Here is a 72,089-nt window from a genome sequence, read left to right as displayed (position 1 = left end):
TAAAAGTGGGTCATACATACATATATAGACTACATATTCTTTATATCCCAGTGAACGGTAACTCGCCCTTGCCACGGGTGAAAAGAATCCCGATGAATAGGTCCATTCGTGTGCTGAGAGATCACGCGATGTACCACAAAGGAGGTTGTCTCAAAAATTAGGTTTTTTAATATAATACGTTTAAAAAGTAGCTGTTTCTTGTGGCATCGGTTTTAATAAATATAATTGTTGATCCAGTATTGTTAACAACCTTGGTGGATTTGGTGGTAAGTAGAGCGTTTTACGTAAGAAAAAAAAATGTTGTTTTTTTTTCATTACTGCATTTAATTATTTTTTTATTTTATTTTATCTGTTATAGAAAAATAAACGACAACGATGCTGTGTGGTTACGGCATCAAAGAACATAGCCACCTCCTCTCTTCCCGTGGGTGTCGTAAGAGGCGACTAAGGGATAACACAGTTTCACTACCACCTTGGAACTTAAAAAGCCGACCGATGGCGGGTTAACCGCCCAACTGCTGGCTTTGAAATACATAGGCCGAAGACGGGCAGCAGCCACCACCTCACTCACCGTCTCGTTCAGGTCACCAACCCGCTTGCCCAGCGTGGTGACTATGGGCAAAACACATCGCACCCTTAATAAAACAAAGATGTAACTCAAAAATCGCAAATTGTGGGAATTGGCGTTTGAAGTTTAGCACTTTTTCCGCATTGTGTTTGATTAAAAATTACCAATTATTTGTAATGCTCTTAATGACTTTTACTATTGATATCAGTAGTTTAAAGTACAGAGATTAATAGAATAATAGAAAAACAACTGTGTTACAGTCTATAATAGCTGTAAAATGGAGATGAAAAAAAAGTTCCGACTTAAATCTCTTTATGCCAAAAATTACTTAATATTTTAGGTAGTATTTCAAAAAAATTCTCTTTAGTATTAAAACATAACAAAAAGTTTTAAAAATAAATCACAATGTTTCGTTTTATGATTATTTAATTGTAATTATGACGTTGTATGTATTAATGTATCATTTTTTTACAAAACGAAAACTGAAATTTATCACCTTTTTTTTTAAATTAAACAAATTTTTATTAATCATCTCATATTTATATATCTCTTTATGGCTACAAATATTGTTTTTTAAACAAAACAAAAACATACACTATTATAAGAATTAGGTATAATTAGTCTCTAGTAAATATCTCCTAAAATCACAAATAATTACTAACCACAAATAATCTAATATATAAAATTCTCGTGTCGCGGTGTTTGTAGTTAAACTCCTCCGAAACGGCTAGGCCGATTCACACGAAATTTTGTGTGCATATCGGGTAGGTCTGAGAATCGAACAACATCTATTTTTCATACCCCTAAGTTAAAGGGGGGGGGGGGATTAAGGGGTTTAATAACATATATGGCAAAACAAAGTTTGCGGGGTCAGCTAGTAAATAGTATAAAAATCAGCAGTCTCTTCTTTCTTATAATGTCTATCATCTTGTTTTTGCTCATTGTTTGAATTATCAAATGATACACATAGATCACACTGACCTGTTTTTGGTTGGTGAAACCCTAAGTTAAATACCGTCGGAATCAATATTTTCTGCACATTTGAATCGTCTCGCCATAAGACTCGACGAATTCCAACCACCAGAGCAGGTTGGGTTTCGAAATGGCTACAACACCGTAGACCACATCCATACTGTTCGACAGATTATCCAAAAGACAGAGACATATAATCAGCCGCTGTGTATGGAATTTGTGGACTGCGAGAAAGCCTTCAACTGTGTCGAGACCTGGGCTGTCCTGGACTCTCTGCAGAGATGTCATATCGACTGGCGATATATCGTGGTACTGAGATGTATGTACGACGCAACGACGATGACCGTTCATGTCCAGGACCAGAGAACAATACCTATTTCCCTGCGGCCTGGGGTAAGACAGCAAGATGTAATATCACCGAAACTGTCTACCACTGCGCTGGAGGATATCTTTAAGACCTTGAACAAGGCATCAATGTCAACGGTGAATACATCTCTCACCTTCGTTTCGCCGACGATATCGTCATCTTTGCGGACACGTTAGATGAGTTAGGCCAAATGCTAGCCGGTCTAAACGAGTCCTCCCGACGTGTCGTTTTCTGTATGAACTTGGACAAAAAGAAAGTTATGTCTAACAACCAAGTCATACCGAGACAGGTATCGGTCGATGGTACCCTTCTCTAAATTGTTTAGGATTATATTTACTTAGGCCATACTATCCAACTAGGCCGCAACAACTTTGAGAAGGAGGCCGATAGGAGGATTCGGTGGGGCTGGGCGGCATTTGGCAGGCTTCGTCGAGTCTTCACTTCGAAGATTCCGCAATGCTTGAAGACAAAAGTCTTCGAGCAATACGTCCTGCCTGTGTTAACATACCGAGCCGAGACATGGACACTGACGAAGGGACTGGTCCACAAATATAAAGTCCCTCAACGTGCAATGGAATTGGCCATGTTTGGGGTTTCCCTCAAAGATAGGATTAGAAACGAGACTACCGCGAGAGAACGAAAGTAACCGATATAGCCCACAGAATTAGCAAGTTGAAGTGACAGTGGGCTGGTCATCTGTGGCGCAGGACCGGTGGCTATTGGAGCAGACGCGTCTTGGCAAACACAGTGTGTGACGTCCTCTGGCCCGTTGGACCGACGATCTACCTAAGATTGCCGGTGTAAGCTGGATGAGGATTGCGGAAACCGGGATGTCTAGCGCGAACTTGGGGAGGCCTATGTCCAGCAGTGCATTGCAATAGGCTGAACTGACTGACAAATATTTGGTTTATTATTGCAGTCAGAGTCAAAAGAACTTTGATTTTCAAACATAAAATTTCTTCTGTTGACAGGCTTATTAAACAACGTATTAAAATCTACAGTGTATCGTCGTCACTCAGGTCGACGTCACTTAGATCTGTGTATTATACTGGAGAAATATTGTAACTGGCCACACTATTGTAATTTCGTCGCTCTCTCAGCTGAATTTGCTCATATTTTGCTCAGTATTTTGTGGTGAATTGGTGTAAGACGTCTTTTCTTCACAATCCGTTGTAACGTTTTGTGGGGCAGGGTTTTGGGTAGGCATTGAACTATTGGAGCTTGAAAAACTGGATGAAGATGAGCTAGAAGAGCTTGACGATGATGAGCTAGATGAATCGGAACTAGATGAAGATGATCTTGAAGACGAACTAGAGGACTGTAAATGGCTACTATTATTTAGGTGTCATTTTTCTCGTCAACTCATAAGTGACAGTAAAATATTGAGTCGGTGTCATCATTTTCGTCAGCTCTGCAGTTACATTTTTGGGCTCTGGAGATATATGTATTTTGTTGATTTTCCTCTTCAACCTGCATAACTTCTTTAGTCTAAAATAACAATAATTCATAACACTGTAGTATATTTTAAGGATGAATAATAATCATAATTATTTAACGTCAAAATAGCAGCATTGTTGAATGACAATGATCTATTCAGTCGTTTTGCCATAAAAGAGTAACAATCATCCATCCATACGTCATCCTCATAAACTTTCACATTTATTACAGTAATCAGATGAAGAAAAAAAATTATAACTTAGGTATTACACTAGTATTATATTACTTAAAAAGCCGACCGGTGGCAGGATAACCATCCAACTGCTGGCTTTGAAATACACAGGCCGAAGACGGGCAGCAGCGTCTTCGGTGCGACAAAGCCAGCCCTGCGGTCACCAACCCGCCTGCCCAGCGTGGTGACTATGGGCAAAACACGTAAGTTCACGCTATTTTTGGCGTAAGCTTGTGGAGGCCTATGTCCAGCAGTGGACTGTATAGGTTGTAATGATACACTATTATGTTTATCTTATAACTTTTACGCTCGATACGCTGTAACTCTTCATTGTGGTGTTCAGTTTCTGAATGTGGTATTAAACTTAAAAAAAATTGTGAGCTCTAAGACGAAACCATTTTCAAAACGTATACAAATAAGCACAAAAGTTACAAGTTATTCTTAACTTTTACACGAAAAGGGAATTAATGTTGAAAGTTTTTACTAATCTTTCGTCATTCTAAATAATAAAAAGAAGTAAACAAAAGTGACTTTTATAAATAGCCTTATTTATTACAATAAAGTGATACTTAAACAATTACTCCAACAACTAAGGCATATATTTCAATATGAAACTGAAGTGTTAGGCGTTAACTTTGTAAAATTTGTGAATTTTTAAAACAAAACCGAAGTAAATCCAAATGTTACACATCATTATCAAATGCGTTTTCTGAGAGAATGAAGTATAAAAAAAATCATCTTTTTATTTTAAATCCCTTTTAATCTAATATCGAATTATTTGATGTTACTCAAAACAGCAGCACTTCAATCTCCGCTCACTGCCGGTGCATCTCTGAATCACGCCACTTTATAAGAACTGACTTGTCAGTTCCAGTTGATAGAAAAGAGAGCAACAGTCGCGTATCTCTCTGTATCTTATAGTTAAAACGCCGGAGTCGAAGTCTAACTATTCTTTACGCGACGAAGACGGGTTTTATTGTAAAATCTCCAAATCCACAAATTTTGACTTACATCTTTGTTTTATTAAAGGTGCGACATGAGTTCACGGCATTTTTGGCGTGTGTGCTAGTGGAGGCCTATGTCCAGTAGTGGACCGCGAAAGGCTGCTGTGATGATGATGATGATGAGAAAAATAAATGACAAAAGTATAAATATGAACCTATTACAAAAGTATCCTACATATGCATATTCGTTTTTGATTAGTTGTATCTACAAACATGGGTATATAAGTCGCACAGAAAAAAAAACAACTGTTAGCACAAGCGTAAACGGATCACAAAATTACTCCGAATATATAATTACTTTTTTAAACCATTTTATTATAAATGTAAATAAATTTTCTATCACAAAAAAAAAGCAAACAAACAAACCCGCACACGAGGGTCGGTTACAACTGTCAAAAACGATAATTCAAAAATCGACATTAATAATTACTTCTAGAAATATTATTTGCATTCCCTTTTCAAAATCACCGCATAATTTGACAATCGGAACCACAGATACGCAAGTCAGTGCGCAGGCGCCGGTCAAGGAGAATAGAAAAAAATGTCTTTGTCGCAAACCGCAAGGACCGGAGCACCTTTCTATAACCTAATCCCTCCATACTAAAATAAACTGTAAGCTATAAACATAAAGCTCAAATTTGATTATATATATTTTTCGTATACATTAAAACTTTTTGGTTTTTTTTTTTTGTAATATTATAAATAATATCATAGAGACTACAGCGTGTATTTGCTAAGCTTTTAATGATGCACCTAATTTGAACACCTAATTAGACAGATATTGTTCACATAAAAGGGAGGGTAGTTTCCGTAGTATTGATGTTTAATATTTTATTCCGTGTATTTTGGATTTTGGATTCCGTGTATTTTGGAGATTATTACAGATTAGTTTAACATTAAAACAAACGTTCGCATTGCAAGCACGTTGCCGATCACAGGATCTCTTACGAGCTTCGGCAATTTTACTACTCACCACGGACACACAAGACTATAACTTAGAGCGGTATTCAGGTACTTCCCCCGATCAGACTACTGCAAACTTAAAAGTCGGATAATTAATGCAGATATTTGTCGTGGTCTGGGCGTTTGTGCTTGTGTGTCTCTGGATCCCCGACAAGGAAGAAAATCCTACCGGGGGCCGTTGAGTGTGCAGCGATTTATTTATTTTTACTCTATATCATTTATTTGTTTAACAGGTTACATAAGCATTAGTATTATTATGTTAAAACATAAGTTTTATATACTTTACCGTGTAGCACAGTCAACTATTTTTATCGACAAGTGAGAGACTTGATCGTACAAATGACAAAGGTTTGGACTTAGTCGCGCTGTTCTTATTAAATACAAATAATACAAGATTTGAAAGAGGATTATAATGTAATCCATAACTCTACGATAAAATATGAGTTTGTCTAATAATTTTTAAGGTTATATTGTGTAATATTATATTATTATTACTAGGATACCATAACGAGATAAAGGGTCATCGCAAACTATCGAAAAAATTAATCTTTTACAAACAAAATCAAAACAGGACCGAGGTAGGCGGCGATCGATCATTATTTTTGATAATTTGTCCAAAATATTTTTTCGGAACGATGCTATTACGTGATTATTGGGTGCATAGTGAGTTCGATTCCCGATTATAGACATTTGGTAAAACTTGGCGCCCGGCGCGCCGTGTAAACAATGAATTATGTTTGTTTGTTTGTTGGTTTTCATCCCTCGTTAACGCGTTCACTGCTATACTTACGAAGTTTGTATTATAGAGAAACTTGGAATTCGAATCAATTCTCATTGTAGATATACTTCTTTACCTGGTAAAGTGGTCGATTTTACCCTCAACGATGGTTTCGATTCCCGTTTATGGTATTTGCACAAATTTTTGTCTTTATTCTGGGTTTGCGTTATTATATTTCGCTTGTTATTATACGAAGCTGATTGCGATCGCTGCTTATATTAGTTAAATTGTCAGTCAGCCAGTATTGTGCTGTATTAAGCTTAGCCCTTTTCCCAGTAGTGGACTATATGGGCATAATATGTTATATTTTGTAGCTTAAAACATATAATGTCAAAAAAGCGTAATATTAAATTAATCACACAATGTCAAATAGTTTTTTTAACCAATAAAGTTATTCATAGTTCTTAAAATATAAAATAAAATACTAAATAATTAAATAAATTATTTTGAAAAAATTATTAAATAATTGAATATTATTTAATTAGCTTCTCATTGTCAAGAATCTGTATATTATCTACATTACTGCACTTTGTTAGCCTGCTATGTAACATTAGTTCTCACTATCACAGGTTGGCTGGAAGAGAGCTCTTCTAGAGACAAGTCCACCGTTGCTAACTAAATTTGTACATAACTGTACAAAAATTTTAAGTGCAATAAAGAATATATATATATTCAAAAATTAATAATAAAAACTTCTTCCAAATTTAATAATAAAACAATATTTACACTTGCAGGTTTTATTGTAGCGAACAATAGCACCTGCATGTCTTACTATTTAATATTTTAAACATCGGACGTGATTTTGCGAAAGCTGTTAATGTAATTTGTTTGTTTGGTGTCATAAAGACTTTTGTATTATTTATTCTTTTTTGTACTTACATTTAATTATTTTAGCAGTGTTTCTTTATATTTTTGTATCTAAGCAGCCCCTCTCATCATCTGATACAGATAATAAAGACGAACTCCTTAATTCTCTTATTCATATAATTATAACCATTATAAGGTTCTGTTCAAATAAAACTATTATGTGTAATAAAATAAAAAAATAGGTTAGGAGCCAATAAGCCACGGCGAGATCGAGTTGATTGGCGAAATGCGTTGATGCGCGGGCGAAGCTTGATCATAGACTAATGGAGTAAAAGACGTGTCAAACGATTCAGTTTCAATTTTAATCCTGTTAATAATAATGTATTTAAAAATATTAATCAATTTAATTTCGACTTCGTCCTTAGCTAAAATACAACTCAATAGGAGACACCCTTAGGACTATGTTTCATTTAGAGCCCTACTATAGGGTGATTTTTGAGGGACTCAGTATCTGGACCGTGAGCCAGTGCCGTTGTGAAGACTTCTAGCAGGGTGAACAGCAATATTCATTTTAAAGAAGTGATTTTCTGTACCTAATAATATAATGTATATATGTATAGTTTATATAACAAAGCACGGTATTCATTGTTTAGCTATGTACTATTTAGATATTCAATTAAATATTTTGTATATACAAGCTTTTTTAAGATTATTTCAAGTCTATAAAATCCATCTGTCTGTAATATGCGGTGCAATGTAATTTGTCAATCATGTGCGGTAAAGTCATTCTAGATCGTTCCTATAAAATGACAAAATAAATTCCGAGAAAGACGAAGAGCTAATGTTGTTATTATTATAAAAAAAAAAAAACTACACAAAATACATGAATATATGTTTTTTTAAAGTCTTAAGGTGTGATTAAATCAACTTAAAGCAACCATAATTTATACTTAATTTCAACAAAATAGAGTACATTAGCTACTATTTAGTTATTAAATTATTCGTATCAAGCAAAAAATAAAGTCAATTATGATTCAAAACAAAACTTGGATTCGACGATGACTGAGAACCACATTTCGTAATCGTTCAAGGCGGTTCTGTCTCACTAATCTTTGACACTCAATCCAATCACCTATCGATGATTTATTGCCAGGGTTCCGGCGGATGTTTGTTTAGAAGCCAATTACGACGGTAGCCATCACGCCTCGAGTGTGGCTGTTCAACGCCGCTTTGTTCTTCATCACCGAAATTGTGAACACATAATGACTTCTTTGTGACCTGGTGTCTGAGCCGTTTTACACTGAATCGAGGTTGGAGATGATTGTTTAAACATTTCGTGTAAACTTTTATTAGTTCTTTTGAAATTTGTTAATACATATTTGTGTATATATATTGTTGAAAGTTTAAGAGTTAGTACGTATTACAAAGTTGTTTTTTTTTTTTTTTAATTGGTTTGCCAATGTAACCAAAAGAAATGATCTGATAAAGTTATAAAATTAAAGGGAAATAATTAACTGAATTTAAGGGCACGTGGAACAACTTGGAGGATCCGCAGTGGAACTTTTTGGATTAAGCTCCAATTCTTCTTCAACATGGAGAAAGAGGCTTTAGCCCGGCAGTGGGATGTTATAGATTGAATCGTGATTGACGCTTGATGTCCGCCAGAATTTAAGAAATGCTAAAGCATTTTACAAGATATTAATAGTTGTAACAAAATACTATTGTATTATATTTGTGTAATAAGTCAATTGAAATGATAAAATTTATATTTAAATAAGTACATTTATTTATATTACAATTTCATTAAAATTTACGAAATAAAGAGTACTTAATAACTAAAGAAGAGGTCACAAATATTTCTCACCCCCGTTATTAATATGTAAAAGTTTGCATACATTACCTAAGGGCTGTTTCACGGTGAGTGAGCGTGCCTTATGGGAAAGGTATGAGTAAAGATGGCTGTGACATACGGACGGACAGGTGGTGCCGTTCCCACGATATAGCCAATTGTGACCTTTGAATATGTCTTTGACTTTTGATAATCGTGTAAACAATTTAAAAATGCATAAAATTAAAAAAAAAATAGGAAAACACCTACAAGGATTATTATTAAAACTAAACTTTAGTTGTATTCCTGTTTTTAACCGACTTCCAAAAACGAGGAGATTCTTATTGGGATTGTTTTTTTTAGTATGTTATTTACTTCAGTACTTTTGACTGGGTGGACCGACTTCGATAAAAAAAATTTAATCGAAAGGTGGTGCGTTACTTTTAGACCTCTACCTCTTGGTTTCTAGTTCAGATTTCAGATTATATGAGGATTAATTTAGTATTTTTTAAGCGAGGCTGATTTACTTAAAATTTAGAAGAAAAAAACTTATAAACATACATTTATGTGATAAAATATATGAGTGACCTTTCAGCATAATTTTGTAGTTGTGATTTTTTTGTAATATTAGTCTTCTTCTTTACTTTTCTTTAATGATTTATTTGTGTAAATGCCTAACTGTAGTAACTTTTTTATTATTTTAGTTAACTCTAATTTTACTATGTTTTGGTTTGCATAATAATTTAAAATTTAAGTAATAAAATGTCTGCAATGCTTGTGATTTCCCAAATTATAAATAAATAAATAAATAAATAAATAAATAAATAAATATCTACACAATACACACACGGTCGTCTGTTCCAAAAGTAAGCAACTTAATGCTTGTGTTATAGGTAACAGTCGACTGGTATATAGCTACATATTTTTTTTTCGATAAACATACTTATAAATAATACATATATAAATATATATAAATAAATATTTATATTACACCCAGACTCGGGGTGGGAATCGAACCCACAACCCTCGGAACAGAAAGCAGGGTCACTACAAACTGCGCCAACGGGCTAGTCAATAATTAACATAACACATTCTTTGTTTCCTTCCAAAAAGATGTGTTAAGGCTTCAATATCGAGCCTCAGTGTTTAACCGTCAAGGTAGGGTTCGATTCTCGTGTCATATGGAGTTAACCCTGACCATATTTGATTACCGTTAGCGCCATACCGCACCGTTTATATGTTAATGTGGTGGTCACCGACCGTGACTTACACGATGACCATTACTGATGGTATTCAGAATAACGAGTCTTTGATAAGCCCTTGTTTTTTAATAGAGTAACTGCGGAGTTTCTTGTCGTTTCTTCTCTGTGGAATCTACATTTCGAGTATGTGGAAGCTTCAATTTAATCTGTAAAATGGCAATACAAGTGTTTTGAAGCCTACATTAATGACATTTTTTTTTTTTGATCGATTTTGATTTTAAATTATTCGGAAAGTTATTCTCTTTAAAGGCTTTAAGTATACATATAAATTAATTTCGCAAGTTATAAATTGTTTTTTCTTTTGTTATTCGAAAGCATGCAGAAAATTGTCATACAAGTATGATTAGGAAAACAAGTATTTGGTAAGAAATCTGTAGTTGTTGAGGTAGGTGCTTTATATAATCGTATTATATAGGAAAAGAATATCTATATATAAATAAATATAAATCGCTTTATGTCATGCTAAGGATGAAAATCCATGCTGGCGTGATTAATTTGGTAACTTTTCTACTTAGCTGATTTTAAATGAAAGAAGTTTCTTTATTTCATTTAGTTCAATTTAGTCACAACTAGACACCCATACAGCCTTATCTACCAATATAAGACATACCTACTACACAAGAAACTCAAAAAAAAATCAAACCAAAAAACAATGGTATTATTGAACAAAATCAATCAGAAAAAAAATTAAAACAGTCCATTCAGTATCAAAATTTGACGCAAAAATTTAACTTTAAAAGAAAATTAAATTTTACAAAATATTGCAAAACAATTTAAACATCAAATATTATTATCGTATCAAAAGTATTGAAAACAACAAAGGCCAATATCCAGCCATAGGCATCGTTCGCTAATTTCACCTAATTCCGGCATCGTACCCGCGACATCTGGCAATACGGTTAGAAAAAGAGACACGTCTGAGCGCACGTGCGGATACTACAACTGTAAAAAATATGTACATTATAGTAATACTATACGTCCCACGCAGTTACAGCCAGTCTCATTTTTTAATGATATTGCAGATTGGTTTAAATTCTGTCAATCAATTAATATTTTATTTATTTATTTATTTATAATAATAATAATAATATTTATTACAATAAAAATGAAATCTTAAAGTGTTTGCTCGCAAACGAAAAGAACCGACTTCAATTACATCGACAAGTAATACAACGTAAGTAGACGAAAAAAATTAACAAACGCACTAGTCGTCACTACGATTTTTGACGGTTTCCCTCGATTTCTCTGGGATTGCATCATCAGATTCTGGTTTCCTTATCTTGGTACCACACTTGGGGTATATCCTTTCCAACAAAAATAGTATTATCAAAATCCTCCTTTTTTAAAGTCGGTTAAAAAAGCAACTCTATTCCCTATTTCTAGATTTTATTATTTGTCATTGAAGTAAAACTTCTGTACGCACGCTTGACTTTGGAAGTAAGCTGGTGAAATCATGACGAGAACGATATAAAAAGTGTGATCGGGCAAGGCGAACGGAAGTTGAGAGGGAGATATAAGTTAGTGAAGATATAAAGAAGGAGAGTAAGATCTAAGTGAGATAGATCTAAGGCACACTATTTTTTTTAATATTGATGGCTTATAAACTAGTCAAAGAGCCTGTTTCAGCGTTATCCACAACAATATTTGTCCTATAGATAAAAGTTTATCATATATTATTCTTTTTCACGATCGAACTCAACTATATTTATGAGATAATTCTATTCGTAAATGTGAATCTAAAATGTTTAATTTATTAATTGAGGAGAAACAGGTCTTACTGGCCTATTATTATTCTTGGCCTATCCATATCTTACCTCCTGCTGTTAAAGTCTATTTGTAACTTATGTACAGGATAAACTATCCACAAGCGGTAAAACTGGTCCCAATTCAAGTGGACTTCAAACGTGTTTATAATTCGTCACTTTACACAATTTACACTTTTAATCATGTAGTGTATGTGAAGCTACCATCGATTCGGAATCGTTGCTACTGCCAACATTACTAAATTGTAGTCTGTGTTAATTACATAAGAATAATTTGAAAATTCAATGTTTTTTTTTGACATGTTGGTAACAACAAAACTGTTACATTACAATAATACAGTTTGTTGTCCTAAAGGTGGCGTTTGTAATCGTGTTGTGTGTTTCTGAACGCCAGACACAGATGTTCTTTCTAGCTTAGGCCAAATATTTAAGTTTATATACCCAATTTGATATGCTTAAAAACAAATTATTATTCATTGCAACACAAATACAGAAAAACAAATAGTCCTTAGTGTTTGTTAAGATTTATTTTGTTAAATATTTCTTCTAGAACATGCCTCAACCTTCATATATAGAGATGTTCAACAATATTATAAAATTTATGTATATATACGACGCAGTTGACATGAAGGTCAACCATATTGTTCACGATGATAACATTACAGGGGGTGAGAACTAACACTATCCTCCAACCCTTCGATATAATATCGTATGGTGATAATTAATTTGTCTAGTTGATTTGATTGTGTGCTACTTATGTAAGTTATTGATATGGAATGGCTTTACTGTATTGATTGTTTATCTCAATGTAACAACACAGGTATATTGTTAGTATGCTTAAATAAATGAGTGAAAAAAAAAACAAGTGTGCTTTAGACTACACGACAGAACTAAAAATTCTTTAGCTCCCCCAGTAATATACGAAACGTAACTCTCTTTCTTTCTATCTTCATTTACTTCCTCTCAACTTCCTTTCGCCTCGCTCGGTCCCCGACTAGAAAAAATGTATCTGGACCGGATCAGGATAGAATGAGGCATGCCAGATCCGGCAAGCTCTATCAGGACCAGGTCTGGTCCAGACAAGGTTAGCCTGATGTAAAATATAATCAAGTATGGTAAGGCATACTGGATCAGGACCCGGTCCGGTCCAGATCAGTGATCAGTATCTAGCCCTGATCAGGCATGCTTGGTCCGGTCCTTCTAAGGAAAACGAAAAAATTTCTACTCGGGTCACACTTCTCGTAACGGTCTCGTCACACATTCACCAGCTTACTCCCCAAGTCAAGTGTGCGTAAAGAAGTCTTACTTAAAAAACTAAATAATCATTCACAATTACTTGTATATTGAACAAAGTAGTCGAAAGAACGAATATAATAAGTATTTTTAATACTTAGTGTTTTAGAGAAGAGTACTTTCATCATTATCATCATTACAGCCTATACAGTCCACTGCTGGACATAGGCCTCCACAAGTTTACGCCAAAAATAACGTGAACTCATGTGTTTTGCCCATAGTCACCACGCTGGGCAGGCGGGTTGGTGACCGCAGTACTGGCTTTGTCGCACCGAAGACGCTGCTGCCCGTCTTCGGCCTGTGTATTTCAAAGCCAGCAGTTGGATGGTTATCCCGCCATCGGTCGGCTTCTTAAGTTCCAAGGTGGTTGTGGAACCTTGTTATCCCTTAGTCGCCTCTTACGACACCCACGGGAAGAGAGGGGGTGGCTAAATTCTTTAGTGCCGTAGCCACACAGTACTTTCAGTTCAGTGCTAATAAGACCCTCTAAGGAACAATAGAACTACCTCTCGACTACTCACTCGATACCTGATAGCGATCGCTAATCATAGTATAAAAAGCCTATTCCCAACATTGAGTCGTTACAGAGTGAAGCAATTAATTAAAAAAGTAAATAAAAATGTTATTAACAAAAAAAAAATGAAATTAATATCTGAAAGTTTGAGAATACACACCCTCGTATTAATAACGGAGGGTTGCGATAATTCCTCGAACACCCCAACTTGTGCGGAATCATTTTAATTAGACCCCGATGCTCCGTTTGACTTTTGACTCTGACACGTAAGCTTATTACAAAAGTATTTCGTCGTACACTAGATAATTTTTAATTAATTTAATCTAGACTTCCTTTAATATATAATAAAGGTAACCTTTTTTTTTACGCGGGGAAAATCCATCATGGATACCCTCCAGCGCGGGGGCGCCAGAGGGTTATGTCAGACTCCTACTGACTAAAAACCACCACGTGTTAGCAGTCATCCGCCTGGGTGGGGCGAGAGGGGTCGCGCTAGCATTCGCCACCTCATAATAAAGGTAACCTAGATTAACCTAAAACCACAAGGGGACATTACAGTACAATATAATAATTACTTATACATATTGCAACATTTACGATTACCAAAAGAATGACACATTACAGTACCACGCATTCAGCCTGTAACATCCCATTGATGGACATAGGCCTCTTTCTCCATGTAGGGTTGGCATATATGTTCCCTATTATGAGTAACGATCGCTATCAGGTATTTATGATAACAACCGGTACCGACTACTTAACATGTTTTCTGCTGCACGGTATACACAAGGCCAGACCTCTAAACCAAAAAGAAATATTTTTACATATACAAATATACATCCAGAGCAGGAGTCGAACGCGCGATCGTCCACGAGGTGCACATGTGCATAATCCCTAATCCCCCCAGGAGCTCTGGTCACCTTACTCACCAGTACTCAACAGTATTATTTAGCTGTGATCTTCTGTAAGGTCGAGGTACTACCCCAGTCGGGCTGCTCCATATTTTGAGCAGGAAATTCGTGCTGTGCCCTACCTCATTTAATAAAATAAATAATAATAATTAAATATATAAATAATAATTAAATAATTTCAGAATAAATACAAAAAAAAAAACTTAAAATATATTAACTTAAACTACAATTTCCTCAGTGTACAGTAACCAGTATCTGCATAACATTAATTATATCACGTTACACCAATCTAGATGAACTAAAACAAAATATTCGCCGATGTAATCTCGTAGATATCTCTAGTAAATCCTTAGATCCATCAACATATCCGTAGAAAACAGATCGTTAAAAAAGTCCTACCTGTTCGGAGATTGTGTTTTTTAAGGAGTTATTTTTTTAATGGATCCGAACCGCTATTATATTGTCGTAAAACGTTTACCGCGAACCGGCTCCGAAATTCTATGGTTGTGTATTACATTGACACGTGTTTTCACTAAGGTATTACCTTATAGAGTAAATATATTATCGTACATAATACATACATCATACATAACACGTACATCATACATCTTTAAGTCGCGAGTGAATAGGTTACTTCTAGGTAAGCGTGCTCCATCTTAGACCGCATTTTTACTTATCATTAGGTGAAATAGTGGTCAAACGCAAGCCTATCATTGTATTAAAAAAAAAAACACATATTAGCTGACTCCGCAAACGTTGTTTTGCCATCTATGTTATTAACCCCCTTAAACCCCTCCCCCCTATAACTTAGGGGTATGAAAAATAGATGGCTGATTCTCAGACCTGCACACAAAATTTCATAATAATCGGTCCAGCCATTTCGGAGGAGTATGGTAACTAACATTGTGACTCGAGAATTTTATATATAAGATTATAAAGCTGAAGTGTGCTAGTTCGTTTGTTTGTCTGTTTAAACACCCTAATTTAGGAATTACTGGTTCGAATTCAAAGTCTTTTTGTATTGAATAGTCCATTTCCAGAGGAAGGCTATAAAAATATAGGCTATAAAACAACGCTCGTGGATCCGCAGGGCACAGATAGTATTAATATACACGTATAACATATTTGTAAACAGCTGAGAAAGTAATTCGTATTTATTCCCAATATGTCTTTGTAATACATATTTAGATTCTTAGATTTTTTATTACCTATGAATGGACCTAGAGTGCAACACCATTATAAGTGCTTTGGTGACTCTCACCCCTCATCTGTAAGGTTAAGGCATTATTCCTTCTTTCTCTTTATTAATACTAGTAATACAAGTCAAGGATAGGTAGAAAGGTAGAAGTAAACCTCATAAGGACAAAAGGTGACCTCATAAAAATAGCATGACTTTAAGAGAATATAATATTTTTAGTAAAACGAGAGCGTTACGAAAAGTGTGATCGGGCGAGGCGAATGGAGCAAGAGAGATAGGTGCGAGCACATATTTTCTTTCTCTCATAGCCAGTTACGTTTCGTATATCTAAGACAGTGCAGGTCTACTGAGCAAAAGTTTTAATTCATTCGTGTGGTCTAAAGCACACACGTTTTTTTCAACTTGCCATAATTGTAAAAAAAAGCTAACGAGGCGACAAAGGCTTAAAGGGTTAATCCACTGTAATCGCAGCCACATTAACTATAATCGCGAAATAATGAAGGCTTATTTGTCACCCCTAACCCTTTCACACCTAAGGGTAACATATTTCAACGACATCTTGTTATTTATAAAATAATCAGGTTAATATTGGGTTACGCATTATGGATGATGATTCGCCGCCATTTTTAAATTTGACAATGATGTAACGAGTGCTTTCTGTATTTTTTTTTTCAAACTCTTATACTTAGTAGGAGAACCGAACCAGAGATGATCTTCAAGCATCTACTTAATGAATGAAAATTATTATATATTTTTTTTAGTAAAACATTAAAAAATAATTCGCAAAAGGGTATCCTAAAAATCCTGGTCAAGCTATATTTAATTTAACATGGAAAATTTTATTTTTATTTAAAAATGTATCTACGACCCTAAAGAATAAGTTTAATATCTACCGAGTACCGACAGTATAAAGCCTGTATAAAATGCAAATGTTGGGCTGTCTGTTATTTTCCTGGCATAACTACAGTTCTAGTTATTTTCACCTACCTGTTCAATAAATATAGCGATATTTTATTTCTGTCCTTAGTTCGTATATTGCGCGATAGATGTCGCTACATATTAAAGATGATAATTATTTAATAAATTGTTATCCATTAAACAGATCGGTGAAAATCACGATTAGTTTGTATCTTAGACTATTAAGTTCATACTCAAAACAGAGCATCTAATAATACTTAACAAAAAATAAAATAAAAATAAATAGGTATGTTTTTGATAAAAATGTACATAAGTGTAAAATGAGTAATATGAACGAAGTATTAATATATACCTAATGAAGAATTAATTTTTATAGAAATTCTGCCGAAAAGAAACACAAGATATATATTTTTTTAAATTAAATTGATCGTCTTCGATAATTTTAACCTGAGTCCTGGATCAATAACATAAAAATAAAGAGGAATTTTCTATGAAAAATACCCTTTTGACAGTAATTTAAATTTTTTTCATTCGTACAAAAAAAGGTGACAAATAGTGCTGTTATTAATTTTCAACATGAAATTAAATACAAAACCGACTTTAATATTAATATACGTAACGTAAAATTAAATAAATACCTATAGCTTCTTAGTTAGGAATCATCTTTAATACGATGTCCAAACAAACAAAACTTTATCCGTAAATGAATTATGAATTTGAAGGATACGACATCTATATTTCACTTTTGGTATTAGTGTATTTTCTCTCTCTAAAAGTATACAACTCGTAACAGAGATGGCGCTAGTAATACTTTTTTACCAGAGTCGTTATTTCATTGTAACTTATAAACTGTGATACTTATAGGACTAGCTCTATTAGTACAGAAAAAATTAAATCACTATAGTTTTTGTTCTTACTTACCAGTTAGGACAAAACCGAACGAGGCTACACACCTAACACATTAGATAATATTTAGTAGCGCCATCTATGTTTGTTAAAATAAAACAGTCGACACAAATAATCATTATTTTTTATTTCACTAGGATTTAACAAAATATAAATTCACAATTACTTTTATGTAATATTAATCAGTCTCATTAGAGATAAGTTTTAGGAATCTAACGTGTATAGGTAGTTCTGAGATACTATTAGTTAATTTTGATCAGTACGACAAGCCTCTTTCTTCCATTTCTTCTCTTATTTTTTCCGGTTTCGGCCAAAAAACTATTAGAAGTGTAGAACCTGCAAAAAACATAAATATAATCATCTGACATGCTCGATCCTATGATGGTTATTTTATTTGAAACTTTTATTTTATCCTCTAGATCTTTATGAGAAGAAAACTGTAAATTTTGCATGCAGTAACTACATATTCTTAATGTCACTCCCACACAGATAATGCTTATTTATTAGTATTTTAATTTTACAATATTATGTCAAAAATCAAATATATCTATATATAATATATATATTATTATTATTATTAGCTGTGTCCGTGACTTCGTCCGCGTGGAATTTAGTTATAAAATAAATAAATTTCTAAAATAAAAGTAGCCGAAGTTACCTAGCTAGGTACCTCAGCTATCTGCGAGTGAAAGTCCCGTGAAAATCGGTCTAGCATTTTAGCCGTTTCAGAGATTAGCCGGAACAAACAGACAGACAGACAGACAAAAATTGTAAAAAATGTTATTTGGTATATCTACCGTGTATATATCTATATGCATTTAGTAAAAAGCGGTTATTTTAATATTACAAACATATACTTCAATTTTATATATTCGTATAGATATATAGTACTATACTTCATAATAAATATTTACCACAAAACAACACAAGATATACACTTACCGGCCGAAAAAATTCCGAAAACTGAAAAGGCGAGTTGGCAATGCATGTCCAATGTTGCGCCCAACAAGTTGGAACCAACTGCGGCTCCCGTTCGGCCAACCATGTACATAACGCACATGGCCATTGCTCTGAAAATTAAAACAATAAAATCTAAGAGAGCCTGTAAATGTGCTCAATTTAAAATCTGACTGCATTAAAAATCATTTACGACATAGATGAACCCATGCTTAAACATTAGTTAAAATAATTTTATTTTTCGTAGGCTTTTGAAACACATTTTAGAAATTATAAACGCTATCAAAGTTAATGCCAAACTACCATTGATTTGAAATGTAGATCTCGTTGAGAAGAATTGGAAATAAATTCCTTTAAAAACTTTTTTTATCTTACATGAAATGCATGGCAACTGAAGATACATATATTTATGCTTTATCTACTCCTACGCTTTAAATCATCTATAAAAGATCCTGAAGTAGTTAGTTTATTGCCAACATTAAGACACTCATGTCCTAATAACCATAATATTATCCATTATAATGTACTGAATGTCATAATAACACTCCTTTGATTTTTTTTTCGATCCCTTCTGCGCAAAGTTTACTCAACATACAGCCACATTCTTAATGCTCGACGCGTGGTATCTGTATGAATTTCAAAAAAAGAACGTTGTCATTCATGCGCGTTGCACTACTAGAACGCAGCGCCCAATTCCCGCCATTTTTCTTCTATATTTTTAATCTTTTATAGAGGATTAATATTATGGGTGTCGATGAAGTCTGTATGCAACTGTTGATAATTAGGTATTAAAAGACTCGTGTGCTATTATTATACAACAGTTGCATAAATAACTATTACCTACTAAATACTTTATAATATAAATATTAAGTGTGTATTCTGGCAATTTTAAAATAGAAACATTAAGTATTTTAAAAAAATCAAACCTCAAACAAGTAGGGAAGACATCAACGGCAATCGCAGGCAGTATGGAGGCAGCGCACCCGGAGCACAGAGAAATGATGAGCAGAGCAGTAGCTGCCCCCCCTTGAGGGACAAATGCTGCTCCCACCGTTGCGAGACCGCAAACCACCATTATAGTAGCTGAGAAAATATCTCCTTATAATTTTGTTACAAGTTTCATTGTAAAGTATCAAGCGGTCGAGTAGCAGTGAACGTCCCAAAGCTAGGCGCGGGTTTCTTTTTGAGAGTGTAGGGTTCAAACCATATCTAATCAAAATGGTGACCAGATCTCCTGGCGAAGTTCAGAGGTAGAGTGGACAATGCGTTTGCGATGCTGCAGGTGATGCAGGCGTCTATAAGGTATAGTAACTGCTTACGGAGGACCGTACGCTTATTTGCTAACCTAGTCGTGTAAATAAAATAATCCGTAAGTCCGCCATGCTGCTCGAAACACGTTTGAAGATAATTCTATAATTATAATGATATTGATAATTCATTGAAATGTTTCTACGTTAAGATCATTGTTTTCACGCACTGAACTGTAATGACAGTTTTTTTTTTTTTTTTTTTTTTTTTTATTTATAAATTTTGATCCACGGGCTCAAAATGCCCGTGCCTTTGTTTATCATGCATGCATTATAATACTACAGGCGATTTTTCTACTTCCTAGTCTGTGTGTGCTAGTGTGTCTCTTTGTCTAAGTCCTGTGACTGCCTAGTAAAACTAGGACGTGGTCTGACGCCGACGGTTTTTTTTTTTTTTTTAACCGACTTCCAAAAAAGGAGGAGGTTCTCAATTCGACTGTATTTTTTTTTTTTTTTTTTTTTTATGTATGTTACTTCAGAACTTTTGACCGGGTAGACCGATTTCGACAAATTTTGATTTAATCGAAAGGTGGTGTGTGCCAATTGGTCCCATTTAAATTTATTTGAGATCTAACAACTACTTTTCGAGTTATATCCAATAATGCGTTTTTACATGACGCTTTTTTCGTCGACCTACGTTGTATTATACCGCATAACTTTCTACTGGATATACCGATTTTGATATTTCTTTTTTTGTTGGAAAGGGGATATCCCTAGTTTTGTACCGTGATAAGGAAACCAGGATCTGATGATAGGATCCGTGAGAAATCGAGGGAAACTCTCGAAAACCCGTAATAACTTTTTACTGGGTGTACCGATTTTGATAATTTTTAATTTAATCGAAAGCTGATGTTTATCATGTGGTCACATATAAATTTTATCGAGATCTGATAACTACTTTTTGAGTAATCTTTGATAACGCGTAGTTGCTTGACTACTTTTTCGTCGATCTACGTTGTATTACTTGTCGATGTAATTGAAGTCGGTTTTTTTTTCGTTTGCGAGCAAACACAATTATTTTTTTTTTTTTTTTTTTTTTTTTTTTTTCCTTACTAAATACTGTTTATGCAGAAGTATACACATAATTGCTTTCTAATTTCTAACATTATTATTTTTCTTATCTCTTATCTCTGTAATGACAGTTAACGTAGGCAACTTTGTGAGGTAGGACAAAACAAGAAACGTCTTACTCAAAGTCTAGAGCAGCCAGACTGGAGAAGTGCCTCAACTTTACAGGAAATCACAGCTGAATAATATAACTTCCAAGTAATATCGTAATACTGTGGTGAGAAATGTAACCAAAGTATTTAGGAAAGGTCAGAGGTCGTCTATGATCTATGGTAACCGCTTCCAACAAGCAGACTATACGCTAGTTTAATAAATAATGAATCCAAACTCACAGTAGAGAGTTTTTCTGCCAACCCTGCCAATGAAAACGCCAATCGCCAAGTAAGTGACCGCGAATACTGCGCCCATGCCCATCGATATCGGAAACACTTGTACTGCCACCTCCGATTGGCATGTTTGTTTGGATGCATTTAACTGGAACACAAATTAATTATTTTCATTAATAATTTATTTACGCTTCTGCCTCGAACATTCCACTGCTGGGCTTAGCCCTCTTTCCCTATGTGGAAAAAGGATCAGAGCTTAATTAATTCAGTCAATAACACAGGCATAACGATCCTTATCATAGGAACTGACGACCGTGTGTGTATTTTAAAGATATTTATTTATTTCTCTATTCATAATCAGCCTTTTACATTCCACTCCTGGACGTAAGCCTTCCCCATGGTACGCCACAAGACCCGATCACAAGCTACCCTAATCAAGTCGTCGGTCCACCTGGCTGAAAGGCGTCCGACTCTACGCTTGCCGATCCATGTCCTTATTTATTATTTCATTCAAAAGATTAAATTAAAATTCTTATAATTAATTCTTACAGTTGAATTCTTAGCGGCCTGGAACTTCTCGTGTATAATTTGACAGATGGTGATGCTCTCTTCACTTGTGCTGCGGAGCATACTGTTCAGGATGTCCGGTACCCACACATACAGTCCGCTCGATCTAGAGAAACAGAATTATATAAAAATTATACATGTAAACCGCAAAAACAAATGTTTGAATGAATCATGCAGATTTTGGTCGTGGTCTGGGTGCTTGTGTTTGTATGATGTGAATGTCTTTGACTAGCCCGGTGGCGCAGTTGGTGCTTTCTGTTCCGCGGGTTACGGGTTTGATTCCCGCCTGAGTCTGAGTGTAATATGTGTATTTATAAATTTATATATGTATTATTTTTATGTATATTTTTCAATTTTTTTTTAACTATAACAGTTGGCTGTTACCTGTAACACAAGTATTAAGTTGCTTAACATAGGAACAGACGACCGTGTGTGTATGTTATAAAATATTTATTATTTATAAAAAAAATGTTTTGACTTGATACAGGATATATATGTACGCATGTGAACTTCAGCAGGATAGCTGAGGCTCGTTGTATGTGAGTTTGAGGGAACATTAAACAAGGGCGGTTGTGTTTTGTAATGATTATGTTTGTTATAACTAATCGAATAAAATATCTTCAGAGAAATATAAATATGTCAAATTGTAAAATAAAATTAAATACCTACCCACTGTAATTATTTTAAGTAAATGACAATATTCAACTAATTTTACTAGGTTTAACTTCCTATTGACCCTTTACTTATTAAACAATATCTATATAAATAAATATAATTGTTGCTAAGCACATAACTCGAGAATGACTCGACCAATTCGGTTAATTTATTTTTCGTATGTTCGGTCACAGTACTGTGGTCACCAACCCGCCTGCCCAGCGTGGTGACTATGGGCAAAACACATGAGTTCACGTTATTTTTGGCGTAAACTTGTGGAGGCCTATGTCCAGCAGTGGACTGTATAGGCTGTAATGATGATGATGATGTTCGGTCACGGGAAGATTTTGATACAAAAAAAAAAAAATCAAAAACAGAAATTGTTATTTAATTTTTACTATCAAATTTCGACAGTAAGAAGAAGTCTGTCCGGGTAGCGTGTAAATAATAAATAACCACTTTGTTTCGTTTGTTTTACTTGTGTCAGTTCTGTTGGCTTTCTTCATAAAAGCAGAAATGGTAAAGACACCTTTTTTTTAAACTGTATTCTAAGTAAATGGACGTATTAACACAGGAAATAAGATTTTTTGAGCATGTCCGTACTTGAATGTCATTTGTATATTACCAAATGAAGTAGGTTATACGACTTACAGCATAAACACAGCGAACATTAATGTGTGTGAGATGAACACACATCGCAGGAGGGGAGGCCGGAAGAGGAGAGAGAAGTTCTTGATGGCGCCCACGAACCCACCAGACTTCGTCGTATCTAACGTGCCTGTTACTATCTTCTCGACCTGCAAATACATGTCACAATGACGTATACAGAGTGTTATAACTTATCATCATTGTACCAGAGCAATTTTAATATGTCAAACATTACATGACTGAAATAGGCAATGGCATATAATATCTTGGACAAAATCTTAAGCAGCCTGATTGGAAAGTATGTTGACTCTTTTATAATTATTGCTGTCAAGTGGTGTTGTATTCCAGTGGTGAGTACGGTAACCAACTCCTGGGGAGAGTAGGCTCGGCATCGTCCTTGTGAAGCACCTTATGTTGCAGGCTTATCTGCCACCCTAATATATATGTATATACTATACTTATATATACAGATAAACTTACCGGAAAATTTGATTCTCTGCTATTCTTATTACACGCGTACATTCTTGCCAGAACTGGTAAGGCTTTGTCTGGTCCGGACGTGGCTAGGATGAACCTAGGACTCTCAGGTAGCCACAATAATGCCAGTGCCGCCACCAGCCCTGGCGCACACCACGACCAGATAAAAATTCGCCAGGGCACCATCTTGAACCCACCCATCAGGAACGACCACTTCCCCGGTATTATCAGCCAGGCCAAACCTGAGAAATAAGTTTTGTATTCGTTTACTGTGATTAGTTCTTCTATGATTAATGATTGGTTTTCCTACTAATTTTAATACAGTTTTTTTTAACTTATTCTTTTAAACCTAATATATTCTTTTACTCAAAAGTTAACTGAGATAGGGCACAGCAGGAATTTCCTGCTCAAAATATGGAGCAGCCCGACTGGGGTAGTACCTCGACCTTACAGAAGATCACAGCAAAATAATACTGTTTTCAAGCAGTATTTTGTTCCTATTGGTGAGTAAGGTGACCAGAGCTCCTGGGGGGATTGGGGATTGGGTCGGCAACGCGCTTGTGATGCTTCTGGTATTTTAGGCATCTATAAGCTACGGTAATCGCTTACCATCGGGTGAGCCGTACGCTTGTTAGCCGACCTAGTGGCATAAAAAAAAAACAGCTGATACCCGTTATTACGTTTACGATTAAGTATTTTGAACTTCATCCCCTCTATTAAAGGAAATTACATTTTTTTTCAGTAAAAAGTATCCACTATTCTAGCGCTCTAGATCCTAATGCGAGGCAAAGAACTTTCCACCAAAGAAACCGTTGGAACTAAAATCACAATGCTGTCTCCGTCACCACTCACTATATAATGATTGAAATTGCTGGGTCTTATTAGATTTATATACCGAATTAGTGATAGTTTTTCTTTTTTCATTAAATAATAAATACTTAACCTTTAAATAGTGACTTGAGAATGCATTTTGATTTGAAAATTATTTAGAGCGTAGCTTAGTCATTGGTAGTTACTGAAAGTTACTCCTGTTTAATTAAAATATCATACAATGATGTATGATGTATGAGTGTGGATTAAAATTAATAACTTTTTCAAACTCGTGTAAGATTTATCGCGATGATAATAAATCCTAATTACATTTGTTAGATATATACTACGGTAATTGGACGACGTTAATGCAATAGTCACTGCAATTGATTATTGCTTTACCAGTCGTGGGTTCAATGCTCGTATTCTAGTCTTTAGATCGATGTCTGTAATCGCCGATCTTACGACGGTGTGGGCTGGACGAGGACCACGGGGAACTGGGAGGTTAGGCGCGAACTTACGGGGACGCCTACATCCAGCAGTAGACTGCGATAGGTTGAAGCGATATTAAGCCTATAAGTGCTGCTAGGTAACCTCTTTCCCATTTAGGAGAAGTGTCAGAGCAGATATCAGATATCTACGATAACACACCGGAACCGACTACTTAGCGTACTCTCCGAGGCACCATGGGAAAACTGACAAGGACAGACTTCCAAGCCGGAACTTTATATTTGTTTAAATACAAAAGTCCTTGAAGTTATATACTAAAACTTATATATTAAGTCTTTATTACTACAAGGTGGGAAATAATTTTACGGTTCACGTGATGGTAAGCGGATATTGTATCTTATGGTCAGCTGTAACACCAGAAGCATCCCTCAACAGGAGTTCTAGCTACCTTACCAGAGAAATACAATATTGCTTGAGAGCAGGTTGTAATTTGTACAAATATTAAATTCAATTGTATATATAGGATTTAAAGAAAAACAATGAAACGTATAATTTTGTTTGCTCTATACATAATTATCTAATTATATAATTATCGCTAACATTATTTAAACGTTGTTCACTATCTACCAATTCACAGTGTCAACATTTTATTCATACTACTAATATTATTATAGTTTATACTGTGTCACCGGTTGTAGATAACGCTATCTGACAGATAACGGTATTTACCAGATAGAACTTTAGGACACTTTTACTTCTTTACAATCGAATCCCACTGTATTTATGAGATATTTCTATGTAATTATTTTTATACATATATAATTCATGCTGTGTGGCTACGGCATCAAAGAATATAGTCACCCCCTTTCTTTCCGTGGGTGTCGTAAGAGGCGATTAAGGGATAGCATAGTTCCACTACCACCTTGGAACTTATAAAGCCAACCGATGGTGGGATAACCATCCAACTCCTGGCTTTAAAATATAGCAGCGTCTTCGGTGCGACAAAGCCAGCCCTGCGGTCACCAACCCGCCTGTCCAGCGTGGTGACTATGGACAAAACACATGAGTACGCGCCATATTTGGTGCGAACTTGTGGAGGCCTATGTCCAGCAGTGGACTGCAATAGGCTGAAATGATATATAATTCATCTTAAAAGCAGTTCTAGCAGACGCTTTAGACAAGCGAGTCATTTAATTATTCTTTAACGTTAAGGGTATTTATGTAATGAATACGAAACAAAAGTAAGGGACGGATGGATAATCAAATGGGCATCTAAAAGTTAATTGAGGAGAACAGGTCCCAATGCCTTATTCATTATTATTTATTTTAACTCAGTTAGGGCACAGAAGGACATATCCTGCTCAAAATAAGGAGCAGCCCGACTGGGGTAGTACCTCGACCTTACAGAAGATCACAGCTAAATAACACTGTTTTCAAGCAGTGTTATGTTCCTGTCGGTGAGTAAGGTATATATATATAATTGGGGATAGGGTCGGCAGCGCGCTTGCGATGCTTCTGGTGTTGCAGGCGTCTATAAGCTACGGTAATCGCTTACTATCAGACGAGCCGTACGCTTGTTTGCCGACCTAGTTATATAAAAAAAAATCTACCTTCTTCTTTTAAAGCCTATTCGTAACTTATGTGCAGGATAAACTTTGTCCACAAATGGTTAAACCAGCTCTTAACTGTGTAACTATTGTTTTATACTAAGTACAAGATATTACGTAACATCTTATTATTATATAAATTATGGTTTACATAATTAATGCTGTGATACTGTGAAGATATCTCGTGAATGCCCTAAATAGATAGCGTTGAATGACACGAGCTTTGTTTGATAAGTTTTGTATAAAATTATTGTAATGATAACATGAACGTTTTCAAATTATTTGCCCCGATTTAATCTTTGTTTATTTCGTCAATATTAACTTCTATTGACACTGATTATTATAATAATTGTGTTTGCTAGCAAACGAAAAAAACCGACGTCAATTACATCGACAAGTACAACAACGTAGGTAGACGAAAAAAATTAACAAACTCACTAGTCGTCACTACGATTTTGGAGGGTACCTCTCGATTTCTCTGGTATTCCATCACCGGATCCTGGTTTTCTTATCATGGTAGCACCCTTAGGATATCTCCTTTCCAACAAAAAAGAATTATCAAAATCGGTTCATAAACGACGAAGTAATCCCTGAACATAAATATATATATACATATATACACGGTCGAATTGATTACATAACCTCCTCCTTTTTTGAAGTCGGTTAAAAAGGAACGATTTGAATTTTAGTTCGTTTGTTGGATAAATTCAAAACACTGGATTGTTTTTAAAAAAATATTTCACAAATAGAACGCTGCGCTGCGTTACGATTGTATTTTTATGTAATTACTTGCTGATTCCGCAAAGGTTCCCCCTTCATCCCCCCACCCCTTATAAAATAGGGATATGAAAACTAGATGTCGGCTGAGTCTCAGACCTACCAGATATGCACAAAAAATTTCATAAAAATCGGTCCATCCGTTTCTGAGGAGTATTGTAACTAACACTGTGGTGCGAGAATTTTATATAAAAGATATTTTTATGTACACAGCTGGTTTGTATACCTATCAGTTGGCTTTAACTTAAAACGTAGGCATTTTGTTGAAGTGGAACTTCTTTACGCACACTTGACTTGGGGATTAAGCTGGTGAATATGTGTCGAGGGCGTTACGAAAAGCGTGATTGGGTGAGGCGAATAAATAAATAAATATCTACAACACACGGTTGTCTATTCTTACGGTAAGCAACTTAATGCTTTCGTTGTAGGTAATAGTTGACTGGTATAGCTACACATTTTTTTTTTCGATAAACATACATACATATAAATATATATATTACACCCCATTTAGACATCCTTGCCAACCCCTCACTACCCACTGTGTGTGAGTTGGTTACGATGTTGTTGTATTTTAGTTATGTGCGTGACAAGTAACAAGATTAATGTTAGCAGGAGTATGACATTGTACTAGTGACTCGAAACGACGAGTTCAGTCGGTCAAACCGCTTAAAGAGACATTGATCCTTTGTTTGCTTTATTGTAATGATAACAGGGCCTAAGTTTGATAACTATATAAGCGCGTTTGCAACACCCAATCTCCAGGAGCTCTGGTCACCTTAATATATAGTAGTAGTTGGCAAGGGCGAACTTATCTCTAAAACAGATCTCTACCAGTTTACCCATGGGAGTGAATGGTGATATTATCGCGGGGTAGAGCAGTGCGAGAAACCCTGATCACTATAGAAACACAACACTGCTTGAAAGAAGTATTATTTAGCAGTAAGCTTCTGTAAGGTCGAGGAACTACCGTCGGGTCGCTCCAGATTTTGAGCAGGATATTTTACTTCAGTTAAAAATTTGCATTAGATGCATGCAAAAAAGGCTATTGCAGGAATATAGGTACCGATTATATAATATAAATATTGGACAGATAAAGTGCAGTTCGATGGTAAAAAGGAAAAATATATGGTAAACTTTTATCTGTTGGATACCGTTATTCGCCAGATAGTTTTATCAGTAACTGGTGACAGGCTTTAGTTGTTTTTCACGTAGCTACTTTTTAAGTTAATCTGTTATCTATTAATTTAATTGTCTTCCACATTTTCCTCAAACGCTAACTTCTAAGAACGTCAAGTAAATTGATATTTTTTATGGAAATTTTTATAATAATATAATTAGATGATAATAGTAACAAAAAATATAACTTTCATTTCTGAATTGATTAAACAAACTAGATTATTAAATTGCCTCATTAATCACAAATTGAAACATTTCAAATTGATTAGCATTTATTTTGTTTTATTTATTTTTAGGGTCCGTACTTCAAAAGGAAAAAAGGAAAAAACCTTTATCTCCTTTCCTCTTTATTTAGTATCATTTTGTTGTCCGTCTGTCTGTCTCTAAGACACTTTTTCTCAAGAACGCATTGAGTTATCAAGCTGAAATTCATATCAAATACTCAGGTCTGCTGTCTCCTGAAGCTGTGAAAAAATCAAACTTCTCAACCAACGCAATCAAAAGATACAGCCGCTTATGCTACAAATTTTCGATACTCGCAAGGGAATCAAAGCCTACAGGGTACCACTCCCGTGAACTCAGAATCTCGAAATTTGATACGAAGCAACGGATTATAACACAGATATAGGAAAAACTGCGAAAACCATAAATTTTAACTTACATCATAATATAGTAAAAATATTTTTAATAATTTTGTTTGTACGGAAACCTCAGTGTGCGAGTCCGACTCGTAGTTGGCCGGTATTTTAAATGGATAGATTAATAGTTCTATCATAGATTTCTTTTTTAAGATAGTGAATGCATTATTTGTTGGATATAAATGCATTTCCTATAGTAAATGTATAGTAGTAGAGTTTTGAAATTTTTCGATATCGACTAAAAGGCAAGATCAAAGTAGAATAATGAAATTTTAATTTTTGTATATTAATTCACCCAACGACGCGTTGGCGCAACGGTCACAGCACTGGTTTGTGACTGTTGTGCTGGCGGTTGTGGGTTCGATCCTCTCACATAACAAACACTTGTATTGGCCATGCAGATGTTTTCCGTGATCTGGGTATTTGTGCAGTCCTTGTGTGTCTAACCACCGTGCCTCGGAGGTTGTTATCGTGTAAAGCCGATAGCGATCGTTACTCATAGTAGGGAATATATCCGCCAACCCGCATTGGAGCAGCGTGGTGGATTAAGCTCTGATCCTTCTCCTACATGGGGAAAGAGGCCTATGCCCAGCAGTGCGATATTAAAGGCTGAAGCGTTACATCGTGGAAAAAAATTAATTATTCTATCTAAAAAATACTAAATTTTCTACTATTCAGTGATAATTTAAACAAGTTAAATATCGGTATTGCTCGTTGGCGCAGTTTGTAGTGAACCAGATTTCAGTTCTATGATTTGTCGTTTCAATTCGCACTCCGAGTCTTGGAGTAACATATTATATGGAAGTATTTTTTGTATGAATTTATAAATATGTTTAAAAAAATGAATCTCTGCTGTTGCTGGCACAACCAAGTTTCCTCTCTTAGGAACAGACGACCGAGTATATGTTAATGATATTATTTGCTTATTACTTTTTATTTGTTATTATTTATTTATCTTAGGTCGTTGATCTAAAAGTGTATGAGAAATAACGTTAGCTTCAACGCGGGGCGAACAAGGAACGAACATTGTAAAATTGTTTGTGGGATTTTATCATACATGCATAATGCATATACCTTGACCCATAAAGGAGACGTTCACTTTTCGATGAGGGAAACTTGAAGTTACAATTTTATCATTCCTTCTAGTATTCATGTTATTTTTTTAACTATTTATGTCAAAATTATCGATATTTATTTGAATATAGATAGTATTGTTATACATAACTTAAAAATAAGTAGGTATATATTACATTTGGCGACAATGCATTGCATTTGTGCGATAAAACCAGCCCTGCGGTCACCAACCCGCCTGCACAGCGTGGTGACTATGGGCAACACACATGAGTTTACGACATTTTTGGCGCGAACTTGTGGAGGCCTATGCCCAGCAGTGGACTGCAACAGGCTGAAGTGACGTTTAATTTTGATATATCATTGAAATGAGGGATTGTTACTAATCTGTAAACTATTTTGAAAAAATGTCGTTAAGAGATTAAATTCTACGCCTACAAATTTATGGTCAAAAGTTAGTAGATGATAAAATCCTTTACAAGAAACATACTACACTAATAACGGGGCAAAACTATGAGTTTTAAAACTCAACCATTAAAGAAAAAGCTCTTTGATGATAGGATCGTTTATCTAAAACCAAGGGTATTATTATTATTTAGCTATGACATAGTTAATAACTGAGGTTAAGGCACACCAGGAAATATCCTGCTCAAAATCTGGAGCAGCCCGACTGGGGTAGTTCCTCGACCTTACAGAAGATCACAGCTAAATAATACTGCTTTCAAGCAGTGTTGTGTTTCTGTTGTGAGCATGATGACCAGAGCTCCTGAAGGCTTAGGAGTAGGAAATACAACGTCCTTGCGAATCTTTTGGTGTTGCTGGCATCTATAAGCTATGGTAATCGCTTACGATCAGGTAAGGCGTACGGTTGTTTGCAGCCTTTGTTGTATAATTATTATCACGTTTGAAATTAGCCTCAATCTAGTACAAACGTAATTAACTAAATTAAGGACTAACTACAAAACTTTATGGTGAAAAATTATTTAAAGCATCATTGCAATAATAAAAGTGATCTAAATAATCAAATTCAATTAATTCGAAATGCATGTTTCCTTGAATAACAATGAAGTTGCATGTCATAAACTACAAATTAATATACTTACAACAAATTAAAAGTTTTAAGTAAAAATCAGTACAATTTTTGATGATTCTTTATTGATGTATGTGTACTTCTTAACCGACTTCCAAAAAAGGAGGAGGTTCTCAATTCGACTGTATTTTTTTTATGTATGTTACATCAGAACTTTTAACTGGGTGGACCGATTTCGACAATTTTTTTTTAATCGAAAGGTGGTGTGTGCCAATTGGTCCCGTTTAAATTTATTTCAGATATAACAACTAGTTTTCGAGTTATATAATAATGCGTTTTTACTTGACGGTTTTTTCGTCGACCTACGTTGTATTATACCGCATAACTTTCTACTGGATGTACCGATTTTGATATTTCTTTTTTTGTTAGAAAGGAGATATCTCTATTTTGGTACCATGATAGGGAAACCAGGATCTGATGATGGGATCCCAGAGAAATCGAGGGAAACTCTTAAAAATCCGCAATAACTTTTTACTGGGTGTACCGATTTTGATAATTTTTAATTTTATCGAAAGCGGATGTTTATCATGTGGTCACATTTAAATTTTATCGAGATCTGATAACTACTTTTTGAGTAATCTTTGATAAGGCGTAGTTACTTGACTATTTTTTCGTCGATCTACGTTGTATTACTCGTCGATGTAATTGAAGTCGGTTTTTTTTTGTTTGCGAGCAAACACAATTATAAATGAGAAATTACTAGAAACATTTTTTTTTTTTGATAAAAAACATAAAATGTAAAACAATTGATAATTCGTTATTGAATTTCAATTTTGATTTTGTTAAATATGTGGCACTTCCTATTTTATTTATTTATTATATTTAGATTTTTAACGTGAAGGTCATTTCGAATAATTATTGTTTTTTTTTTTGGAATTTATTTTCGAATTTATTGTTTTTATTAAAATTAGTGGCATTGTATTTCTATTTGTACAAATTTTTCTTTGCGGTCTGGTTGTCTAGGAGAGCACGCTAAGCAGTCGGTCCCGGTTGTTATCATAGATACTTGATAGCAATCGTTACTCATAGTTGGGAATATTTCCGCCAACCCGCAGTGGAGCAACGTGGATCCCCGATCGGTCTCCTACATGAAGATGAGGCCCATGCCTAGCAGTGGATGTGTATGTGTGAAAAAAAACAAACCTGGTAAGATCATGAAGGAGAAGGAGATGAACGCAGATGACCACGCGATGGCGGCTGCTCGGCGGGAACTCGTGTGCATCTCACCGAGATACGCGTACACTGTAGCACTTGACGCTGATACTCTGAAACAAAAAATATGGATCAGGTCTTGCTCTGAAATATGACACAAATATTCCGATTAAGCATTCCTTAAGATGTTTCACTTATGATTAAGTATTTGATAGTTTTTGCTAGTTCGAATTATTATCTGTATTGTTTAAGTTTCACCTGTTTTATTAAGTGAATATTCCCTAGGAAAAGTTTGTATATTTTTAAAAATAATACCAACCGCTACAAACTCAATTGTAAGTAGGTTATAAATCACACGTTGATTTTATTATGTATCAAAATATACACAGTAACGCCCATATATTGTATGAACAAATATATTTAAAAAGTCTGCGGTTCATTCGCACACTCTCACTGAAAGCGTTGTTAGGCCACAGAAACACATGCAAAACTCAAGCTTTGTGCTCGAGTTGGGACAAATATCTGTATGACCTATTTTAGTTGGTTTTTATTGCAAATTGTACTCTATCTAGACTACTTTTAGCTTTTTCTCTACTACATTATAAGACATCCCTGCCATATTTGATCGTAAATATCCACTAATTTTGTCATAATTTTTGCATAACTTCCGGACGACTTTTACTGTTAAGACACGGTTTAATAAAACCAAAAGAATTAAATATATATAATATTATATACATATATTTTGAAAGAAAAGAAAAAGCGCCGGGTATTTTAATATATAAAAACCATGTAAGCGATACTCACAGACAGCCAGTGAAGAATCTCAATATCAAAAGCATCCATACATTAGTGGAGAAAGATGACGCGATGGAGAATACAGCCGACAACACCATAGCTGGCAACATCACCGCTCTGCGACCGTATCTGTCTCCGAGGTAACCCCATAGGAACGACGTACTAATTATACCTGTCCAAATGAAATGTAAGTACAATAACGGCTATACATAACCGGCTTAACCGATTTGCAAGGATTTATTTTGTATGCATTTGTAGGGGTTCTTAAATAATACATCAGACTTAATTACGAAGGCAACATTTCCAATTCATTAGAAATATTTTTTCGAGGAGTTTAGTTTGTCTGATCTGCAAGCTTATTATTAGCGCTATATACACTTAGTATATATATACTTAGCAAAATAATGCATGGAAATACGAGTATATATTAAACGCTTTACAGTCGGTAGGTGTTCGTCCGAAAAAACTATTGTATGTACACAAATAGTTGTTACAAATATTAAACATATCAAAATTTGGTCTTACACAATGAAATACATAAAAATAATATACAAACTTAAAATTCAAATAAAAAAACTGATTAACATAACAGAAAACGTCTTCTAAAGAGATACGATACGATTTTTAAACCATTGAGAACTCTTCATCATCATCATTACAGCCTATACAGTCCACTGCTGGACATAGGCCTCCACAAGTTCACGCCACAAATAACGTCAACTCATGTGTTTTGCCCATAGTCACCACGCTGGGCAGGCGGGTTGGTGACCGCAGTACTGGCTTTGTCGCACCGAAGACGCTGCTGCCCGTCTTCGGCCTGTGTATTTCAAAGCCAGCAGTTGGATTGAGAACTCTTGAGGTGATATAAACCTTTCTATTCAAAAATATTTAAATAGTTTCTGATTCGACACAGCCACTGGTAAAATAGTTGTCAAACCTACTTACCGAAGTCAAACAAAATCATACAAAGTTAGATCAATTTACGTTAAAATTATACTAATAAAAACCATAGGTGTGTTTGCCCTGGGGCCAAAAAGGCCGTGCTCCGGGACAGAAGACTGTGAGAGGCGGCGCAAGCCTAGCATATTTATCATAAATTAGGACAGTAGAAATTTATTGTTATCATCAACAGTGACGCCGCGTTGGCGCAACGGTTACAGCCATGGATTGTATCTGTTACGCTGGCGGGTTCGATCCCCGCACATGACTAACATTTGTATTGGCCATACAAGTGTTTGCCGTGGTCTGGGTGTTTGTGCAGTCTTTGTGGGTCTCCCTACCGTGTCTCGGAGAGCGCGTTAAGCCATCGGTCCCGGTTGTTATCATGTACACCTGATAGCGATCGTTACTCATAGTAGGGAATATATCCGCCAACCCGCATTGGAGCAGCGTGGTGGACTAAGCTCTGATCCTTCTCCTACATGGGGAAAGAGGCCTATGCCCAGTAGTGGGATATTACAGGCTGAAGCGTAACAGTGAAATATAGTAATATCGCGAAAATAGATTTCCCGTATTTAAGTCAAACTAATTCTCATAACTATGAGTTAGCGCGACAATATACATCATTCCTTTGTAACGTAAACCTAACATGTCATTTCGTAACATTCAACTTTATTTGACTAACAAAAAGGGCACAAAAGTTTGCACCGTTAAGGTCATTTACATTGTTCACGCATACTTTGAATATAAAAGGAGACGAAAGTCAAATGTAGGTATAACATTGACGGCTATAGCCAGTTTCAAGCTCTTACATACTTTGTGTATAAGCAGGAAATAAAATCAAAATACACACGTATTAAGTATAAGGAGTGACGTATTTCCAGATTCAGCGACCTGGACCATTTTAATTCTCCGCCCCATAAATTAAGAGAAAAAATTAAACACGTATGTATTAGGAGGTGTGTGCGTTTTGTTTACCTTGCGCCGCCCCTCGCTGAATGCCACCCAGGGCGTCACCAGGCACCTCGACCTTACAGAAGATCACAGCAAAATAATACTGTTTTCAAGCAGTATTGTGTTCCTGTTGGTGAGTAAGGTGACCCGAGTTCCTGGGGGAATTGGGGATTGGGTCGGCAACGCGCTTGCGATGCTTCTGGTGTTGCAGGTGTCTATAAGTTACGGTAATCGCTTACCATCAGGTGAGCCGTACGCTTGTTTGCCGACGTAGTTAGTGACATAAAAAAGGGCCTCGGCCCATTCGGCCCTAGGTAAATGCGCCAGTGAGTATAGGTAGCTTGCTTAAAAAATTGAACTCTCAGCTTAATAGCATATTACTTTTGAAGTTTGCTTACGAGACCGTACCTATAAAAGCAGCAGCATTTACGAGTCCTTTATGTTCGCTGGTCAGCCCCAGGTCACACTCCGCGGCGGTGATCACGTAGCTCATGCCCACGGACTCCATCGAGACGTTCAACATGATCAATCCACAAGTCAGGAGCACCAGATAATTAAACTTGCCGTGACCTGGTAACAAATATTAAAATCAAAATTTACTGTCTTCAAGCAGATTCAAAAGCACTTTTTATTATAATCTTATAAATAGAATTATACTCGTTTTTAATAAATTAATAATTAATTGTGACAAACATGAACCTTGAATGTAGATTCTGCAGATGGAATAGGCAATTGTTAATTGGTTTAAAATTGTATTACTTATAAGATAGAAAAAAAAAACTTCTTAAGATAAGTCGTAAAAGCGACAGCGATTTGCTATTACTATGGAGCAGAATAGGATGCTGCCCAGTACATATCATGTGCTAAAAGTATATACATTCAGTATGGGACGCAAGATCTCTTCTCGTCGTATCGATAAACTCCAAGAATTCGTCAAAACTTGGATAGGGAACGGATGATACATATCACCATTGTAATATGGTTCAGAGGTAAATGATGACTGGAATTACTTCGTCATTCTCTATACACTGGCGAGGAATGAAGGAACATCTACAAGATCTGTGTGATATTAATATCAGGTACATAAATTACAATTACATCAGGTACATTATGGAAGTTATTGAGGAGACAGCAGTAGACGCTAATTTAACAAGCGACTCAGCAGTTCCATCCAATATCTGTCAATGACAGTCATAGTTGAGGCTTAAGTAGCTAATAATTGTGTTTGCTCGCGAAAAAATAGCCGACTTCAATTACATGGATAAGTAATACAACGTAAGTAGACGAAAAAAACTAAATACGCGCCATCAAAGATAAGAAAAAGTATACCTACATCAGATCTCGATAAAACTACATGACAAGCATTAGCTTTTGATTAAAGTAAGAATCATCAAAATCGATAAACCCAGTGAAAAGTTATGCGGCTTAATACAACGTAGGGTGACGAAAAATCTGTCAAGTAAATACGCAGATATAAATATAATATATTAGATATAACTCTAAAAGTACTTGTCAGACCTCGATTGAATTTAAATGGGACCAGATGACACGCAACACCTTTCAATTAAAATAAAATTCATCAAAATCGGTGCACCCAGTCAAAAGTTCTGATGTAACATACATAAAAAAATACAATCGAATTGAGAACCTCCTCCTTTTTTTGGAAGTCGGTTAAAAATAACACATAATTAAGTTTTAAAGAGATTCTAAAGATCTTTTGAAGATTTCCTATACGTAAGAGTAAGAAACGTAAAACTGTTATCTATACTAACACAATTAAGATTGAGACGTCTGCGTAAATACGGTAATCTCAAATAAACAAGTGCTAATAATAATGGTAAGATTAGTGCAAACGACCTTTTGATAGTTGAACACATATATACTCAAACGTATTGTTATGTATTAAGATTTCGCTTATATAAATAAACGGTTAAATAATAATTAAAAAAGGATTTGAGACACGGTACCAAATATTTCGCAAATTAAAGATGTTGCGAAGGCCCCGCAAAACGCAAGAACGCAAGAACGGCGTATTAGGACGCGTTGGTGCTTATGAGACACGTAATGAAACCGAAACAATATTTTGTAGTCTAGAATTACTCATTCATTCTACACTCATAACGAAATTAATACAGGTACAATTCGGTAGGTACATTTAAAATATGAATAAACAAAATTTTTTGGAGGTACTTACTGCTATACCTACTTGATATTAATATCAAGTATGTCAATAATGTGCTGTGTGGCTACGGCACTAAAGAATTTAGCCACCCCCTCTCTTCCCGTGGGTGTCGTAAGAGGCGACTAAGGGATAACAAGGTTCCACAACCACCTTGGAACTTAAGAAACCGACCGATGGCGGGATAACCATCCAACTGCTGGCTTTGAAATACACAGGCCAAAGACGGGCAGCAGCGTCTTCGGTGCGACAAAGCCAGTACTGCGGTCACCAACCCGCCTGCCCAGCGTGGTGACTATGGGCAAAACACATGAGTTCACGTTATTTTTGGCGTAAACTTGTGGAGGCCTATGTCCAGCAGTGGACTGTATAGGCTGTAATGATGATGATGATGATTAATATCAAAATTACAATATACTCTCTTTTTGTCTATTTGTGTGTGTTGTTGATTCCTATATATTCTACGCAAAAATTACTGTTTTGGTTTGAACGAAATTTGGCATTGTTTGATGAGCTAAGATAGTCGTTATTTTCCACCCTGAAAACCTGATTAATTAATTCCCTGTGAAATTTCCCAAAAGGAACTAAAAACAGACTATGGGTCTGAGTGCGGATTCGCAGTTACTGCTAGTAAGGTATAGTTATTATTCATTTATACATTCATTGGGATTAATGGCTTGCAATGGCAGTATAAAAATATCACAGTCACACGTATATGTATAACTAGCCGACCCGTGCCCACTTCGTTGGACGTTAATTATTATTATATTAACCAAATAACATACTTTAAAGAACAAATTTTATAGCACTTAAATAAATAATATGTTGCTCCAACGCCATCTATCAAAAATCGAGAAAACGTCGTCGATAGACTAAAATAGGACTAAATTAATAACGTCGAAAGACTAATAAATTGTTTTATAATAGCGATAGATGGTTTATATACCATTTTGATATTATATTTTAATATTTTTCTTATTTACTGAATTTTTTATTCAATTACAATAAAATATAGCCTATGTCACTCCCAAATAGTGTAGCTTTCTGTTAGTGAAAGAATTTTCATGGTCGGATCAGTATTTGCGAAGATTACCCCCTACAAAGTTACAAGTGTAACAAAGTTATAAACTTTAACTCTTTATAATATTAGTATAGATAACACTGTCAGGTAGAATGTAAAGCACGGTCTTCTGCACAGGTCGTGCAACAACAGTAGTGGGGGCACGTTGCCTTAATGATTGCGCTTTTCTTTTCAATTTACAGCCGCCAGAAGCATGACGATAGATTGTTTTAAAATATAACCAATTACAATGAAACGTCACTCAATACAACCAATTACAATGAAAACTCTGTATATAAGACCAGGGTGTAAAGGACACAAAGGAGATTAATAGGAACGATCGAGATTACAACGTTATTTGAATTTTGAAGACCATACAAATAGGAAGTATTTTATAGTTAGCAAGATAAACATTTGAATTATTATAAACATACTCAAACAATAATGTTTTTCCAATGGAAACTTAGCAATCTATTCTCCAGGTCGCGAACCTTTCGGTCACTGACAGACTTGTAAAAAAACAACACTATCTCATTAATACGATTTTAATATTACATTGCTATGTATCAATGACCGATATGCATTATTTCCTCGTAATGTATATGCAATTATCATCAATTAAACAGTCACTAAGATATTATTAACTATATTTAACGTGAGATTAAAATTATTATATTTTATTTAGATGCTAATATAAACATAATATACAAATACAAATTTAAAAAAAAATTAAACCTTAGTATGAAAACTTCAGATTTCTCGAAGTATAAAAAAAAACATTATAAAGTCGAACATAAAATTTTATCTTCAAAAAACGTCTCATTTAAAGTCGGTTTAAAGTATTATCTTTACTTACATAAAATGCAATTATAGCATTGAAATAATTATTTAAAAAGAAATTAAGAGTTTTGAATGTGAATATACTTCTTTTGTATTAAAAATGTTTTAAATTTGCATTATATAATGGGTTGGCAACTCGTCTCCGATTAGATTTTCGTAAACCGGTCGTAATATACCCGGCTCAAATCGAATGATAATAATTCCTAACACGCCAACTAATTACCTATTTATTTTAACAGTAGTTTAATACAGACAACCGCTGTGTGACGGTGCGTGTGCCGTGTCGGCGGAGCCTAAACACCCACGGTCGCTGGTTCCAATCCCGCTCAGAGTGGGTATTTGTGTTTATACAAATATTTATTTCGGGTCTGGTTGTTAGTCCTAGTAACTCTCCCCACCTTGCCTCGGAGAACATGTTGAACTGTCGGTCCCGGTTTTTAACATGTACACCTGATGACGATCGTTACTTATAGTAGAAAATATATCCGCATTGGAGCAGCGTGGTGGATTGAGCTCTGATCCTTCTCCAACATGGGCAAAAAGGCCTATGCCCATCATTGGGATATTACAGGCTGAAGTGCTAATACAGAAACTAACTTACCTACACTGAATTATATATAAAATAAATTTAGACTTGTGTCTTAAAAATTTTACGAAGATTATGGTCTCGATCAATCTCCTTAACTACTGTTTTTGACACATTTAAAAGTCATTAATCAATTATTCTTTACAAATAAATAAAATTGGAGTGTCTGTTTGTAATATTAAAGTAACCGCTTTTTACTAAATGCATATGGATGTATACACGATACATATACCAAAATAACATTTTATTTTACAATTTTTGTCTGTCTTTCTGTCTGTTTGTCTGTCTGTTTGTTCCGGCTATATCTCTGAAACGGCTAGACCGATTTCAACGGGACTTGCACCAGTGAATAACTGATATAGTAAGGAGTAACTTAGGCTACTTTTATTTTAGAAATTTATTTATTTTATAAATCTTCGAACTTTTTTGTTAAATTCCACGCGGATGAAGTCGCGTGCACGTCTAGTTATCTATAAATAATACGTTAAGCTTTTTACGAAAATTGCGCGGACGGAGGAGTATGAAATTTCGCATCGCATTTATCAAAATTGATACACCCAGTAAAATTTATAAGGTAACACATAAAAATTACACCGTCCAAGTTAACAAAAATGCTCCTAAAATAGAAATTACTGAGCAAAACTGAATCAATGGTAACTATTTAGCATAAAAAAGAATCACGTAAATCGTATCAGAAATCTCTGCGTAGTCAGTGTACATAGATAAGAAAAGAAAAATAACAACCGAATTGAGAACCTCCTCCTTTTTGAAATCGGTTAAAAACTGACTTAATGTCTAGAACATCATTAAAATACGTCTACGGAGAGGATTAAGCAAATAAAGATTACGTATTTCTCATAAAAACATGGAGAAAAGTTGTGTTTCTAGGCTTTACTATAAACACGTATTTCGAAACTGTGATTACCATTTAACTACTTGTAGCTGTAAGATTACAAGAACTAGTCTAAGTGTAATATTTATAAATGTTTTATGTAAATTAATTACCATTCTTATGGTAAAAAAATCTCATAAACATGGACAAATGCAGACGAAATTCTCGTATCGAGTTATGACAGGCTATGGATCTATACGAACTTTTTTTGCATTTGTGCGGCTTACGAAATTTTTCACAGGGATGTACTTATAAAAAAAAAAACAGTTATAAATTTATACCTATGTCATTGTTTAATGGCCTACGATGTAACAGCGGTTGTGGGTCTCCTCACGTCGGTCCCGGTTGTTATCGTGTACACCTGATAGCGATCGTTACTCTAAGTAGGGACTGTGGATTAAGCTCTGATCCTTCTCCTTCACGGGAAAAGAGGCCAATGCCCAGCAGTGGGATATTACAGGCTGAAGCGAAGTTAGGTAATTAATAACTTGTCGATCGAGATACTGTATTAACATCGAGTGTCTTCCGCAATTCAAAAAAAAATGTGTTTGAATTTGAGTGGATGAACAAAAGTAAAATAAGTATGAACAACAGTAGGAAATTTAAGCGATAAGTATATAGTATAACATTAGGTGTTTACTTGTATTTAAACTAGGCCCTTAAGAACAGTTGATAGTGTTTACGCACCAGTTATGTCAAAAGCGACCTCAAAAACAGCATCTTTCTTGTCGACACTCCTCTCAGCGTCCTGGAGATTCTGTAGCTTATTCTTTTTGTTTCCCTCTGTTATCGCTTTTAATTCGCTCTTCTTGAATGCACCGTTGTTAGAAGACATTTTTGATTTATCGATGATTACTTATAATTGATAATCTTTACGTTTTTTTTTCTTGAAGTTAAATTTAATAGAAATATTAATGTAAATTACATTTTATTACAAACGATGATTTTATTTATTTAATTTTACTGAAATATTATTTAATTTTAATATAATATTTAATTATTAATTTTAAAGTATATTTTCATAATTTTCACCTATTTATTTTTAGCCGAATCTGCGTCTGATATCGACGAGATCTTGACAACTATTGCAACTAACGAATAAACAGCCAATTAGTTTTGTGAGCAATTAAATGTTAATTGTAAAATAGTCTTTGTTGTGATTATGATAATTTATTTATTTATAAAGATGTCTAGGCCCGTTTCTAGTTTAGACCATATTGATATCATTATAGATGACCGTCAGTTGTCATCATTTTTATTTAAATTTTATTTTACTTCTGTACAATGTAGTATTGAAAAGGGCTTGCTTGGGTTTTAATTAGTACTAGCTGTACCTGCAACTTCGCCGCGTGGAATTTAATAAAAAAGTTATTGTTCAGTTCTCAGAGTAATAAAATAAATATTTAAAAATCTAAAGTAAAAAGAGGCCAAGTTACTCCTTATTACACCAGCTATCTGCCAGTGAAAGTCCCGTCAAAATCGGTTAAGCCGTTTCAGAGATTAGCCGGAACAAACAGACAGACAGAAAGACTGACAGATGTTAAAAACTGTAAAAAAAATGTTATTTTTGTATATGTACCGTGTATACATTCAGAAGCATTTAGTAAAAAGCGGTCATTTTAATATTAAAAACTGATAATCCAATTTAATTTATTTGTATAGATGAAGACTTATAAAATATTAACAAATATATTAGACTATTTCTTTTCTAATATGTATAGGGAAAGTTTATTTTATTAATATTAAAAATCCAATTCCAGTGAGTATCAAAATCGAACCCTTTGTTTAGAAGGTACACTACTAAAGATTTTAATTTGTAGGTTTAATCTACTAAAATTTCATCATCATCATAATTTCAGCCTATTACAGTCCACTGCTGGACATAGGCGTCCACAAGTTCGTGCCAAAAAATGGCGTAAACTCACGTGTTTTGCCCATAGTCACTACGCTAGGCAGGCGGGTTGGTGACCGCAGAGCTGGCTTTGTCGCACCGAAGACGCGGCTGCCTGTCTTCGGCATGTGTATTTCAAGCCAGCAGTTGGGTGGTAATCCCGCCATCGGCCGGCTTTTTAAGTCCCAAGGTGGTAGTGGAACTGTTTTATCCCTTAGTATTCTTTACTACCGTAGCCACACAGCGAATTTTGAGCTAAAATTTGATCAATATAAAGTTAAGTCAGAGCCAAGTTTGCGATCATTTTAATAATAATAATAATAATCATTTATTTCAGAAAAAATCCATAATAAAAATTAAATTAAATTAAATTAAATTAAATTAGGTGTTAGTAACAAATAGACTTCAAATAAAATAAAACAAAAAGAGGGTTAGTAACAATTACATTATATAAATTAAATTAAACTAAATTAAAATTTGTGGTTTCCGGTGAGACTCCCGTACTAAAAATAGTAGCCCGCAGCGGGAGCATGGAGCTGTATCCAGCGATGAATCAATGGGGAGTCCCATCGGTCGGCCAACACACTCAGGACGGTGTTCGATGTTCCACGCACTCGCTTCCACAGTGAGGCGCACCGCTTTCTAATGATCGCGTAGAAGCAATTAGTATGCGCCTAAGCGAACATAGACGACGCACTACAGAAGCGTGGCAGACCGAACAACATCCTAAACGCGTTATTGTATTGGACGCGCAGTGCGCTGTAAGCTCGCCGCGTGAAGTCGACCCACAGACTGCAAGTGTAGAAAGATTGACAGTAAGCTTTGAAAAGCGTCAGTTTGACTTGTTTACTACAGCGTGCAAATCTGTGAATCAACATGTTACAACGAACAGACAACGTCCTACGCTCTCTTTCAATGTCAACCGTATCTGACAAGTTCTCAGTGACCCAGTGACCCAGATATTTGAATCGGTCTACTCTTTTCAGCTGGGATCCCCCTAGTGTAACACAAGCAACTCTCCTACTCCTCGTATCATTAGCCTGAAAAACCATGAACTCACTTTTAAGCGCGTTATATTTGAGCCCATGAGCCACTGCGTATTCCTCACATAATTTAAGTAACTTAGTCAGGGCACCGATCGACGGGCTCAGCAACACCATATCATCTGCGTAGCTTATGTTATTTATGCACGTCCCGCCTACATGGCATCCCACGTAAGTGCTGCTGAGCCCCTCGATCAGTTTGTTCATATACAAGTTGAAAAGCTTTGGTGAGGTCAACCCTCCTTGCCTCACTCCACATTCTAGCCCATACTCATCCGACCTCGAGCCAGCCCATTTAACGCAATTCCTTTGGTTGTCATACCAATATTTAAATATTGATATGACATCCGAAGGTAAACTGGTTTCACATCTTAGCTTATTCCACAATAAATTATATGATACTAAATCGAATGCCTTCGACAAGTCCAAAAAACAAGCATAGACTGGAGTTTTTCTAGCCGTGTAGTACTGCACGGTCTGCTTGAGACAGAAAATGGCACTCTCTGTGGACAGACCTGGCTTAAAACCGAACTGTAAGTCATGGATGTCAATGTTTTCGGTCAGTTTTCTGTCAAGCAAACCGTCAAGCACTTTGGCTATAACCGTAGCCAATGATATAGGCCTATAATTGGACATGTCGGAGGCATCCCCAGTTCTATTTTTTATAATAGGCACAACAACAGTAAACATCAATTCTTTCGGCAAGTAAGAATGGCTTAAACATAAATTAAATAACATAGTAAACACTCGAGGCAAGTGCACCCCCGCGTACTTCAGATGCTCGATGCTGAGATCGTCGTGACCGGGAGACTTACCTCCGATCATTCCTTTGATAACCGAGGCGACCTCGAACTCAGAAAATTTGATAGTAAGGTCCCCGTCGCGACACCCAGCATCGAACTCCTGTGACGCCAGAGGGAGGGGACACTCCACCTTAAAGTGCTCACGGAAGGCATTCGCTACATCGGTAGGATTAAACTTACCATCTACACTCACGGGGAGACTCAACTTTGGATTAAGTTTATTTGTATTTTTCCAAAATTTGTTAAAATTTTTGTCAGCATGATTTTGTGCAATTATATCCAATTTTATTTGTTTCTCGTTATTTTGACAATATTTTAACTTCGTTTTAAATAGCTTTCTCGATTCACGCATCTTATCATAAATAAAACCATAGTATGGTTTACCATATAGTAACCAAGACTGATACCAAAATCGAGCCTCCCTGTGAGCAGCACTAACGTGCATATTCCAGCCCGTTATACACCTGTGCCTCTTAACTTTTTTATCTTTATAGCTACATTTTGCTGAGTCTCTCAGAATACATATAATTTCATCATACATAGATGCTATTTTAATTTTATGGTCGACATTGGAACACTTTTTATCGGTACATGCACAAAGATCCGCTGGATATTCCACTGTGCGTAGCTTATTATTACAATAATCGGTATATTTCTGTATTTGATCACTGTCCCTTTCTCCCCATTTTATTTTATTATAAGATTGCGTGGGGGTCACAATTTTACACTGGATATTATTAATATTACACTCAATTAATAAGGGAAAGTGATCAGACCAGTAAACGTTATGATACAGAACAGAAACATTAAATACAGAATGCCGCGCGGCACTGGTAACAACACAATGGTCAAGCCATCTGCGAGAGCCGTGTGAATCACTAATATATGTATAGGTGTCGCTAGGTAATAGTTCCATATCTACACATGACCACATATTTTCGCTACAGAAAGTTAAAAGTTCTATCGAAAATTGCTCACCTGGGTGTGCATTGAAGTCCCCAAGTATAAAGACAGTCTCGACACTGTTCGTATCCACTATAGCACTTATTTCAGCCATACAGTTTGTAAAATCCGTAAGATTCACCGCCGAGTCTGTAGGCATGTACACAGTAATCACTAACATCGACTTACCGCTGTCGAGGTTAATTTTAATAGCCGCCACACGCTCACTATGACACTCAACTACCGACACACGCGGGAACGCAGACTTCCTCCACAATAGTGCCACTCCTCCGTAAGGTCGTCCACGGAGGATACCCTGAGAAGTGTCTACAGCTGATTTTCCCGTAAACGCGAAGTCATTGTCTATACTTCCCAGAAAGTCGATGTCATGTGGTAAGAGCCATGTCTCTTGTAAGGCAATTATATCAGAGTTTCGACAGAGTGACCTCAAGCAAGCAACAGACCGGCGTACATTTTTACAGTTGAAGCTAATTATTCTAGTTGAAACAGCCATTATTGATGTTGATCATATGTACTCCTTGGCACTTGGCCACTTTTATGTCGTCCTTTAAAGTCTATAAAACGTCTAAACGAGACTCCTTCCGGCCAGAATTCATCCTTTAAAAAGTATGTTAACTTACTTTTAGGCACATAGACTTTGTATGCGTTATATTCCTTTGGCGTTTAATGAGACAACACTATTTGTGGTCACAAACATTAAATTTCTGCACAGCGAGCGTCGATTCGGTATCTTGCCATGAACGCGGCTAAAGCGCTTGGCTAGCGAGAGCTATATTATTAGGTTAATTTCGGAAAATTATGGCATAAAAATCCACTAGGACTCTCGTTGTTAGAAATCACCAATAAGGTGACCTAGAGTAATTCAATAACTGGTGTTATTTTATAGTATCTCCAAATTTAGGGACACTTACATAATGTAATATTTCGAATGACATCAGCATTACGTGCCTGTGACCTGACTCTGTTTGCTAAAGTAGCGGTCAGACACGATTCATAATCTGTATCTGAGAAATTTCATCTATACCGTATTCAGTTATCCGTGAGATAAACCATAAAAGGGTTGAAGATTACGATTGTTGAAGTGAATGTATATTATGATTTTATTGTATATTTTTTTTTGTGAATATGTTATAATCTGTTACAATCATACGGTATCCGCCGTTTTATTGGAGCAGTCGTTGCAACCGGTCAGTGCACTGAGGTTTGCTAACGCTTATGTTTTTACGTACCGTATAAATATGCAGTTTATGCAAGAAATGATTACCTTACGCGGTATTCTAATTATACCTTACCGTCTATAAACGAATGGTGAAATTATAATACAATTATAAATAATTTTGATGACGCAATATGTTTAAATGCTGACGGCATTAAACCATAATATAAAGAAACACTGTGTTAAAAATTTCGAAACTGCGCACATATTTATTAATTTTAGTTACCAGTTCATTTTACAAAGATTTAGGTAATTATATAATTTATCTTAATATATATAAATCTCGTGTCACAATGTTTGTCCTCAATGGACTCCTAAACTAATTAACCGATTTTAATCAAATTTGCACACCGTATGCAGTTTGATCTAACTTGAAAGATAGGCTATATTTTATTTCGATATATACTCAAGTAAAAAAAAATAAGGCGGTACGAAGTTCGCCAGGTCGGCTAGTAATATATATAAATCTCGTGTCACAATGTTTGTCCTCAATGGACTCCTAAACCACTTAACCGATTATAATAAAATTCGCACACCATGTGCAGTTCGATCCAACTTAAAAGATAGGCTATATTTTATTTTGATATATTATGTTATTATTATATTTAAGGAAAAAATAAGGTGATACGAAGTTCGCCAGGTCAGCTAGTGATTTATATGAAAAACTCCTAGTGTTAGTGCATCCGTGAACATTTCGTTTGTAATAACACCGTGATATTTAAAACATAAAATGACCAAAACAAACATGGTACATATCCCGTTTAACATATGAATCCAGTGACAATAAGAATAAAGTGAAAATAAAGTCTGAATAATTTAATTTGGATAAGGATCTTAAGCTAAAATTTTCACGTCTTGACACTTATCTGATGAAGACCTTGACTCACGTAACTTGAGATACCAATTCGAAATAAAATTAAATTTTTATTTTAAAATTGAAAACGCGAATTGAATTTGACTAGGTATATTTATAATGAGCTTCCTGTAATAATCATTCGTAAAAAATACAAATCTTTTGGCTGTAATCATATTTTATTGTTAAGCCGTCAGTCATGATTGCAGTAATGCCTGGTAATTATTACTCATGGTAGGGTATTCGATGCTAGCTCGCTGTAGACAAGGGTTGAGGAATTAAGCTTTAATCCTTTTCTATAGGTATATAAAGAGGTCATCGCCTAACAGCGTGTCGTTTCTCACTGACAACAGGATCAAATCTGAGTACCTGTGTTATTTACTTATTTCTGTTTTCTAAAACACGGGTTTTATCAATTGTTTTAGAAACATAATAATATGATGTTTAAACATATTTTTTATTTGCCACAAGGTTCATTGTCAATTAATATGATTAAAATCACCAATTTGGAATGACGATCCTACAGAGAAGAATCAGGCAAGAAATTGTCAATCATTATAAATTTAGTGTTGTTTAACTGAGGTAGGGCATATCAGGAAACCTGCTGAAAATATGTAGCAGCCCAACTGGGGTAGTAACTCGACCTTACAGAAGATCACAGCTAAATAATACTGATATCAAGCAGTTTTGTGAGTAAGGTGACCAGAGCTCCTGGGGAGATTGGAGGTAGGCCGGCAACGCGTTTGTGATGCTTTTGGTGTTGCTGACATCTAAAAGCTACAGTAACCGCTTACCATCAGGTGAGCTGTACACTTGATTTCCGACCCCGACTGATATATAAAAAAAAATGTATATCATGAAATAGTACATCTTTATCGTTAGTATATTTTCACTATACACTTCAGCCTGTAATATTCCACTACTGGGCATAGGCCTCTTTCGCCATGTAGGAGCAGGATCAGAGCTTAATCCACCACGCTGCTCCAGTGCGGGTTGGCGGATATATTCCCTACTATGAGTAACGATCGCTATCAGGTGTACATGAAAACAACCGGGCCGACATTATTTTCACTATACGAGTATACCTAATTAGAATTCAGAATCATCACAACGAGAATTAAAATTGAAAGAAGCTTTTAAATACAGTAATCTGTAATTGTGCCTATTCATAAATGTAATTTAACAGACAATATTCAAATTATGTATAGGTATCTATATTATTGTTTGGAAATTTTAAATTCGAAATAATTTCAAGACGCAGTCTGGACGTTAGGTAAATATGAAGGTATAGCTCGAGGTATAGCTCTGTCACTGAAGAAATATATCTACTAACATATATTTTGTTCAAAAAATATTTCTCATTGCCATATTTTTGCTTTCTTGTAGTTGTTAGATTTTAAAGGCTATAAATCAACGGACATCTTAGCAAACATTTAAAGGAAATTATAATGTCACTCTTTAAATATAAATAGTGTTGTAACCGGTCGTTGTCTGTGTATGAAAGATATTTTTAACCGACTCCCAAAAAAGGAGGAGGTTCTCAATTCGACTGTATTTTTTTTCTTTTTTTTTATGTATGTTACATCAGAACTTTTGACTGTGTGGACCGATTTCGACAATTTTTTTTAATCGAAAGGTAGTGTGTGCCAATTGGTTCCATTTAAATTTATTTGAGATCTAACAACTACTTTTCGAGTTATATCTAATAATGCGTTTTTACTTGACGCTTTTTTCGTCGACCTACGTTGTATTATTCCGCATAACTTTCTACTGGATGTACCGATTTTGATAATTCTTTTTTTGTTGGAAAGGAGATATCCCTAGTTTGGTACCATGACAACGAAACTAGGATCTGATGATGGGATCCCAGATAAATCGAGAAAAACTCTCGAAAATTCGCAATAACTTTCTACTGGATGTACCGATTTTGATAATTCTTTTTTTGTTGGAAAGAAGATAATCCTTAGTTTAGTACCACGATAAGGAAACTAGGATCTGATAATGGGATCCCAGAGAAATCGAGGTAACTTCTTGAAAATCCGCAATAACTTTTTACTGGGAGTACCGATTTTGATAATTTTTAATGTAATCAAAAGCTGATATTTATCATGTAGTCACATATAAATTTTATCGAGATCTGATAACTACTTTTTGAGTAATCTTTGATAACGCGTAGTTACTTGACAATTGTTTCGTCGATCTACGTTGTATTACTCGTCGATGTAATTGAAGTCGGTTTTTTTTCGTTTGCGAGCAAACACAATTATGGAAAAACCAATTTTAGCGGTTTTTTGTAACAATAGAAGCCTTAAAAATTACTTAGGACCTGTTTCGCCAGTTGGGGATAAAGTTTATCCAGCGAATAAGTTACGATTAGACTTACCAGCATGAGATCAAATGGTTCATTAGGACCTTTATCTCAATTAATAAACGACAACTTTATATTAACATTTGCAAATAGAACTATTTCAAAAGTACAGTTGAATTCGATAGTGAAAAATAAAAATACATTTAAAAAATTAAATAATAATAATACATTAAAATTAGCTATAAGCGATAAGGCCGCCTTTCCATACACTATTTGTTTCTGTATCTATGGTTCTAAAATGTATCTCCTTTTTTTGTGTGCCATAAAGTTTTAATAAATAAATAAATTAAAACTTTTATTTCTGTCCAAACTAGTGAAACAGTCCGTTCGAGAATTTTCATCAGAATGTCTGTATGCTTATTTCCGTATTACGCAAACTCTCCTGCTCTAAAGCGGATGTGGATTTCTTCACAATAAATAGAAAGTCCTGGAGACCTAGGTACTTAAAACTTCGCCTAGATTTCATCTACGAGTATATAAACGGTTTAGAAATGGAATTATAACTCTATAAACATTAGAAGTGAAATTGTAATACAATCATTTTATAAACTTTGTTTTCTAGACTGCCGTTATCTCTCTCTTTCTCTCTCTCTCTATCTCTCTCCCTCTCTCCTTTGAATAAGTATTTATTTATTTTACATATTAAGTAAAACTACCTAGACCCAATAGCTTAAGTAAGTTTATCCTAAACAACTATGTACGTACAGACTGCTCTGATTAAATTTTTATACGGACAAAATTCCCGATATGAAAGAATATTTGTCACGGAACATTGTACTGTACACTGACCCGTAGAAGTTAAGCTATAATCGTTAAAGTTATGACGGGTTAAGCCGCACGTGTCAGCTAGCTATAAATACTACTAGCTGGCCCAGCAAACGTTATTAACCCCCTTAATCCCCGCCCCCCTTAAAACTTAGGGGGTATGAAAAGTAGATGTTGGCCGATTCTCAGACCCGTTATGCACACAAAATTTTATAAAAATCGGTCCAGCAGTTTCTGAGTTTGGCAACAAACACCGCGACACGAGAATTTTATATATTAGAAGTAGACAATATAGCTGTACCCCGCAGTGTCACCGGCGGTAATTTGAGACAAAAACGTACTTATACAATACGTATATAGCCTATAGCCTTCGACGGTAAATGGACTACCGAATACAATAAGTGTCTTTGGTCACAAACGAAAAAAAACCGACTTCAATTACATCGACAAGTAATACTACATAAGAAGGCAATAAAAAAGGCAAGTAAATACGCGTAATCAAACATGACTCAAAGAATTGGTCGTCTGTAAAGTTGGTTTACGGACGATAGTTTAACGTGACAACGTCATAACAAAACATCTCCTCGGACGCATAGGCCAATCGAGTGGAAGATAGATGCGGAGCAACGGGACAGTGAGCGTAACTGCGAAAATGAGTCATCCCTTTTCGTGCATGCAGCCAGCGTTTATCGATTTATTAGACGTTGTCACGTTATGACGACTACTTTAGTCGTCAGATTTCAATCCAATGTAAAGGACACGACAAGCATCAACTTTTGACACGACAAGCATCAACTTTTGACACGACAAGTATCAACTTTTGATTAAAACCAGAACCACCATAATCAATATACTCAATAAAAAGTTATTCGGTATAATACAACGTAGGTCGACGAAAAAATAGTCAAGTAAATACGCATTATCAGATATAACTCGAAAAGTATTTGTCTGATCTCAAATGTCAGTCAAAATTTTTAAAGTAACATACATAAAAAATCTTCTTGGATGTCGGTTGAACAGAATTTTTTAACTGGAACCAGTACTTCCAGACACTATCGCGTGTAAACAAACTCCTTATCTTTATAATATTAGTATAGATTATTTATATACGAGTCATGTTCGTACTGTCGTTTCAATGATCCATTTTACATACTTTCTTGTTTTCACTAACTAAGACTCCATCGCCGAGTTGCACGAAACAAAATTAAAATGTAAGTAGAGATTAAACTAATTTAATCACATGAATTTCATACAATTCTTGCGATTAAATTAGTTTAATCACTACTTAAATTTTAATTTCTTTTCGTGCAACTCGGCGTAGGCCGTTTGTTCAGTTTATATCACATAGTGAAATCGTGATTAGTGATAAGGCCGCCTTTGGACTTTTCTTTTCAAATTAAAATACTGTAGTTTTTTTAATGTAATTCTAACAAAGCTTTAAACAAATAGATTTATAAACTATATTAATATTGTGCATAATTGTAAAGTTGGTTTGTTTGTTTATGTTAATCTTTAGTTTTTAAGACTATATAATACTTGTATATGTTTTTCCCTCAAATTAATGTGGCACAGCTTATTATTATTACTAATTATTTTACTAGCCCGTTGGCGCAGATTGTAGTGGCCCTGCTTTCTGTTCTGCGGGTTGCGGGTTTGATTCTCGCATGAGTGTAGATAGTTATAACAGTCGGCTGTTACATGTAACACAAGCATTAAGTTGCTTACCATAGGAACAGACGACCGTGTGTGTATGTTATATTATATTTATTTATTTATTATAAGCAGCTAGTAACTATACATACAGAGTATGCTTTTTTTTATGTCACTAGGTCGGCAAACAAGCGTACGGCTCACCTGATGGTAAGCGATTACCGTAGCTTATAGTCACCTGCAACACCAAAAGCATCGCAAGCGCGTTGCAGACCCAATCCCCAATCCCCCCAGGAGCTCTGGTCACCTTACTCACCGACAGGAACACAATACTGCTTGAAAACAGTATTATTTTGCTGTGATCTTCTGTAAGGTCGAGGTACTTACTACCCCAGTCGGGCTGCTCCATATTTTGAGCAGGAAATTCCTGCTGTGCCCTACCTCAGTTACAGGCTTATGCTTACGACGGTTTAAGCATATTTTGCAATGGTTAATAAATAACTGGATTATAATCGGTTCAGTGATTACAGCGCGTCAAGAAGCTCGAGACGTGCTCAGTACTTAACCTCTCCTGACGAGTAAGCTTATATGGGAAGGTTAGTTTTCACTCATAGGTTAAGCTAATTTTACAAAAGTCCGCTGATTTTTATTTTACATTTTATTTCTAATTATTGTAGATTTAATATTGTTATATTTATTAAAAATTTGTTCACATAACAGTTTTTTTTTTTCGATTTTATAAAAACCTTGTCATACACATATTGCTGAAGTCATAGTGAAGTTATTCGTACCTACATTAATCTCGACAATTTTTTTTAAAATATAGATTTACGTTTTGTTACATATCTGTACCGATAAATGTAAACATTAATATTTCTTATTTTTTGTCAATGTGAAAAGTAATAATTAGATATTATTATGAATACGTGCGTAACCAAAGCGAAAAAAGAATTATTTAATGTCAGTCGTATAGACAGTTCAGCTGCCTGTTTCAGTTACTTATAAATAGTTTAGTTAAAAAATAAACTCACCAGTTATCTCAAAGGCGTCTTCGAATACGACCTCGTTCAATTTCTCCAGGTTCCTCTCAGCCTCAGCTTGCATCTCATCGACCTTGTCAACACTCCGCTTGCTCGCTTCGATGAAAGTCCTAACCTCGCTCAAACGCTCCAGGCTTCGTTCCGACGAACTGTTCTCGATTTCGTACGACATTTTTAGTTTTATATTTAATTTATCTAACGAAACTTTATATTATACGAATTACTTAAATTCGTTTTTCATTTTACTCATTAATAACTAAAAAATACACTGACACTTATAACTTAAAACTAAAATTTAATGACAGTTAGAACTAAGATATAAAATGAAGTTTCTAAGGTAATATTTGTAATTATTATAAACAGTTCATTTTTTTTATCACAAGAATGTACGACGCGTGATTCCTTTTTTAATAAAATCCGTATACACGCCTCCAGACCGACTGGGGGCTCGGTGTGTACTAACTACTAACTAATTATAAATACAGTTGACCGTGTTAGATCGTTGCGTAGAGAGAATGTATTAGGATACATAACATGAAAATAACCCTTCGAACTGCCAACGTAAGTACCGTAATCGCATACGCTTTGCTACATGTACTTGCGGCGTTGATACCACACCATAATAATTTATCGACCTTATGGGTTTACAATAGGGATTGAATTCGTTTGTCCTTTAACTTTGACGTTATTGCGATAACACTGACTTTTGAATTTTTCGTAACACAAGCCGTCGTCTCGACTTCGATCGTATGGTGTTATATTAAACACAGTTTTGTAAAACAAGTTTTTAGGTAAATTTTAGGTAAGGAGTTGTATTGTGTTTTTGTTGCTGCTGTTCGTTTTCTTGATTTTAGTTTTTTTTTTTTATTATTATTTTGACGATTTAGGGATTGTCCATAGGAACAAAAAAATACATTCATAAAAACAGAGGGGATGATTTTTTAATAAATCTTTTAAGTAAAAAAAAAACGAATGTACTTGAGACCACACAACTGAAGTAAAACGACTGCACAGTAGGCCTGCACTGTGTCTTAGATCTACGAAACGTAACTGGCTATGAGAGAAAGAGAGAAAGAAAATATGTGCTCGCACCTATCTCTCTTGCTCCGTTCGCCTCGCCCGATTACACTTACACGTAATATTTTGAAGTAAAACTTCTTTACGCACGCTTGACTTGGGGAGTGAGCTGGTGAATGCGGGACGAGGGCGTTGCGAAAAGTGTGATCGGCCGTGGGGAACGGAAGTTGAGAGAGAGATATAAGTTAGCGAAGGAAGAAAGAGAGTAACGTTATGTATGTTTTACTTCAGTCGTATGGTCTAAAGCACACTCGTTTTTTTCGAAACGTGTTGTTTTATTAAACTGGGTTTATTTTTCAAAAAACGGTTCGTTTTGGTCACATGCTAGAAAATAAACGGTTCCTGACAAGAGTGAATCATTTTTTAATATAAAAGACACGTGACTTTTCAAGTAGTAAGTGTTATACGATTACGAAACTGGAATTTATTCAAGTATCACTTCTGAATCTGCCAGGAAAGTCTACACTGTGCAGCGTTCTAGTAACGAAATGTTAGGGCGCGGGTAAGTAAAACCACCGGTTTCAATTACTTTAATCGTCGTTTATAGTTTACAGCTAAATGTCATCAAATTGCTCGTGCTCGACGGCTTAACGTGCCTCGGAGAGCACGTTAAGCCGTCGGTCCCGGTTGTTATCATGTACATCTGATAGCGATCGTTACTCATAGTAGGGAATATATCCGACAACCTGCATTGGAGCAGCGTGGTGGATTAAGCTCCGATCCTTCTCCTACATAGGGAAAGAGGCCTATGCCCAGTAGTGGGATATTACAGGCTGAAGCGTGTGTCATCAAATTACTTTCACTCGTAAAAAGAATCCTATATTAAATACTTATGGTGTAAACAATGTCCCCATCATAAGAGTCGATTCTGTTCGAGACCTAGGGATGATACTAGATGCTAAAATTACTTTTGTAAATCATCTCTCTCTCTTGTCGGTCCCTCATGTCTGAGGATCGTGGTCAGCATCAGGGTTGCATCTGGAGCGGATGATGTGCCTCCACCGGTCTCTGTCCATGGCGTCTCTTACGACCGTGTATATAACCTAGTGGCAGATGAGTTCTTGACCTGGTCTACCCATCTCGTTGGTGAACGACCGCGCGATCTTTTGCCGTCCGTGTTCCCAACCACAATCAGTCTCTCCAGATTTTTATCGCCTCTGCGCATCGTGTGGCCGAAGTACGACAAAATACGCCGTCGGCATATGGTGGACAACCTGGTTTTGATATGGAGCTGGGCCAGGATCGACGCATTAGTGCGTTTCGCAATCCAAGGTATTCTCAGCATTCGCCTCCAGCATCACATTTCGAATGCATCAATCCTTTGCCTTTCTCGGGCCAGGATTGTCCATGTCTCAACTCCATACAGGAAGATAGGGAATACAAGGGCTCGTACCAGCCTGGTCTTGGTTCTGATACCGATTCCCCTTTTCTTCCAGATGTTGTTCAAACGCGCTATAGCATCCTTTGCCATCCCAATACGCCTTCTTATTTCGGGGACACAACTGCCGTCATTGCAGATTTGGGCACCTAGGTAAAAGTAGCGATCGACGGTGTCAATGCCCGGAATGTTGAGAGTATCTTTTGATAGGTTTCCGGCTCGATCCACTATCATAACCTTGGTTTTCGTTCGATTTACTGCAAGCCCCATATTTAGACTTTCCGACTCCAGCCTATGGAACAGCTCTCTCATATCTTCTACGGATGTTGCGAGAAGAATGGTGTCGTCAGCATACCTGAGATTTGATAGTCTTTTTCCACCTATAGGAAAACCTTTCCTCCAATTTTCAATCGTCTTTCTAATAATGTACTCTCCGTATACGTTAAAAAGTGCGGGGGACAGAATACAACCCTGTCTCACACCTTTCTTTGTTTGGAACATACTGGAGCATGCCGTACCAATCTTGACGAAAGAACGGTTCTCAGTGTACAGATTGTGAATAAGCGCAACGAGGTGTTCCGGAGTTCCCATCTCAAGTAGCACACTTCACAGTTTGTCCCATTGGACGCAATCAAAGGCTTTAGTGTAGTCAATGAAGCATAGGACCACGGGGCTATTGAATTCTCTACTCTTCTCAATGATTTGCCGAACGTTGAGTATCTGCTCCCGTGTTCCTCTGCCTCTCACAAATCCTGCCTGTTCTTCGGGCATTTGACGGCTCAAAAAGTAGTTCAGGCGTCGGTTAATCACATGGAGGAGGATCTTGCTCGCATGAGATATTAACGCTATCGTCCTGTAGTTACCACAGTCTTTCGAAGAACATTTTTTATGTAAGGGTATGAACACCGATTCCGTCCAGTCTTTTGGCCACCTGCCAGTCTTCCAGATGGTGTTACAAATTTCAGTAATCGCGTGCGTGCCTCGCCGACCTAAATTTTGAAGTATTTCAGCTGTTATGGCATCCTTACCCGGTGACTTCTTAAACTTGAGAGCTTTGACGGCATGCTCAATTTCAGATGGAAGGATATCTGGTTCTTCTTCCGACCATGAAATATTAGCATTACTGGACTCTCCCGTATATAACCCTGCGCAGTAGTTTCTCCAGCGCTCTAACACTTGGTCCATATTAGTGAGTAGACGCCCGTCTTTGTCTTCAATGGCGCAGGCTTTTGGCTTACGAGTTCCAGTTAATTCTTTTATTTTTTGAAAAAGATATCTGGTTTCGTTATTCATCGCGTGTTGTTCAATTTCGAGACAGTTTGTAAATCATATCGATACAATAATCCCTAAAGCATATAGTCAACTAGGTTTCATATCACGAGTTTGCAACACCTTTAAAAATATAGGGTATCAAATTTTATATTTCTGCTTCGTTCGAACTATACTGGAATACGCCTGTAGTATATGGGCCCCTGTATACAATATACACATCGACAGGATTTAATCACTCCAGAAAAAAATTATAAAACTTTTAAATTTCAAAACTTACAGAATTTGTCCCACCTATGTTGATTCATGTAAACACTACCAAATTGAATCCCTATGCCAACGTCGTAAGCAGTACGATATTGTCTTATTACATGATATTGTAAGTGGGAAAATAGATTGCAGGGAGCTTTTATCCCAGATTGAATTCCGAATCCCACCAAGACGGTCTAGACATATTGAACTATTGTTCTATATATCTCGAGTAAGAACTAATTATGCACGTAACTCGGTCCTCTACCGTATTGTCTATAAGTATAATACGCAGTATCCAAACTTAGACCTTTTTTACCTAAGAACGAAGACGGCACTTAAAAGGAAATCAAAAAGATGCATTTTTCGTAATATCATCAATAATATTCAAAACCAGCACCTACAGATTTATGCACATACCCACACTAATACACCTTCGTCTTAAATGCACACACCTACACGAACACGTTCACCTTTACATGTCATGCACTCACCTCTAACTAGAGTGGATAAGACGGAACATAGCAGTTTATTTTTTACTTTTTGTTACTTTTTTAAATAACTACAGTGTCTAGTTATGCATTTTATAATGATTAATGTTTTTATATCAGTATGATCCTGTTTTGGCCATATTTATACATTATATATTTTTTTTTTTTTTATTTATAAATTTTGATCCACGGGCTCAAAATGCCCGTGCCTTTGTTTATCATGCATGCATTATAATACTACAGGCGATTTTTCTACTTATTATACTACAGATCGACAGTCCTGTGACTGCCTAGTAAAACTAGGACGTGGTCCGACGCCGACGGTTTTTTTTTTTTTTTTTTTTTTTTTTTTTTCCCTTACTAAATACTGTTTATGCAGAAGTATACACATAATTGCTTTCTAATTTCTAACATTATTATTTTTCTTATCTATGTCTATATTTACACTTATTTGCCTAGTTATCATATATGTACACTTATTTCCTAGTTACCATATATGTACACTTATGTTCTACTTACAATGTACACTTAACCTATGTTACTGTTAGTAAGGATTTTTTTTTTTTTTTTCTTATATATATATATATTATTTTTTATATAGTTATTATTTGTTTATCTATGTATAAGTTATCTATTTCTGTTATTTACTTAAATTTCACTACATAACTATTTATTTATCTATTTTTTTATTTTATTTTATAGGTACATCCACAAAATACATATGGAACATTATATATAATTCACTATTACATTATTATCTAATATGTATCCCATCACGGGGAACACAACATTCCTCAATATATTAATGCCGTGTAGCAAGTATAATTAAAATTACTTCGCATAAAAAATTAACAGTAAAGATACTACTTGTTAATAATAAAATTCATTTAAAAAGGTCATCAATCAAATTTATATAAAGTGTAAAGTTGAGATAATATTAATAATCAAACTTAGCTTAACTAAAATTTAAATAAATATGTCAACATGCAAAATAACTGCTATTTGTAACTATTTGATAAACCAAAAGGATATAAGAATTTATATATTTATATATCTACTTTCTTATTACTATATCATGAGCCACGCCTGATCCCAGCATCTTGAGCAGAGCCCTTGCCAACGACATATCACGCTTGTGGATGGTTCTTTTCAGGTTGTGCTCCAAGATTGTTTTTGTCGAGGCACCCAGCGCTCGGCTAACGAACCTGCCGATTGCGTCATCACCGTCGTCAGTGTAGTAGACACAGGTGTTAGTGTGTCTTGTTAACGCTACTACCGCATGAGGCACACTATCGTGGATTTGTAGCCTCTCGGTCTTTGTCTGGACGATGATGACCTCGCTGTAGGTTTGCCCTTGTGCTTCATGAATGGTCATGACGCGCGATCCCTCTCCAGCACCGTATCCCTGGTCCATCAGGAATTTTTTCTCTTCCTGCGTATAGACCAAGTATAGGGTGGCCTTTTGAAGTTTTGGTATTGGCGCGCCAGTGTATCCATTCATTCTGAGGGAGTGGATGGTGGGATTTGACGAGTACATGTTTATATATACCTCGCAGATGGCATATACAACGTCCATGGGACTCCGGTATGTGCAGGACAACTCACGTGAGATGTTGATTGTCAGGTAAGGTCTACAGTACCTTATTTCGAACAGATTTTCTCTGTCTATATAAGGCAACTGGTTGACATCTCCGATGAGAACAACTTCGCTTGCCCCCGAAAGCCGAGCCGCCATTACTATAGCTCCAAAATGGTTCATAAGGGCTTCGTCCACCGTTAAACGGTTACATTTCGTGCCCTTTTTGAACCCATTTGTTAAAATGGAGGCCATAGTACGTACCCTAGACCTGATTTTGTCGCCGAAGCGGCGGGCTAGTTTCTCTTTAAGATCTTTGGCAGCTTCGACCGTCGTGGTAACTACTATTTCTACATTCTCATCGAAGTTCCTAACTATGTGTGTCGTTTTTCCGCACCCAGGTACCCCGTTTATCCACTCCAGTTTCGGCAATTGCCAGCCCACGAGGCCCGCGTCGACATCAAGATCAACTGAAATGGATTTTGCCATCTCAAGCATCCTGTCATCCAGCATTACTCTCGTGCACTTGGCAACCACCAAAACCGGGTCCCTCGGAGGTGTTAAAAATTTTGGTGACGTGTTTTCCCGCCCCGCAGCCTCGGCCGTGCCCACAAAACCACCCGTGCCGCTATAGGCTGCCATATATTTTCCTGACATGTGTCCTTTGATAACCTGGGACGTGTCGTTATTATATATGGCTGCCTCTGCCTCATCGAGCAGCACCATTAGCAGACCTTCGCTGCCTCGCTGATGGGCCTCCAAGATCTTTTTGCATGTGGCCAAGTTGACTTCTCGATTGGCTTTTACATTATATTGTAACATACTATTGTATCATAACGCCCAATAAAATAAATAAATAACTAATTTACATTTTGACATTATCGTGGCTAGTGACACCGGTGACAACTTTAAGACTATTTTTTAAAACATAGACATTACTCTGTCAATAAACGTTAAACGCTGACATATAGAACCTTTTTTTACGTGGGGAAATTCCATCATGGATACCCTCCGGCGCAGGAGCGCCAGAGGGTTATGTCAGACTCCTACTGACTAAAAAACCACCACGTGTGAGCAGTCGGCCACCTGGTAGGGCGAGATAAGGTCGCGCTAGCATTCGCCACCTCGCCCCGGTGACATAGAACCTAGCTTAGCGAACTTCGTTCATCTTAACAGACAATATTTTAGAGTTTTAGAATTAGTCTTCAACGAATAAACATGACTTATTTGGAGTGGAAGCCTTATTGTATAGAGGTGGAGCACTGCAGGATATGTCCTACTCCCCGACTAGAGAAAAGGTCAGGTTCAACCAGATCATGTATCTGAACCGGATCAGGATAGAATGAGGCATGCCAGATCCGGCAAGCTCTATTAGGACCAGGTCTGGTCCAGACAAGGATAGTCTGATGTAAAATATAATCAAGTATGGTAAGGCATACTGGATCAGAACCCAGTCTGGTCCAGATAAGGCCACCCTGATGTAAAATATAATCAAGTATGGTAAGGCATACTGGATAAGGACCCGGTCCGATCCAGATCAGGATAGCCTGAAAGAAATTACGCGAATCGAGCCTGAATCGCGCTATCAATGTTTTTAAGCGCACTTAGTATACCTATATGCAGTTATCAGGACAGTGTAGCAGGAAGTCCATTTCTACACAGTAGAGCAGTCCTATGTAGAAGGAAGTAGTTTAGTAGTTAATTATTAGAAGTTAATAAATACAATTTAATTAATAACAATAGTTAATTAATAATATAAAAATAAATAAAAATAATTGATATTTAAAGTAAAATAAAATAAATAAATAAAAATAAAAAGAGCCTTTATTCAGACTTGCTTTACACAATAACTCTTAAATAATATACTATAACATAATAAACTTAAACCGTATTTCTACTGAACTTATACAGATAACTTTAACACTTAATATTATATTGTAGTGATTTCTTTAGTTTTAATTTTCGTTAATTTTTGCCTCGACAATCTTGTCTGTTTGCCTATTTTAGACAAAGGCCTCCTCCAATTGCCTCCACATGTGTCTGTCACGAGCTTTTCTTGTAAAGTAAAATAGTAATTAAATAATACATTGGAAAAAATAAACGAAAATAAATATCATAATAATTATGTTAAGTAACATATTTATAATATCAATTCGCTTTATTTTTTTTTTTTTGTTAAACAATGTTTTTAAGAATATACATTCGTGTTTTTAAAAGGATCGGACTGAACCGACTGATCAGGATGAGATGAAATTTCCTGATCTGGACCCGATCAGAAAATCTCATCTTATCCTGATCAGGTCCAGACAAATCTTCTGCGTTACATACCTTATCCGGTCCAGGTAAGGTATGCCCGGACGGGTCCTTCTAAGGAACACAAAAAAAGTCTACTCGTGTCAAAACCTGGAGCAGTGCGACTGGGAAAGTACCTGAACTTTACAAAAGATCACAGCTGAGTAACGCTGTTCTCAAATTGTGCCGTATTCTTGTGGAGAGAAAGCTGGCCAGACCTCCTGGGGAGGGTCGGAAATAGGGTCGACAACGCGCTTGAATGCTTCTGTTGTCGCAGGCGTCTATAGGCTACGGTGATAATTGTGTACCATCAGGTGCGCCGTAGGCTTGTTTGTCGACCTAGTTATATATATAAAAATATAGGCACTTTTACTTTCTATTAAGATACAAACGCATTAGTATTCAACTCTTGTTTCATTATAATTGTGTTTGCTGGCAAACGAAAAAAAACCGACTTCAATTACATCGACAAGTAATACAACGTAGGTAGACGAAAGAATAGTCAAGTAAATACGCATTATCAAAGATTACTCCATAAAATGCTAATCATATCTCGTTCAAATAAAGTAAGAATCATCGAAATCGGTAAACCCGCAGGTCGCCGAAAAAATAGTCAAGTAAATAGGTACGCATTATTAGATATAACTCGAAAAGTACTTTTTAGATCTCAATTAAATTTAAATGGGACCAAATTAAACGCCAAGCCTTTCGATTTAAAAAAAATGATCATACTCGGGCAAACCAGTCAAAAGTTCTAAAATAACATACATTAAAAAAAACACAATCGAATTGAGAACCTCCTCCTTTTTTGGAAGTCGGTTAAAAATATTATCCAATTCTAAGCAACCAAGGCCGTCGAACGATTGATATGATTTAACGATTTATATATTTGTATGCAAATTCATATTTACGATAAAACAAATGCTCAAATGTCAGGTCAATGTTACTGATAATACGACGCAAATAATTTATAAGTTGTCTAACAAAATGGGTTAGTGTTTCACATTGGCCTACAAGGAATAATTAATATTTTAATGGTTTCGAGAAATGGCGTGAGAAATTGTAACAACATTGTTTATTATTCGTAGTTAAACGGTGAATTGTAACTAATTTCTTTAAACGTTTAATTGAACAAGGAAAACTATTATTTTATTAAATCATGTCGACGCTTTGAAATGATTTGTATTTTATTAACCGACTTCCAAAAAAGGAGGAGGTTCTCAATTCGACTGTATTTTTTTTTTATGTATGTTACATCAGAACTTTTGACCGGGTAGACCGATTTCGACAAATTTTGTTTTAATTGAAAAGTGGTGTGTGCCAATTGGTCCCATTTAAATTTATTTGAGATCTAACAACTAGTTTTTGAGTTATATCTAATAATGCGTTTTTACTTGACGCTTTTTTCGTCGACCTACATTGTATTATACCGCATAACTTTCTACTGGATATACCGATTTTGAAAATTCTTTTTTTGTTGAAAAGGGGATACCCCTAGTTTGGTACCATGATAAGGAAACCAGGATCAGATGATGGGATCCCAGAGAAATCGAGGGAAACTCTCGAAAATCCGCAATAACTTTTTACTGGGTGTACCGATTTTGATAATTTTTAATTTAATCGAAAGCTGATGTTTATCATGTGGTCACATATAAATTTTATCGAGATCTGATAACTACTTTTTGAGTAATCTTTGATAACGCGTAGTTGCTTGACTATTTTTTCGTCGATCTACGTTGTATTACTTGTCGATGTAATTGAAGTCGGTTTTTTTTTGTTTGCGAGCAAACACAATTATAGCTATTTAGATTCAAGCGAACAAGAGCGCGACAGTTAGAGCATAGGTAGGTATCCTAAGATAACGGTCGTTTTTTGGAAATTAATAATATTCAAAGTTAGTATATTACATAAAAATGTCTTCCTATTTTCAATTTTTATAATTACTCTGTCATACGACAACCGTCACACTTTGACGACTTTGGTCACAAATGATTACTTACAGATTACTTACCGAGTTCGCAAAAAGCATTGATTTTTAAGTTATTGAAATTGTAAGTTTAATTAAGTTTTCCTTTTAAAATTGTTTAATTATGTAAAAGATGTTAGATTAAAATTTTTATGATAAATGTATGATAAAAAAAAAAAGAAATTAAATATTTTATACTACCTGTACGTTGACAAGCAGATAAACTGTTACGCAGTTTGGCGGATGATGAAATTGTACAGTAAATTAACTAAACCAGGCATATTTTACTTCAAAATATTCACACGCAGAAAAATTATTTATATTTTGCAAAATAAAACTTTAAAATACTATTTTTATACATTTTTTTTAAAAGTTAGACCCACTGAAATAAATCCACTTTCAGTTCCTAGTTATAAAGGACAATTGTAACCATTGCACATTAGACATTGTCTTAAGAGGCGACTAAGGGATAACGCAGTTCCACTACCACCTTGGAACTTAAAAAGCCAACCGATGGCGGGATAACCATCCAACTGCTGACTTCGAAATACACAGGCCGAAGACGGGCACCAGCATCTTCGGTGCGACAGAGCCAGCCCTGCGGTCACCAACCCGTTTGCCCAGCGTGGTGACTATGGGCAACACATATGAGTTCACGCCATTTTTGGCGTGAACTTGTGAAGGCCTTTGTCCAGCAGTGGACTGCGATAGGCTGAACTGATGTAACCAGAAGACAGTAAATTCGTTATTGGCTATTTAAAAAAGAATACCTACAATTTTGTTTCATACTAGCTTTGCCCGCGGTTTCATCCGCGCTAATTTTAGGAAAAGTGGCCTAAAGCCTTCCTGTGTAAATGGACTATCCAACACAAAAATACTTTTTTAAATTCGAAGCAGTAGTTCCTGAGATTAGCGTGTATAAGCAAACAAACAGACTTTTCATCTTTATCATCTAATATATAAAATTCTCGTGTCGCGGTGTTTGTAGTTAAACTCCTCCGAAACGGCTCGACCGATTCTCATGAAATTTTGTGTGCATATTGGGTAGGTCTGAGAATCGAACAACATCTATTTTTCATCCCCCTAAATGTTAAATGTAGTCCATCCTTAATTTTTTTTAAATTTTTAGATATATTATTTATTTTTTATTTTATTATGGCGTTGAAAAATACATACAACCCTAAATTTTCACCCTTCTACCACCAACCCCTATTTTTAAATAGCGTTTAGCGGCAAAACAACGTTTGCCGAGTCAGCTAGTATCAGTATAGATTTCCTTATGAACATTGTTGTATTTAGTAGAAAACGTTTGGTTTGTCACACGACGTAACACTTTGTCGAGCCCCCAACGTGTGACGTAATTTATGGCCTAACCTAAAGTAGATCATCAAGTAATCATTATTAAGTATTACAATAATTAGAAACATCAATTATATAATGTTTTTGATGAGATTTTCGAAATGAAAAGCAAAAAAAACGTTTGTTTGATATTATTCTATTTTTCTATTTATAATGTCGGTCCTTAGCGACGTGAATAGTGTTACTAGAACAATATATAGAAGTTAAGAAATTTGCTACGTTTACTATCCAGTTGTGCTTACATAATGCTTATGTAATGCTTACGTAATTTATTCATTCAAATAAAAACACACGAGAGAGTATTTTGACCTTAAGTTTGAAGAGTTCAATGTCAGTGATAAGCGTTCAAACGAAACCTGCGATAAAAACAGTGGAATAACGAAACAGTCAAAGCCGACTGATAGAAAGCCAATAATGTCGGCGTTAGTCATGCAGCTTTTAGATGGCTGTCATGATGACAAGGGTTAACCTAATAAGTTGTTTGCTGTATCTTTTTTTTACAACAATGGGAAGAGGCGATGGAGACAGGCAGAAGTAGGTACAGTTAGACAATACTAAATTTAGTTTTCTATGTAAAAACTTTTATATTATCTTCTTAATGTAATTCAGTAAAAATATATTCGTAAAACAAGTATTTCTCGTTGTGGTACCTTTGGAAATTTAATAATTTTTTTTAGGTGGATTCTCGTACATGAAACTCACGAGGTCGTATGAGGTCAATTCTCTCAATTCCGGTTAAGAAAATTAACTCAAAAATGATATAAACGACTAGCTGTGCCCGCGACTTCGTCCACGTGGAATACTGACTTTGGACAGTATTTTTTAAATATATCTTTTGGTTTATTTTGGATTATAAACACCGTCGTTTGGGTATTTATATGTTAAACGCGATTCTTTAAATTGGCGTAACTTTTTTGTTTATGAACTGATTGGCAAAAAACAAACATGAAATGTTAAGTGAAGCTTACCACAATATATTGGTAAAAACCACATCTAAATCGGATAAGCTGTTTATGAGATTAGTGTGCACAAACGCACAGACAAACAGACAAAAATTCTAACAATCATTGTTTTGGGTGCTATTATGGTTGATAGAGGTCCGAATAATATTTTTTTTTCTTATACCTTTTTTCTTATATCTTCCATTTACAGACAGCGGTCCGTTACAATTTTATTATATGTACCAGCGACCCGCTCCGGCTTCGCACGCGTGCAATGCTGATACTATATTTAGTAGGCGTAGTTGCTTGACTATTTTTTCGTCGATCTACGTTGTATTACTTGTCGATGTAATTGAAGTCGGTTTTTTTTTCGTTTGCGAGCAAACACAATTATTTATTTCGTTTGCGAGCAAACACAATTATACCATAGTTGTCTTTGTTGACCGACCTTCGTTTTTACTTCAACAATTTATGGTGTAGATATAAATATTTATTAATAGCTACTTTTATATTGTATTTCTTTTTCTAATCAAATTAAAACCATTTAAAAAGTTTACGATTCCAATCTGCAGGTTAATCATCGAGTGCTCTTTTTCTTAAATAACTAGGTCAGCAAACAAGGGTACGGCTCGCCTAAAGTAAGCGATTACCGTAGTTTATAGACGCCTGCAACACCAGAAGCATCGCAAGCCCGTTACCGGCTTATCCCCAACTCTCCCAAGGAGCTCTGGTCACCTTACTCGCCACAGGGATGCAACACTGCTTGAAAAAAATATTATTTAGCGGTGATCTTTTATAAGGCCGAGGTACTTCCCCAGTAGGGCTGTTCCAGTTTTTTAGCAGGAAATTTCCTGCTGTGCCCTACACTCCTATAACAGTAAATTCAGCTCTCTATCCGTGCTGATAACTTACCAAAAACCAGACCTAGACAATACAAGACCAGAACCTATACAAATGCTCATAGAGTAATAAGTCTACATCTAAACGGTGCAGCAGAATAAAACCTAATGTTTATTTAGACCTACAGGATTACGTTTGAGAACAGAATCCAAAATTAACGTGATATGCAGACAGACAAAAATTCTGCATTCGAAATCGGCGGTAGTTTCACTTTGACTATAATTTATTAAGAACATAATTGTGTTTGCTAGCAAACGAAAAACACCAATTTCAATAACATCGACAAGTAATACAACGTAAGTAGACGAAAAAAATTAACAAACACACTAGTCGTCACTACGATTTTCAAGGGTTTCCCTCGATTTTTCTGGGATTCCATTACCAGATCCTGGTTTTCTTATCATGGTACCACACTTGGGATATCATTTTTGCAACAATAAAAGAATTATCAAAATCAATTCATAAACGACAAAGTTATCCCCGAACATAGATTAATAATTTTTGGTCGAATTGAGTAAACTCCCCCCTTTTTGACATCGGTTGAAAACTAATTGTGATTGGTGAAAATTTGTTTTGAAGGTAAATAGTGGTAATATGGCTTTATCATGGGAGTAACAATACAATCAGCTCTCTTTTTATGAATGTTTATGTTACGATAAAAAATGTCGAGAATAATCCAATTATTTAATTAATACCAATCAGATTTTCATCTGCAGTAAATCATTTCTTGATCTTTAATTTAAGTGTAATTATAGTTTTTAACCGACTTATTTTTTATGATTATCAGCCTGTAATATCCTACTACTGGGCATAGGCCTCTTTCCCCATGTAGGAGAAGGATCAGAGCTCAATCCAGCACGCTGCTCCACTGTGAGTTGGCGGATATACTCCCAACTATGAGTAACGATCGCTATCAGGTGTACATGATAACCACAAGGACCGACTGCTTAACGTCCTCTCCGAGGCACGGTGGGGGACTCAGCCTGACAGACAACCAGACCCGAAATAAATAATTGTACAGATAGAAATATGCACTCTGAGTGGGAATCAGACCCGCGACAGTCGTTGTTTAGGCGCCGTTGACACGGCACACGCATCATCACAGCAGAACGGTCGTCTGGTGACAAAATCTTGTCATTCACGCGGTAGAAGCCGCGAGCGAAATAGTTAATATCTAATATATAAAATTCTCGGTGTTTGTAGTTAAACTCCTCCGAAACGGCTTGACCGATTCGGAGGAGTTTAACTACAATCGGGTAGGTCTGAGAATCGAACAACATCTATTCTTCATTCCCCTAAGTTATAAGGGGGAGGGGGGGGGATTGAGAAGGTTAATAAAATATATGGCAAAACAACGTTTGCGGGGTCAGTTACTAATACAATAATAATTGCTTACAATACATTCAACTCTAATTCAACAACCATTAATTTGCAACATCTAATTTCTGTTTTACGGTTCCATCAAACTTTGCTATATTAATACCAAGAAAATACAAATATTTGTACATAGTTGTATCTCGTATTAGATCGTAATTCAATTGAAATCGTTATAAAAACATTTTTATCGTATTTGCTTAGAGTTTAATAGCCTTAACGTTGAACTCAGTTTGATATGTTATCGTTGACTGCGTTTATTAACTTCATAAATAATAATAAAAAACACGTATCCTACCAACATTACAATTCATTCTTAATCGTTTGGTCTTGTGGCAAAATTTTGATTTTACACTTATATCACTTTGTTCAAAAGCACTTTTGAATCGACATTTTGCAGATTTAAATAATATTTGTCGTAATAAAATAATTATAGTTAAAGTCATACTACAACCGATTCTGAATCTAGATTCTGGAGAGAAGAATTGGCAAAAAACTCATTAGTTACTCTTTAAAGAAATTAGTTGTCTGTAAAGTCGGTTTACGGACGATAGTTTTACGTGATAACGTCATAAAGAAACATTGATGAATAATTTCATACTTTTATGAATTGAATTATTCATCATCATCATCATCATCATTCCAGACTATAGCAGTCCACTGCTGGACATAGCCTCCACAAGTTCGCGCCAAAAATGCGTGAACTCATTTGTGTTTGGTTGGTGATTGCAGGGCTGGCTTTGTCGCACCTAAGACGCTGTTGCCCGTCTTCGGCCTGTGTCTTTCAAAGCCAGCGGTTAGAAGGTTATCCCGTAAGTAGTGGAACCTTGTTATCCCTTAGTCGCCTCTTACGACACCCACGGGAAGAGAGGGGGTGGCTATATTCTTTGGTGCCGTAGCCACACAGCACATTGAATTATTATCACTGAATTATTTCGAACTGCTAGCTCTGACGTCACGCGGGAAGAGATATATATATATGTGTCACAAGCCAACGCTTGGGCCGATCGTCTCTCTCTATCGCTTGTTGACGTAAAAAAATCTGGCTTCCAATGGTACCAGAAGTGCACAGATATAGCATTATTAACCTATCTAGAATCACTAATTGAAAGTACATAACACTTTAAAAAAAACAAAAAACCCAAAAATATATAGTCTACGAGGCGAACTACACTTTGATAACACGATTTCCAATGAAACAAAAAGATAGGAAAAGAAACAAAAAGGGAAAAATGATCATAGGAATTAACTATGAAATTTTATTTATTGAATTAATTTTTGTTTAACTAATTACATAACTATGCTTTATAATTTTATATATGATATATTTATGATAATGTCCATTACGCAAGATTATTTACAACACTTAAAGTTCTTATTTGTCACTAGTTGTGCCCGCGGCTGCGTCCGCATGGAATTTAGCAATAATATACTTAACTAGCGACCCGCTCCGGCTTCGCACGGGTATAAAATATAATTATAGCCTATATTTTCATTCACTGAAAAAATGATTAAAATCGATCCAGTAGTTTTGATTTATTCATTACTGCCTGTGGCCCGCACGCGTTAATTTTAGAGTAAAAGCCGGCCGGAACCGCCGCAAACGCTACGTACCGCAATTTTTAAACATGTAATATCTTCGAAAATATTCATTTAAATCATATGCAATAAAAGGCCATATAGATCTATATTAAATCAAAAATATATTTAAGGTATTTAATTAGATAAGGATTAATGCTGTATTGGTTAAAATCACTTTGAAAATTAGCCACGATATGTCGTAAAAAGTAAATGACAAAAAAATGTTATTGTGGGATATCCATAAGAGATAAACATATACCATGACGGAGTTTTCTGTAGACCTTTTCAATGTGTACAATACTTATTACATTATTTTGATAAATCTCGTAGGGTTCAGGCTCTGTTTTGCGATGTAAGCGGAAAAAATGTAATTATTAACGACATCACATTAGAAACCTCATAAATAACAGTATTTCTCCACTATGTAATGGATGTTTTTATACATATAAACCTTCCTCTTCAATCTCTCTATCTATAAAAAAAAAACTGCATCAAAATCCGTTGCGTAGTTTTAAAGATTTAAGCATACAAAGGGACATAGGGACATAGGGACAGAGAAAGCGACTTTGTTTTATACTATGTAGTTGATACTTATATACTTAATACTTAATACCTCATCAGCTATCTGCCAGTGAAAGTTCCGTCATAATCGCTCCAGTCGTTTCGGAGATTAGCCGGAACAAGCAGACAGATAGAAAGACAGACACAAAAATTGTAAAAAATGTTAAAAAAATGTAAAAAATTGTGTATACCTACATCCACAGGCATTTAGTAAAAAGCAGTTATTTTAATATTACAAACAGACATTTCAATTTTATTTATTTGTATAGATATATTACAGGTCAAACTAGTGTTCGTGTCTGTCATAACTGTATAGTATAAAACAAAGTCGCTTCCCGCTGTCTGTATGCAAACTACGCAACGGTTTTTGATGCGGTTTTCTTTACTAAATAGAGTGATTCCAGAGAAAGGTTTATATGTATTATAATAATATATGAAAACATAGTAGAGGAACACTGATAGTTTTAGAGGTTTCTAATGCGATGTCGTAAATAAACACATTTTTTGGGCTTACATTGCAGATATTTATTTTAGGGTAGTATTTAATCCTACAACTATAAATCCAATTTTTTTCTATTCAAATATTCGAAATTAGCACCAAAAATACTGAATTGCACACTAAATTTGTTCATCGAATAAATCAAATCTAATATACTGTTTCATCCATAAAGTTCAACTGTTTTACTGAATGACTATCAGGTAACTAAAAGTAAAACTGATAATTCTGTGTGTGCAACAATATATTTAAATCTTATTTTTTTTGAAATCCGTCACCTATTTAATAGTAAGGAAACTCAGTTTTTTTTTTAACAAATTATAAATCGCAAAACGGTAAGGTGACTCAGTTTTCTTTCTAACAAATTACAAAACAGTAAGGTAACTCAGTTTTTTTTTAACAAATCAATCTTTGTTATTGCAACATAAAAAAATCTTATTGTATTAAAATAGCATAACCTTTTTTTTTACAATGGAAAATGCCTTTACGAACTAGCCCCGCCGCCCTTGGGCAGCGGGACTGTGGGTCTCCCGGTGTGAGGTGCAATGCCGGACTACCCACTAAAAACCAGTGGTGCTCTCGTCCTTGTAGTTGGACGCCACGGGGACACGTTAGTGTGCTACAAAAGTGGTTTCAACTACATTTTCGTTGTAGATTAGATAAAAAAGCCATCCAATTTTGATTTATATCATATGTGCTTTAATAAAATATGTTTAGGTAATCAAGTAGTTAATATGTAACGCAGTCATTTATGTATCTGATATGCAGTGGGTTACTAGTCGGGAAGTTTTGCTTGAATTTTAAATAGAGGTGCAATTATAAATACCGCTTTATTTTATATTTAGTATCACAATTGCACCCGTGCGAAGCCGGGGCGGTCGCTAGTAATTTTATAATTGTAAAATTTGATAGTTGAACGACTATGCAATGTTAATATAATATGACAAGTGACATGCATTAATACTGTATTCATTTAATCTGTGGTTGCTAATTTCTATGTACATTCACTATTCTATTTCAAAATGGTATGTAATAGTAGATGTTATTAATAATTGTTGCCAAATCGAAAAAAAAAAAAAGTGTGCCTTAGATCACACGACTGAAGTAAAAATTCTTTAAAATGAATACTTAAATAATGAAAAGTTTGAAATAAAATGTAAAGCCAATTACGTGTAGGTTGGGCAGTGGAAAACAAGTAAAGTTTTTCAATTATTAATGAAGTGAATGCAGTTAAATTAGCATG

General features: G+C 35.5%; 1 protein-coding gene and 1 long non-coding RNA gene across 2 annotated transcripts; one reads left to right on the top strand and one right to left on the bottom strand.

Annotated features, from left to right (window-relative positions):
• The first annotated feature begins 817 nt into the window (after window positions 1-817).
• On the top strand, window positions 818-13,210 carry LOC123658101. Its single transcript, XR_006743832.1, has 3 exons — window positions 818-827; window positions 11,833-11,837; window positions 13,145-13,210. It is a non-coding gene; the product is annotated as an uncharacterized LOC123658101 (long non-coding RNA).
• Window positions 13,211-17,833: 4,623 nt separating this feature from the next.
• Window positions 17,834-53,508, bottom strand: LOC123657754 (synaptic vesicle glycoprotein 2A-like). The gene is made up of 11 exons (XM_045593266.1): window positions 53,328-53,508; window positions 35,596-35,757; window positions 33,304-33,466; window positions 32,488-32,609; window positions 23,729-23,967; window positions 23,252-23,397; window positions 21,929-22,052; window positions 21,386-21,527; window positions 19,605-19,761; window positions 18,664-18,791; window positions 17,834-18,057 (listed from the first exon to the last, which is right to left on the bottom strand). The coding sequence occupies exons 1-11, from the start codon at window positions 53,506-53,508 to the stop codon at window positions 17,978-17,980; spliced, it is 1,644 nt and encodes a 547-aa protein (XP_045449222.1). The 3' UTR covers window positions 17,834-17,977.
• Between the last annotated feature and the right edge of the window lie 18,581 nt (window positions 53,509-72,089).

This window comes from Melitaea cinxia, chromosome 11 (genome assembly GCF_905220565.1).
Source record: "Melitaea cinxia chromosome 11, ilMelCinx1.1, whole genome shotgun sequence".
In the NCBI taxonomy this organism is placed as follows: domain Eukaryota; kingdom Metazoa; phylum Arthropoda; class Insecta; order Lepidoptera; family Nymphalidae; genus Melitaea; species Melitaea cinxia.
The sequence above is the reverse complement of the archived record's forward strand: the minus strand, read 5'-3'. Positions and strand labels throughout refer to the sequence as shown.

Excerpts from the sequence above, each read along its gene's own strand:
- LOC123657754 (XM_045593266.1), bottom strand. The coding sequence starts at position 53,508 with ATGTCGTACGAAATCGAGAACAGTTCGTCGGAACGAAGCCTGGAGCGT. Across the intron at positions 32,610-33,303 it reads AGATTCTTCACTGGCTGTCT|AGTATCAGCGTCAAGTGCTA; the intron begins GTGAGTATCGCT and ends TTTTTGTTTCAG. Across the intron at positions 18,792-19,604 it reads GTCTTCCCTACTTGTTTGAG|AGCAATGGCCATGTGCGTTA; the intron begins GTTTGATTTTTT and ends TTTAATTTTCAG.